Genomic DNA, 71,283 nt, shown 5'->3' with positions numbered 1-71,283 from the left:
TTGGTTCCCATGATGGTTCTCGTCAAGATAGTTCGGACAAACCTAGACCCAAACGGACTATACCTACTGTGATTATTGCAAAACCCATGGTTTCTTCAACATGAATTTCTTCATCAAAGAGGTTGCACTCATACACCTCAACAAAATTGGGGGGGGGGGGGGGGGGAGAGGGGTGGAACAGAAACATCGCCACATCCTCGATGTGGCTTGCTCCGTTCGTCTTCAAGCACACCTCCCTCTCTCCTTTTGGGTAGAATATGTCTCAACGACGGTCTATTTAATAAATAAACTTTCCACTTCCGTCATTCATGGACTTTCTCCTCGTGAAAAATTGTTAGGATCTCCTCCTGATATCTCCAATCTTTGGGTATTTGGATGTTACCCCCATGGTGAAAACCAGACTTGACCCTAAATCTATCGTTTGTATCTTCATAGGTTACCCCCATGGTAAAAAAGGTTACCGGGTTTACGACATTAAAACTCATCGAATCTTCACTTCTCGCAACGTCATTTTTCGCGAAGATTATTTTCCCATGCAACATACATCGTCCCCTCCATCGGTTGTTCCTTCACCTACTCCATTTCTATCCATGGATGACAATGGTACGTTCACATTTCCTTCTCCACCTCGGCTTACAGGGTCTTCGATCACTTCCCCTTCGGCTGCGGTCCCTGTCTGGTGCCTACAGGAAGACCTTAATGGCCCGCCTATAGAGAATTCAATTACTTTACGATCTTCCCTGTTGGAGGTGCCTCCAGAACCACTTGATGCTTCTGGGGTGCCTCCATCCTTCACTGAATCCGCCACTGGGCAGGCATCTTTCACAGAAATGTCTTTCCCCCCTTCCACTACAGACACCACTGATCTCACTAATACCCATTCACCTGATGAACCTATGCCTTTGTCTAGAGGTACCTCCCGTCCTCAATGTACCAGGCGCACCCCCACTCGGCTTAGCGATCACATCTGTTCTACTAACCCTCAAGTGACCTATCCACTTGCTAATTCCTTCTCGATTGATGGTTTTTTCAAATCACATCAAGTGTTTTTCTAAATCACATCAAGTATTCCTATCTTCAGTCATATCCTCCACTGAACCATCTACATTTTCCCAAGCTATGAAGCACTCACGAAAGCGTGATGCCATGGCATCCGAGATTAAAGCATTGGAAGCCAACAACAATTGGCAAATTATTTCCTTGCCTTCAGGAAAACTATCCATCGGATGCAAATGGGTATACAAAATTAAATTTAAATCTGACGGCTCCATTGAGAGTTATAAAGTCCGTCTAGTGGCCAAGTACACAAATTGAAGGTTTGGACTACACAAACACATGGCTCCAGTTGCAAAATTAGTAACTATTCGAGTACTTCTATCTCTTGCTGCTATCCACGGACTGTCTCTTCACCAACTTGATGTAAATAATGCCTTCCTTCAAGGCGATCTCCATGAGGAGGTTTTCATGAAACTGCCACTTGGGTTTTCCTCTCAGGGGGAGTCGAAAGTGTGTCGTCAACGGTTTTCAAATCCGTCCTTTTAAATAAGGGTTTTTCCCAATAAAATCTGATTATTCTTGATTCCCCTTCCACTCATCCTCTACTTCCATTTATGTCCTCGTCCATGTAGACGATATCATTATAACATGTAACAACGACCTAGCAATTTCCAATCTCAAATCCTTCTGGGACAAAACCTTTTCTCTTAAAGACATAAAACGCCTTCAATATTTTCTGGGATCAAAGTCTTCGCTCTTCTTAAGGCATTTTTCTTTGTCAACGAAAATATGTGATTGACATTATCAAGGATTCCGGCCTCACAGCCTCTCGACCGTCCCCTTTCCTTATGGAGCAAAAGCTACGACTTAACCCCTCGGATGGTGGCCCTTTACCCGATTCGTCCATTTATCGTCGACTAATCGGTCGACTCCTTTACCTCACTGTCACTCGTCCGGACATCACTTATGCGATTAATAACTTGAGCCAATTCATGCAAACTCCAAGTTCGATTCATCTTGATGTCGCCCATCGTGTTCTCCGATACCTCAAAGATTCCCTTGATAAAGGAATCTTCCTCTCTGCAAAGAGTCTCATTCATATTACCGGCTTTCGTGATTCCGACTGCGCCTGTTGTCAACCTCCCCCCCGTCGATGAACAACATGCAGGTTATTTCACCATGCTTGGCTGCAATCCTTTATCTTGGAAATCTAAGAAAGTAAGCCACAGTTACAAAATCATCGACCGAAGCAGAATATAGAGCACTTGCCAACCTCACTTACGAACTTCAATGGCTCAAGTGTTTTTTCGTGGCTTTGATATTGATCACACACTTCCGATGACTGTTCACTGCGATTAAAAGGCAGTTCTCCAATCGGAAAAAAGATAAAGGACATACAACACCATCGCACCAAGATTTACTTGTACCTAGGACTAGCTGGCTGACATATTCACAAAACCACTCAGTGCAGATCAATTTCAGAAGATAGTTGGCAAGTTGGGCGTCACTTTAGTCCCCGCTCCAACTTGAGGGGGAATATTAGGATCCACCGATCCATGGACCATCGGTCCACCTCGGGTATCCATATAACCGGTCAACATAGATCTGGTTAGATAATTATTGTTACAGATATTGTATATCTTAGATAACTTTACTTTTGATTTATGTATTCACCTATAAATACTTGTATTCACCTTTACATGGAATACCAAGCGATTTAATATTTTTTCCCTCTCTCTTCTAATAGATCTCTCTCGTTCTCCCTCTCAGCTATCACTTTTCACACTCTCTCGGTTATCATACAAATAGGATAACACCTCTTCACATGATCCAAGACTAACATGTATGCATTAATTGTTATTTAATTTTGAATATTTGCCACTAGTGAGTGTTTGAGATGATCAAATACTGTTTTAATTAGAATAGTTTTGCTGAAACTGAAGTGTGAATGGGATCATTTACATGATAATGTTGAACAAGAAATTTCTAAAACTTAATTAACAACTAATAAGTATTGGGTTCTTAGTCCAAAAATCTACATCTAAACACACATTTAGTCCATCCTAATATTAATATAGGATTTTAAGCCAAAATAATAATTATAATGGATATTTAGTCCAAATTGACCCATATCTATAGAAAATACAAATTTCTATCATTTTCATTTAATCATAATACCCATTATAAACGTTTATATAAGAAAAACGCCATTTGAAAACCAATCCCCAAACTTCTCTTTCTTTTTCTTCTCAGATTTTTTCGATTGATTTTAAATTTACCATCTGTTTCGCAATATACACGTTATTTAGTATCAATCACGTATATTTCTACAACAAAGCACATTTATTATAGTTAAAGTATGTCTAGGTGTCAAAGTTACAGTGTTTTTCTGTTTATTGATTCATGTTTTGTTTCATAAATAACGTGTTATTTATTGTTAAAGTTTCATACTTTATTTTATTTTTATATATGTGTCATACACAACACATTATGTATCAAAAATGTTTCTTCCAAAAGGAAAAAGGACTAAAATTTTATTTTCTGGGAAGATTGGACTTTAATCCCCTTTTGAATTTTATTTTGAGCCTAAAACCCGTGGACCCATTAACTAATGGACTTAGCATATTGTCCTTATGATTGGTATGCCTACTTGATGAATATTTGCCTAGCCAATTAACTGAAACACATGCGTATATGTTTGAAGACATTTTCACATTAATTTCTTTGTTGGTTGATGTCTCTTACTGACCAGATAATCTAGTCATAATTATTGCGGGTATATATACTATGCAATCTGAAGTTTATATGTTCCTAGAGAGATTTTGGTCATGTGGGATGGCATTGAAGACATGAGCATTATATTGGAATGATCACGAACTTGTTTCTTGTGTATTCTTCAAGTTTGATACAAATTATAATGTGTGATATTGTGGTTGATTGAAGAAATGATGACCGTCACTGTATATAGTGCAATTTTTTAAAGTTATCTCTATGTATAAGTTAGCAGGACGCCTTTTGATTTCTTATGAAGAAAAAAAAGCTTTCCTACATGCCAAGATTCTTCGAGATTATAAGAACTAAAAAAAATTCCGAAATCCAACATGAGAATGGATATTTAGATAATATCGACCATACTTGATTATGCAACGAAAAGAAAATTTGGACGTCTTTGTTTTTTTGTGTACAACAAGGATAACATAAAACGATGTTCACTACAAAAATACAAAGTAATTGTAACGGCCAGAAGCCGTTATAATAGGAAAAAGTCGTTACAAAAGACTTATTGTAACGGCGTTCGGCTGTAACAATGCATTTGGAAGCCGTTACAATAAAAAGTATGGTCTCTACTAGGGGTGGGAATCGATCGAGCTCGGACGCTCACGAGTATTTTTTTTCCGGACTCGGACGAATTGGACTTGAAAATCTTAAGTCCACTAGTGACCGTCAGACCTATTGGGCGGCCACTTTTCCAAATTCCAGTGTCTGCGGCCCGTTAGAGCCCGCGAGCCCGATCAGACTCTGGCGGTCAGGCCGCGAGTTTTCTGTCTAGGGTTTTTTTTGGAAACGTTTTTAGGGTTTTTTTTACCCATCAAGATGAGCAAACAAAACTACATAAACAAAAATATGAATTTTAGGATTTTTTTTTTTTCAAACTTGAGTTAATGGAGAATTAGATATCAATCAATACAATTTCCATTTCACAAATCAACATGATAGAGAATATACGTCTATTTGTCTGTCATAAAGATGAAGACATTGAAAGAGATCAGGGAGCTAGAACAGAGATAACAAAGAGAGAGAGAGAAAGAGAAGGAATATATCTGATATGAAGAGATACATACATGACCTAATATGCTCCGTAAATCAATCCATACATGACTTATGATATGCAAGGGTTTCAGTCGAGATCGTAGTGATTTCTCCTTGGTAACACTTCAACTGAGACTTTTTGGAAACCAAGAAGGGTAGAACAAGGGAAAGATGAGAACATAGAATGAAATACATGGCTGAACAATGAAGAACAGAGAAGGGAGCTTGGTTGTCATTCGGTTCATAGGCTGCCCATCTTTAAACAAAGACTTCCTCAAAGAGTCAAAGAGATTAGAGAAGACAACACTATGTATAGTGGTCCTTAAGAGTTTTTGTTAGCAACGGCTGAGATTCACTCTTAAAGACAACAAAATATCAGCCGTATAAATCTGACGGTCACTAGTGGACTTAAGGGTTTTTGTTTTCTTGGCATGCGGGTTCCTTCGGGCAGGTTCGCGGGCTCTTATTGGTCGGGCCTATCGGGCAGACTCCGGGTAAGTGGCTTTGTTCGTGTCCCGCCCACTATAACCCGACTTAACAGGCCAGGTAAGCCCGGTTCGGACTTTTTTCGGCCAACGGGTTCCCACTGATCGGGCGGATAGGGTCGGGTTTCGAGTTCCCAGTCCGTTTTTCCAGCCTTAGTCTCTACCAATTTGCCAAAATCTTGGTGCTTAATTACATTGTATAATTCAATTGATGGATAATCAATCAAATGATTTGATTTAGTCTTATTCATTATGAAACTTTTTAGTTGTATTTTTTATGTTCAATTCTTTGTATTGCGTAAAAGGCATTCTCACGCCCGTGAGGCGGGGGTTATGCTTAATAAAATGATATTTTAGTTCTCCCTTCGATTCCCTTCCCTTCAACCATAGTGGCTTTTATCAACACCGGTAACACATCTCCAATGGCCACCTTCGCCAAGTAATTTCCTCACGAATGAAGAAGGCATCAACGGAAGTCATATGAGTTTTTCTTTCTCCATCTCATTTCTAGGATTTTTGTAACAGTCAAGTTCTCTTGGTGATGGAGTTTAGAATGTTTCATTGTCTTTAATAATTATGGGAGGAAATTTATTCCTCAAGAAATCTTCAACAAAATTGAAATTCTTTGTCTATTTTGGACAAAATTTTGTTTGTTGGAGGAAGAAAGATAAACCTTTATTACTTTTAACCCCTCTGGATATTAATATTTAAATTTCAAATCCTTATAAAAAATTCTTAATAACAATTTAGTATAAGAATCATAGCACAAAAAATAATTATGTCTTGTGTGTCCCCGACAACAATGTGTAGCTCTTTATACCAATATGTAATTTTCGAGAGAGAAAACTTTTCAGTTGGGAGAAAAATAAATAAAATTACTTGTCATTATTCTAGTGACACATATGTAATTATCTAGAAACAATCTCCACACATCGCTTTTCTGATTTGCACGAGATTTTCTCCAATAGTAAATTTGTATATCGTGTAAAGTACACTTCAATTTTAAATTCCCATCTCTGTGGAGCTGCAGCTTATTTATTTTCTGCAAGAGAATGTGACGCCCCAAGCTCAAGCAGTTATCAATATCCCCACTTTTACCACCACACATGGGTACGAGATTTTCTTCTTGACGAAGGCTCCATGAGCCCCCAAAAGTCCTCGGTACTTACCAAGCTAGAGCGTACACCTATAGCCCAGGCCTCGGATAGTCCCACATCGCTCACGAGAGTGTCTAGAGTCTGTGATATTGGTGTACGCTTAAGCTTAGTAAGTACCAAGACCTTTTGGGAGTCCGTGAAGCCTTCGTCAAGAACAAAACCCCGCACTTGTGTGAGGTGGTAAAAGCGGGGACAATATTAGCAACTATTAAGGCTTAGGTGTCACAAGATTGTGATAGCCCCACATCGCTCACGAGAGTGTCCGGAGCTTGGGTTATAGGTGTACGCTCAAGCTTAATAAGTGGCTGAGGCCTTGTGGGTGGGGGGGGGGGCTCGGGCTCGTGGAGCCTTTCCTTGGTTGCGAATGAAAGGACGCGACTCTATAATCATGGAACCATCGATTGCCACGTGGCCTCCAAGGTCTACGTGGACAATAGTTCCTAGAACTTCCGTCAGGTGCCAAGAACAAACCACATGGTTGAGGCCTTGCGGGGACAATATCGTCAACTGCTAAGGCTTGAGATGTGGTATTAGAGTCGAGGACAACTCTTCGTTGAGGGTGGGGGGGATTATGATAGTCTCATGTCATTCACAGGAGTGTCTGGGCCCTGCGCTATAGGTGTACGCTCAAGATGGTAAGTATTGAGGCCTTTGGGGGGGGGGGTTCGTCGCCAATAACAAAACCTCGTACCTGTGTGAGGTAGTCAAAGCAGGGAAAATATCGAAAATACTAAGGCTTGGGGCGTGACAAGTGGTGTCAAAGCCGCAGACGGCTCTTCGCTAAGGGTAGGGTGATTGTGATAGTCCACATCCGCTCGTGAGAGTGTTCGGAGCTCGGGCTATCGATCTACGCTCAAACTTAGTAAGTGGGTATGCATTTTGGGGGGTCGTGGTGCCTTCGCCAAGAACAAAATCATGTGTCTGTGCGAGACGGTCAAAGCGAAGACAATATGGACAACTGGTAAGACTTGGGTCTTCAATTCCTAAAAATCATCTTGCCTTTGCCCAATACCCCTTTCTCAAATAAAAAGCGTCTACCAGAAAGGAAAGCAAAATAGAAAAAACACAAAATCTCCCGTGTCCTCCTCTCGTGTCGTTTTTCATTGTTTGTTGGAGAAAGAGAGATATAAAAAGAATGGCAGAACAACTCATACAGGAGCAGATCTCAGAGTTCAAGGAAGCTTTCAGCCTGTTTGATAAGGACGGTGATGGTAATTCTCTCTTCCCCCCTCTCTCTCTCTCTATCTCTATTATCGTGATTTGTATCATAACATTGGTGTATATTAGCTTTGATATAGCAATGTTACTGCTTTTCTTGATCTAATTATGTATCGTACTGCAAAATCATTATGTTGATTATGATGTCGAGAGTGTCCGGAGCGTGGGTTATAGGTGTACGCTCGAGTTTGACAAGTACGAGGCCTTTTGGGAGCCTCGTGGAGTCTTTACCAAGAACAAAACCTCGTATCTGCGTGAGATGGTCAGCAGGGATGACACAACAACTACTAAAGCTTGTGGCATCAGAAGTAGTATCAAAATCGAGGACGACTCTTCTCTGAGAGGAGGGGGATTGTGATAATTCTACATTCACTCACAAGAGTATCTGAAGCTTGGGCTATAGGTGTACACTCAAACTTAGTAAGTAACCGATGCTTTTTGGGAGACTAGTGAGTGGTCAAAGCGGGAACAATATTGACGACCGTTAAGACTTGGGGCAGGACCCAAGGCTCACTTCCAGGGCAGGACCCAAGGCTCACTTCCCAAAAATCACTGGGAGATTTTATAAGGCCCCCTCATTTTTGTTAAAAGGGTCCTCTCAATGATAATTTACCAAGTGAAATGGTTCATGGGGAGGCCTTTTAACAAAATCAGGGAGGCCCTATAAAACTTCCCTCATTTGGCCTTCGCCCAATCCCCGTTCTCAAATAAACCCCTCTAACCAAAAAGACAGCAAAATAAATATCAAACGAAATCTGCCGGAGTCCTCCTTTGATTTTGGTTTTCATTGTTTGTTGAAGAGAGAGAGAGAGAGAGAGAGAAAGAGAATGGCAGAACAACTCACAGAGGAGCAGATCTCAGAGTTCAAGGAAGCTTTCAGCCTGTTTGATAAGGACGGTGATGGTAGTTCTCTCTTCCCCCCTCTCTCTCTCTCTCTCTCTCTCTCTCTCTATATATATATATATAGTCATTGTGATTTGTCTGATATCATTGTTGTATATTAGCTTTGATGTGGCGCTATCACTGTTATTGTTGATCTAATAATATATCGTACTGCATTTGAATCTTGATCAACGTTTTTCTTAGTTGTTTGTTTATCAAGGTTTCTGTTTTGAACGACTCGTTCTTTCCTATCTGTTTTACAAAGATCGGAGGTTTATGGATCTATAGTAGATGAAATTGTGCCTCTTATTCCACTTTATTTCTCTCTTCTACTCAATTGGGGAAACAAGAAAATTTTCCACATACAAAATTTTAAAAGAAAATTGTGGGTTTTATCAAAATTTCTAAGGCAATAATTGGAAATAATGTTTTCTTCTTCCTCGTCTCCTCCCACCCCTCCGACCACCACCATCACCATTTCTCTCTTCTCTCTCTAAAACTTTGGCTCACTCTTCTATGTTCCGGGAAGGAAGGGTTCTCTTTGCCCGAACCTCCTTCAGCTTGGACAAAGGGAAGAATTTCAACCGAGATCCTGAAACCCTTAAGGAAGGTTTTAGACCTCAATAGAGGGTACGCGGCCGGTGGGCCATGAGACCAGCCACAAACATCTCGTGGGTGCCGACTGCGAGCGGGGGGGGTTTAAGGCAAAACCCATGCCTGAGATGAAGTGGGTTCCGGCAAGGCGAACCATTCCCTTTCCGGAACAATGAGGATAGAGAGAGAGATTTAGCAGAGACAGAAAGATTTCCACCCAATATTTTGTACTCCAAAACATTTTCTTGTCTCTCCAAAACGGCGTTCAATAACAAAAAATAGATGATGATGTTTTTATTCTTCAAATACTTTTTTGAAGCTAAAGTGGTAAATGGTTTTGGTGGTGCATAATGCTCAAAAGAGTTCATATTTTGTAAAGTTTCAAGGAAGAGGACTTGTTAATTCTGAAGTAGTTAGGTTTGATGTTGTGGTCTCCACATAGATTGTTCTGTGAACTTTTTTAAAATTATTAGCTGCTAATTCTTATCCTTCTTTTCTCCAGTATAATATTTTTTTAAAATTATTAGCTGCTAATTCTTATCCTTCTTTTCTCCAGTATAATATTTCTCTGGTCCCTTATTTTGCTTTCTTCCTTTACTTTTTCTTTTACTTTTTAATGAGTTGTTCCTTGATTGGTTGATGAGTAATTTCTCATACTGTTGCTTGTTTGAGATGGGCTGCATGACAATTTTTTTTATTTATCGTGTCAGAGCCTGATTTCCATTACTACAATTGTATCGATGGAGATGCCCCCACAATTAGACAGTTACATTTGATTGTTCTACGAGCTTTGAATGTTTAGAGTCAGTTTTATGTGGTTCAAGAATGTTAAGAAGTCTACCATCTCTGCTTCGTTGACTGGTTTATATGATCAATTCTAACATGTTGATAGTTCAACAAAAAAAAAAAAAAAAAATTCTAACATGTTGACTCTCAGGCTACTTGGTGGCACAGAGTCCATTAATGTGCATCATTATTTTTGTCGTATATAACTCGATGAGGAATTTATTTCTCATGGTTTTTTATAATTGTGAAAAGAGTCGTGAACGTATTTTGCTTCAGATTCTTCCACAGTGCTAGCTTGCAGACACTTCCCATTAGACAACGTTGTGCAAAGATTTGCTTTACTCTTCTGCTCTTGTCACTTCTACATTAAAATTGTGAACTTTCACTTTCTATTATTGTCTGTTTCCTTTTTATAATTAATGGAAGTTTAACAGATTTTAGATTCTTCTGAATTAAGAGGAAGATTATTTTTATTTTGTTATATGTATGTGTATTATTAAAATTCTCCCATGTAAGAGTATGGGTAGAAATAGTTGAGACTAACTTCCCAGGCTTACTTTTACCTTAGAATCCTGTGAGTGTCTATCATGGTCTTTTTTGTTTCTGATTTTGTTTAGTGAAAATCCAAAGGTTTAAAGAAGAAAAACTGAATGGGGCTTTGAGAAGTAGAGAACATTCATTGTTAGTATTCATGTTGTCTTTCAGGGTTTCTGAAGCCTGAGATGCTACTTTAACTTTCTGTGATCACCGACTTAGAGATTTATAGAATTTTCAAAAGAAGAAGCCATTCTAGAGAGAACATTATCCTTTTGTGTTTGTATTATTCTCTTGGTGATCTTTTGTTCATTGTGTAGGCTGCATCACCACCAAAGAATTGGGTACCGTGATGAGATCTCTTGGACAGAATCCAACAGAAGCTGAACTCCAGGACATGATAAATGAAGTTGACGCTGACCAAAATGGAACTATTGATTTCCCCGAGTTCTTGAATTTGATGGCCCGCAAAATGAAGGTCAGACATTATTGATAGTCTCTTTCATGTGTTCGTCATATTACTTTCAGTGCATTGTTTTGTGAAAATTTTCCATGCCAGCTCAATGAAGTATGTTGGAGCGTTTGTTGCTTACTTGTGAACTATGTTATCAGGCTTAACTACTCCTCTATACGTTTTCTTGGTTTTTTTAGTGTACCATAAAAAAAAAAAGAAGAAGCAGACTTAGAGTTTTCCAGCATAATGAATTCACATCATCGGCGGTACAATGCCAAGTTGCCAACAAGACTTATTTTTGTGTACTATAAACACTTACTGTCTCTAAATCTTGGCAAGCCACATACCCCGGCCGGGATAGTGGCTGGACATGCTCACATTTTCTTTTTAGTTCAGTCTTCTCAAGATATTAGACAATTACCATTCAACCCCTGGATTCTATACTCTTTGTGTCTGAAATAGAATGGACTTGTTCAAAAGAATTTTATGACTCGTAATTCTTTATTTATCGTAGTTTGTATGATCAATAAAAGGAATGGTCAAGCACATATTAGAAAAGAACAACAATACCCTAGAACAACATTTACCAACTAGCATCTTTGGGACATCTATTATTTCCCGAGATGTTAACGGAGTGGTCTCAACCTTTGTCCCACTTCAATGCAAAATCTTGAAACTTTTTAACTCACAAAATCACTAGAACCAGGAACTGAATTTATTTTGGGTGAAGTATTGTTACTTCTAATCTCAATTTAACTTTTGAATACTTTTGGTAGTGCTATTTTACCAGTTTTCATCTTAATATTCATAATAATTATATTGACATCCTTAAAATTGATATTTCTACTGTTGAAGGATACTGATTCCGAGGAAGAACTCAAGGAAGCTTTCAAGGTTTTTGACAAGGATCAAAATGGTTTCATCTCAGCTGCAGAGGTAGGCCCTATTGGTCATAAGTATATCCATATAATCGTTGTTCATTCATTTTATTATTACAGAACAATGCAAAAATTGGTTTCTTCATATTATGTGTATATTGTAGTTGTATTTCTTTTTTTCCCTGAAGGCGTAATATATTTGATAACGGTAGAAAGAATGTACCAACCGAGCAAAGAGCTCTTACATCAAAGCTATAAAATATTATGTAGAAGACTTGAAGTTCTAAAAATATCTTCCAATCATTTGAAGATATCCTATCATAATAAATTGCATTTGTTTTTTATACCAATATGGAGCAGCTAAGGCATGTGATGACCAATCTGGGGGAGAAATTGACCGACGAAGAAGTGGACGAGATGATCAGAGAAGCAGATGTGGATGGGGATGGCCAAGTCAACTATGAGGAGTTCGTGAGGATGATGCTTGCCAAGTAAACGAGATTATGCAATGTGAATCCAATTAGGTTCTATGGTTTTTCTGTCTTTAGTTTTTATTGTGAACGAAGCGATGTTGAATAGTTTTGCTTGAAAATACCAGTACCTGTCTATTGGGGGGCACAAATCTTTGCAGATTTATTGTTTCTCACTCTAAAACCTATCGTCATGAGCTTTGTTGAACAACTGTAGGATGGCTTATATTCAATCTAAATTTCAAAAAAAAACTGTAGGATGGCTGCTATAACTTGGAAGTGTGCCTCTCGGCCTAGGCCATTTATGGTGCGTCAATGGCAGACTGTTCTTAGTATGGGGCTAGTCTGAATGATACAAAAGAAGTTTCAAAAGCACCCTCTACAGTGCCTCCCCGGCACCTTTGACTCGATTTGCTTTGATCACTCGTTTTATTAGCGCTCTTTGTTTCGTGAAGTCACAAAATCACTCTGACTCAAATAATTTGGAGTTCAAATCGGCCGGGTTGAACCACTATTGTGAACAAAATATGGTTCGACCCCACTGACTTGAGTTGGCTTCGTAGTGGTGCACGGGTTGAAGTGTGAACCAGTAATGTTTCAAACTCACCAATTTTAAAGGCCGCGGCTTTGAGGAATGAAGAAAAATCTCCGGAGTATTAAGATTTAGTCAATAGACATTGACCTAGGGGGCGTAATCTCTTTTTAGCCGGAAAAATTCACTTGATCAAACATTGTCCCGTAATCTTCATTTTCACTCGCTTGTTTTCTTACTCCTCTCTATCTCCCACTGTTTATCTCATTATTTCTCTCTCTTTATCTCAATGTTTCTCTGTATCCCCTTTGTCTCAGACGAAGGGGGTTCCGGCGAAGCCGCGAATGGGGCATTTCCTTTCACCGGAGCTGTGTGAGAAGGGGAGAAATTGTGAGATAGAGAAATGTCGAGCGAGATGAAGCTGGGAAAAGAGAGAGGGAGAGAGAAAGAGAGAACAAGGAGAAAAATAGTGAAAGAGAGGGCGACAATGACTTAGTGAGTGACTGAGAGGGAAGAGAGAGAAGAGGTGGCAATGGTGGTCCAAATGGTGCTGGTAGGATGTGGTGGTGAAGGTGACTAAAAGATGAAGATTAGAGAGGCAATGTTTGATCAAATTAACTTTTAGACTAAAAATATGTCTCCGAAATGTACGAAAAAAACATGGACTACCAAAAAAAATTATTCCCCACACATTATTCTTTATGCCCTAAAGATGCGACCATTTTAAAACTCAAAAAACTGTCCAATCAAACTCAACGAACCTAAAATTAACATGAAAATGAACCCCAAGATGAAGATGGAGAAAATTACAACGATAGGCGTAACATGGGCCCGTGTTCTTGGAAAAGTCGGTTACGTAGTAGACCAACTCTGTCTCAATATTTCCCCCATGACAAGATGAGTTACAGATGGGGTAGTTCTTCATCTTGATCTTCATCCTCATCTGGTGTGATTGGCTCTGTATTGTTTCCGAGGGCAATGGTTCTATGGGATGTTAACATGTTAAGCCATATGCACCTTTCATTAGGAGTATAAATATTTAGTGTTTAACTTTTTATTTTTGAAATGTCTGCATACTTTAAGGGTAAGATTCCGTGACTCCAAGGTTGTTGACTTTGTACTACCTACCTGCCATTACCATCTCTGTTTCTCATCTTTCCCCATCTTCACTCGTCTCACTTGTCCCCATTTCTCTGCCCTCAGTTGACTTGACCATTCTAGCAAAGCAGACGAGTCTTCCGCACAATAGCCCCAAATCATAAATTGAGTATGGGAAACGGCATTTTGGGGTAGCGACGTAGTAAATTGAGAGGGAGAAGAATGCCGCGTGTACAATTATATAGGGAGAGAAAATTCACAGTGGTCGGAGATGATGACAGTAGTGGAGATAAAAGTGTGTTACGCAAAATGTGAAAGTTATGGAACTACTTCAAACATGACACTCTTCTAGTGTAAAACTTTATGGAGGGCCTGAAACCCTGACAGTAAATCATTTTCAAATTCCTCCATATTCCTATAAACTTAGTTGTTGATTTGAAGTCGTGTGTCGCACAGGATGGTCAGAACTATCAAATAAACCCAGAAGACAAAGCACAAAGAAAATATAGTCTCATCTCCGTTGAAGTAACACCGACAAAAATAAGAGAATCTGATTAGAACATATACTTGGATTACAGTATAAGTTCTTATATTTACTGTAACTTTCTAACTCAAGTAACAAATTAGACTGGAACGAAACGTTTAAAGCTCACTAAACAAAAGTAATTATGTATCACGTAGAGAAATAAGAGACCTACAAGTACACCGTATATGGTGGTAAATTATCTTACTTGGTTAGATACTATCAGAAGATGTTCCTAGCAAAAACTTAGATACTCGAATAGGCAATTAGTGAATGCTCAAATGAAATCGCGTGAGTGAGAGAGACCCGTAGACTAGCTGGTACCTGTTTCTGAAACAGAGTTCTTAATTTCTTGTACGCAACTGGATCTTTTGTGGACGCATTAATGTAACCATTATAGCTACAAATGCACATGTATACATCATACAATTTCTGTATTAGGCAAATAATCATGGGACATGTATACATCTTTTCAATGGTTACACACCAATCAGTTACGAGGGTTTACGCCTCAGATAAAGCAATGCCTTTCCCTAGATGTAGGTACAAATAGATGAGCCTGGTAGAGGCTCGACTCCACCACTTACTTGAACTCCTAACCTTCCATTGAAATCTCCGGCCTTCGTTGATCGTAACTCAGTTGAAATGGGCCTAAACCACTCAGTGTCATGAGGATGGCTTTTGTGTTGGAAGCACATAACTGCAGCTCAAGAACTAGTACCTCAAACATTGTGCTCACACTTACTGATCAAGCATCACAAGCATTTAACTCCAATAAGACCACCCAGTTTCTAAAATAACCACTAAGGACCAAGTTTCTCGTCATCGTGATTTTTGGAACTAGATAAGGAATGATAACGACAAACAGATTGAACATAGAAATCTGTGTTTGTGTGTGTGTGTGTGTGTGGGGGGGGGGGGGGGGGGGGGGGGTGAGAGAGAGCTCATGGGGTAACCGCGATGGGAAGGGAAAAGATAAAAATGAGATGAGGATTATCAGGGCTTAGGAGGTGAAATAGCCTCGCTGGAGAAGATATAAACGTTGAGCTTTATGTTAGTGAAGAATACTTACCGTTTCATTTTTCGAACAGAGTGTATACACCTTACTACGACAACTTAAATTTACTTCAAACGGGAGTAACTAGGTTCCACTTAGATGGGAGAAATCCAATTAGGCAAATACAAATATTCGTCTACAGATGATCTCTACATGACTAAACCTTAAAGCGGAATGAACTAATTGTCATTGAGTTCTCAAGCTCCCCAAATGAAGATACATAACTAATGTAGTAATATGTCGTTATTGTATGTTCTCGAGTAAGTTCAAGAATTAATTACAGGATTCCAATGTCGGATTTTTCATGAAATTGCAGATGTTGCTAAATGCAGCTAACAATTAAACATAACAAGATCATGTGTCTATTAATAGATGTGTCTTGCTGCAATAAAGGAATGAGCACTAAACAGCATAATAAAATCAGAGGGACATAGACCATCTAAAAATCAATTCTTGATAATATCAGGCGAGAAACGGGAGCGTTTCTATAAGAATCAATAAATCAAATCTCATCCATTAATTTATAAGTTATCGCACCTGAGTAAAGACTGACTAACCTTGACTACAAGTCTACAACAACAAAAAGTAAAAGCAAAACAAAAGAAACATGCCTGAATGTCTTAACTTCAAAAACAATTGTCAGGAATGATAAAACTCATTAAAGATAAACTAACCAATAAGCTTCTGCAACAGGTCACAAACATGTATATACAGGGAAACCAGACCAAATGCAACGGGAGGCAAATCAATGGCACCCACATTGTACAAACAGTTACCTGATTGTGACGAACTTGTTGGTTCCATGTTTTGCCCAGTGAGTCCTCAAGTCGATTGGATTGGAAAGATTATAACCTTCTCCAACAAGTTTCTCCAACACCTTCTTAAATGCTCCAAGACTCATTTTCCTCCCAGAAATCCTCGCTCCGCGCCTTTTTGTGCTCATCGGTAACGGGTACATAGATATGCTAGTTGTACAGCAAGCGGATTGCCATCCGCCACAACCCCATCGATAACATTGCTGAGGAATTCCAGTACAAGAACAAACTGGTGAAGGGATTCCCGCAATATCCAAATCAATTCCATTAATAATTAATCCTGTGCTGTGATTCTTCAGAGGCTTAGCTCTTTGAACAGGAGGAGCATCATCCTTTGGCTTCTTTTGCTTCTTTGCTTTAGGGGATTTTGGGGTTTGTTGTTTTCTCAAAGAGGCACCTCGTTTTTTGATCGGTGGTTCCTCCAATTGAGCGAACCTCTCACCGCTTGGTATATCAAGTAGTGCTGGTGGTTGCATATGGAACTGTTGATGGGTATTGGATGTTTCAGAAATTAGGGAGAAACCATGGTTTCCAGAATCAGACATCCCATGAAGATGCTTATTAGAGTTCCCAGAAGGAGGCATCCCATGAAGATACTTGTTAGGGTTTCCAGGATGAGGCATCCCATGGACAATCTTATTATTAGGGTTTCCAGGAGTAGGCATCCCATTCCCATGAACAAGCTTATTAGAGTTTCCGGGGAACCCATGCACAAGCTTATTATTAGGGTTTCCAGACAGCCCATGTAGAAACTTATTATCTCTATGGTTCATCCAGCTATCATTACTGATAAAATCCATGGGGGCAAGTAATTCTGGAACCCCATAATCTCTATTATGGTGATAACCTCCATTGTTATTAAGAAAAGCATTTGAATCGCCACCACGATGATGATGATGATGATGATGATGAGAGAGGAAGGGTTTAGTATCTCTCTCTACCGCACTTGGCCTAAGCTGTAGACCTAGATGTCTGGATGGTGATTCATAGTAACCCCAATCGCGGCTACGGGTATCTTCGTCCATTAGGGCTCAATCGAATTGAAGCAAAATTAGATCTTTCAGCTCAACCCATGTACCTTCAGATTACTCAAATCCTGTACTAGTGATAACCTAATGATAATAATAACAAAGCAAGTAGAAAATCAGAATATAATCAGGATCCCCAATTCCAGGTCTAAGAAACAAAAGTTTCTTAATTTTCTTCATGATTCAAACACAGTTAAATTGGGTTCAATACAATCAACCAATAGAAGAGAATTATGGATATCAAACACAGATGAAATCAAAATAAAATCTCAAATACCCAAACGCAAACCAAAGAAAAAAAAAAACCCTAATTTTCATTTTCTACCTAGAAGAAAAAAAAATGTCATTTTTATGACTTTTGTAGTCGGATCTTTCTTAAAATCAACCTACAAAAGTGAGGTGATTGGAAAAGCAAAAAAGGAGAAAAATAAATAAAACTATTAAGAAATCTAAGTAAAACAGAACAGTAAAATTTTAAATGGATGATTAGGACTTGGAGAGAGAGAGAGAGAGAGACAGACAAAGACATAGAGAGAGATAGAGGAGAGAGATAGCTTACTTGCAGGTGTGTAGGGCACTTCCTTCACCCTTTTGGAGAGGAGAGGAGAGAGAAGAAAGAAGAGAGAGGAGAGAGGAGAGAGGAGAGAGATGGGCACTTAGGTTGGAATTCAAGATTATACCTTCTTTTATATAATTTTGGGCACCTACCTGTATATTGTGTTTTTTTTTGGGGTTGAAACTGTATATTGTGTTAAAGAGACTTTTTACTCATATGTATGTGTAAATTGTGAATTAGATCAGCTAGATTAACCTAACATGTCATTTTGGAACTAATAATTTTTCCTAATTCTCAAAGATCACTTACTATGTGATTTTAGACACACATAAGAAATGATAAAATTTACCATGACCGCTGTAGGTTTTTTTTTTGGGATGAGAATAGATTTTTTTTTTTTTTTTTTTTTTTTGTTGAGAGGGGATGAGAATAGACTCGTGCCTAACTTTATTAATCAACTTAAGATAATATGATTCTTTCAGAATGCAATTGATATTACCGTCATCGAATCACCATCTATAATGGTTCCATATTGATGAAGATCTATAGCAATTTCAATCTCAAGTTTTGGTCCTTTTTGCTTCGGCTATAGATTATTATCCCTATAATGAAGTTATGTTATGAATGTAACTTTAATTACATAATTTTATCAATTGGATTTTATGTTTAAAGATTTTCTAAATATATAATATGTTATTACAATGTGATTAATACATGAAAGATGTGAGAATTTATGTCAACCTTATACACTACTTAAGCTACAAAATTTGACAAAATAATTTATAACTTATCAAGTGTTGAGGGCCATTGAACTACTCTACAAGGATTCAACTATCATTCATGTTAAGGGCACCCACGTTCAGTCTAACGACAATTTTTATCTTACGGGTTTTATGATAGTCAGTACAAAAATAACAAGATGGAATCTTGGAAAAAACTTCACATCATGGGTCGGGCTATAACTGCACACAAGATGATTGGACACTTAAATTGTATTTTCCACCCGAGTGAGAAAGGTGGAGGCACCACTCAACCACCTCCTATTTCTTATAAAATTTCAGCCCTTCTGGAAGAGTCGGGCCTTAAAGATCTGGGTTTCTCAGAGCACCCCTTTACTTGGTCTAATAAGCATTTCAATGGTAGCCATATCCAAGAAAGGTTAGATCGTGGTCTCGCTAATCATAACTGGCTGCTCAGTTACCCGTCTTCCAAAATTACCCATCTTAAGAGGGTGGGCTCCGACCATCACCCCATTCTCCTAACCGCTAGAGCCTATCAACATCAGAATACTAGGTCGTTCAAATTCATCAGAAGTTGGATGTTTCATTCGGACAGTCACAACTTTATTGAGACTAACTGGCCTAAATCGTATACTCCTATTCAGTCCAAATTAATAATAGAAATGATTATGATCGGATTACTAACCAACTGGAGGAGCTTTATCGTCATCAAGAGAGACTGTGGAAGGGAAAATCTCGAAATAACTTCATTATTTTGAGTGACGAAAACAAAAAGTATTTTCACTCACTTGCAGTCCATAAAAATAGGAAAAACCAAATCTTTTCTGTCAAGGACCAGAGTGGTAGTTGGGTCCAAGATGAGGGAGAAATTGCCAACATATTTACACTTCATCTTAAACAAATCTCCACCTCGGTTGATTCTACTATCCCTGATAATATTCATATGCTCCAGAATCAAATACCCGACATTCAAAACTCTCACCTTACTGCTATCTCCATTTTTGAGGAAATTCAAGCGTCTTCCCCTAGTCTAAAAGCAGAAGTTGTCTCTGGTCCAGATGACTACCCTCCCAACTTCTATCAGGTTAACTGGGATAATGTGCATCAGGATATCATACATATGGTCCAAATATTCTTCCGCACTGCTCAGCTCCCAGAGCAATCTAATCACACCCACATTTTGTCTTATCCCCAAAACTATAACTCCCCAAATCCCGACGGATTTTCGCCCTATCAATCTCATAAATACCACTTACAAAACTATTACCAAGATAATGGCTAACAGACTGAAAAAGCTGCTTCCCTCTTTCATCTCCCCTTTTCAAGCGGCTTATGGCAGATACATTACTGACAATATCATTCTTAGCCAGGAACTCATTCACTCCTACAAGAGACAAAAAGGAGTCAAAAACTATTTTGCGCTCAAACTTGATATGTGGAAAGCTTTTGACTATAAAAAGGAATTTTCTCCCCCAGATCATGAAACAAATGGGATTCTCTGACCATTTGATCAATCTCATAACCTCCTGTCTTACTACCTTTTCTGTGGTAGTTCTTATTAACGGTAGACTTGGTCCTATTTTTAGTGTCAGCAGGGGTATCAGACAAAGAGATCCTCTCTCTCTTTTTTTGTTCATAATTGCTACGGATGGACTTAGTAAAACGCTGGATACTCCTAATGGTCCTTATGCCTTTGCCGGTTTTCCCACTCCTCATTCGACCATGGAAATAAAACACCTCCTCTTTGCGGACGATTGTATTATTATCGGGTCTGAACTCTCTTGATAACATCCATAATTTTAAGAAAATCCTTAACAACTTCTGTTCAGCGTCGGGTTAGATGATTAACTATGCTAAATCTAGCATTTTCTTCTAAAAAAACACCCATCCCAAATTCAAAAGGATGCTCATCAGGAATCCGAAAATCAGCCAGTCAACAATATCAGACAAATACCTTGGCACAAATCTTTTCATCGGATCAAATAAGAAGCATACTTTTTCCAATATCTTGAACCAAATCCAACAGAAACTGACAAAGTGGAATAAGAATCTCCTATCCCAAGTTGGTCGCACTGTAGTCATTTCGACTGTCGCAGCGGTTGTTCCCCGATACTAGATGCAATGCTTCACCCTTCCTAAAGGCATGAGAAGAGCATTGAGAAGCATGAGAAGAGCATTGAGACCGCTCAGGGGTATTTTTGGTGGGAAAAATCCAAAACCATTCATACTATAAAATGGACTTCCATTTGCCTTCCGAAGAAACAAGGAGGCCTAGGCCTCTTCGTCTTTCAGATCTTAATAATCGAGCCTTCTTGGGCAAATTAGTCTGACGCCTAAATAAGGAACACAACGTCATCTGGGTAAAATCCTCAAAGGAAAATATTTTCACAATGCGTCTATTCCTGAAACGGCTAAACCCGGTAATTCCTGGATTTGGAAATTCATTACCAAACACCACTCCTCCATCAAAAGTCTTATCTTCTGAGAGGTTCATAAAGGTGATTCTATTAACATTTGGGAGGACTACTAGATCCCTAAACACCCTCCGCCTATACCCAACATTCATAATTTAACTCTTGCAAAGGTTTCCCAACTCATAAATAATCACTAATGGAACAATGATATTCTCATTAAGACTTTTGACCCTGATATGTGCAACTTTATTTGTGTTATAACCATGGAGGAAAATGAGGATGATAAAATTCAGTGCCTTCTCACAAAATCTGGCGAGTTTACTATTAGCTCGATGTAGAGGTATCTTAGGGAGACAAATAACTATGATCAACCCATGGAAATTAATTGATCTTTTGTTTGGAATATTGATACCATCCCTAAAACCAAACTATTTCTTTGGAAATGTTGTACGAACAGTCTACCAGTAAAACATGGCATTGGTCAATTTATTGGAAATCAATTTCTTTGTGCTTACTATAAACAGGAGGAAACCCAAGACCACGCTCTTTTGCACTATTCCTATGCTAGATTAATATGGTTTTATTTTAATATTTGCTCTGACTCTATTCCCTCAGTTACAGATTTGATTCTAACGTGGCAAAATAGTACGACTTCAGATGGAATTAACAGAACCATTACTTGTGCAACTATTATATGGTATATATGGAAACTTAATGTGAGTTAGCTTTAAAAACAGTCACAATCACCTTTAGAGGTTATTCAACAGATTATAGGCACTGCGGCTAGAAGGTCTCGTATTAATGTTCAGCAACACAATATCAATATTCGGGCATGCCACCCACCTTTACCACTTTTTATCAAACTTAACTCGGATGCTTCATTCACACACATTAGCGAACGAACAGGGATCGGCTGTATTTTCTATGACTTTCAATCGACTTTCCAAAGAGCACTTACAGAAATAACAAGAGGAAGAAATGTTAAGGAATGAAAATGCAAAGTAATTTTACAAGGAATGAAATGGGCCAACAACAGACAAATAAAATACCTTCATATTGAAAGTGACAACAAGAACATTATAAACAATCTTCAACATCATACTTCAATTGTACACTGGCAATCTCAAGGTCACCTTAAGGAAATTCAAAAGTATAACAATTGTTTCCAGAAGATCACCTACTCATACACCTAGATAATCAACAACAATCAAGTAGTTAAGTTAGCTAAATAGTCGCGTACAAATAATAGTAATTGTAGTTGAAATGTTTTTGCTTATTTTCTTTGACTTGAATCAGTAGTTTTTATTTTAATGCAGTTTCGACAAAAAAAAAAGTGTTAAGGGCCATTGTGATTAAATATGCATCTTACTTTTTCTTCAGTTGAATGAGTCTATTGAGCGAGCACTGAGTAACGCTGGAGCAGGGAATAAAGGATAAGGGGAGAGAGAAAGAAAGAAGTGGGGCCATACCTTAGGATATAGTTCCCTTTAGTTTATTGAGTTGTTGGGCTCAAAAAAAACAAGTTAGATGAATGGGTTGCAAAATGTGGCCATTCTTCTAAATTATTAAGTGAGAGTGCCTTTAAATCTGTTTAAGAAAGATATAAATAGTGTGCACAATTTAGTTTGGGAACCCCTTAAATGTAGTGTCCCAAAACAAGACTTTGCCTGCTTCGGGCTGTGGCTGGCCCTGACTATTTTCTTTCTTAGTTAAATAAATGTAAGGAATTCTTATCGTTCGTTCGTATAAAGACAGAGTTTTGCACCCAAAATTTACCCATGCCCTTCTTCTATATTCGCGCCCCCGCTAGGGTAGTCCATGTTGGGCTTGGACAACATGAATTCAAGCCAATCCGTGACTTTTGGACTGGCCAATCGGTGGGTCTGGGACTGCTCAATCTGAGGTCCACGAGGAGTACTGAGAAAGGGATGGGTCAAGAGGAAAGGACGGGACGCTTCAAGCTCATGTTTACTTGTTATTTTACACATCCAAAAATCAATCAATGATTTTATTTCTTGTATTCTCCATTATTTTATTATTTTCTTTGTTATTATTCTTCTGGATAGATTTTTATCTAAGACATAGCTTGCCTCGTAGAGATCTATCTTGAAACATAATCTCAAGTTCTCTACAAATCAACCAACCGTTGACCTTGGATGGACTTGTGTTAGCTATCAATGTGGCTAAAATGAACTTGGGTTCAAACTTCCACCACGACTTCGCTCAAGAAGATAAAGTCAAACCAAAGATGGTAGCAACACCAAAAGTAAGAACAAACCAGCACACAAGGCAGAGAGCTGTAACATGGTCTCAACCATGATTGGGGCAGTCCAAATGAGGATCATGAAAGTTTCACCGGAAAGAGCTAGATTCAAAGCTTATCACCCATTCAAAGCTCGCCACTCGGACTGGGCATGACCCATGCTGAGCTTGAACAGTGTAGACTCAGCCCAGTCCGAATGCTCAGGGCATAACCTATGCTGAGCTTGAACAATATGGATTCAACCCAGTTCGAGTGCTCTCAGAACACCCCAATCAGGCCTCGGACTGCTCAGTCCGAAGCCCGAGTGCCAAGAGAAGGTGGGCTAAGACCAAGAGGATGGGACCCCTTTAGAAGCACCTTCTCCTAGCTTACCATTATCATTTTTTTCAAGTAATTAATCTTACCAAAAACATCACTTGTTTTTTTTGAATCTCTAATATCAAGATCAATAAATATAACAAAAATTTCCATCTGCATGTCAGGAAGTCAAATAAAATCACCTACTACAAAATCTAATTAAAATTTCCAACAATCTCACCCTTGAGTAAGAAAGATCTATGGATAGAGTCATATCTGCAACAAAACCAACAAAAAAAGAACAGAGAACAGGCTGGTCCAAACAAAATACATTTATATAGAATTAAATGATACTATTAAAACTAACTTTTGAGGTCCCCTAGCTTTTTCATTTGGGAAGTCAATACCCGAACCACTAGTACTACTACTACTACTACCTTTGCTGCTGTTTGATCTTGTTTGGGTGAATCAACCAGTACCCATGAGAGAGAAATAAGAGAGACAAAATGGGTATGGGGTGAAAATTGGTGAGGAAGATCATGGAAAGAGATAAAAACTGATTGAATTGAAGGGACACACAGCAAGAAAGAAGAAAAAGGTCAGGCATGATGGTGCGTTCTTGACTCCCTCTTTAATGGCTTTTTTCATTTTCAAGGAAGTTCTGTTGTCAAAGTCTCAATAAATATTTTTCTCCAGAGAGAGTAAATCATCTCTCTCTCTCTCTCTGTTTGATGAAGGAATGGCTATTCAATTCCAAAACCAACCCACCAACTAACTAATATCAAATAACCAAGGAGTAATTCCATTGAATGCCAACATCAAAAGCCTCTGAGTTATTCTGATCAAGATATATAAATAGAGAGACAGAGAGAGAGAGGAGGTCATGAATCAGGAACCTGGGCAGTTCAAGGCTGTCTTAATATGATTAATAGTTGTGCTGATTAGATTGCTAACCGTCGAAACAGACTCCATATTCATAGTTGCAGATGGTAATGTGCTCACTTGTATTTGAAGTGCCACAGTCAACAATGTCCCTCCTGAGCCTTGTATATTAGAACTCGTCGAAGCTCCTCCTTGATCAGGTCGACCATCGGGACATATTATAAATCCTGATGGGAGTAAAGGAATGTATGATGGATCTTCACCACTCATTGCTATATTAAGGGACGGAAGATCAACTGGCGCATAAACTATTAACGATCCTGATAAATCCGTGCAACATTCTTGAAGCCATAACGTGTTGTTTTGGCTTGCATTCAGAGACTGTTCAACAAAAAAGAGATGAAGAGATTGAGTAATAAAACTGTGTCGATTAAAATGTTGATCCGGAAAAGTTATGAATTTGATTTACAACGAGTAGTCAGTACTTACTCGAAGCACCGATATACAATTCCCAGGATGTGATCCGTTTGCAATATTTACGACTTCTTGCACTGAATTACCGGCAAGAACATCCCACTGATAAAATTATAGAGATCCTTAACCAATTAAATATTCATCGTAATATGATTGTAAAATCAATGCTGTAAATTAATTAGCTTCCGAAAATTTACATGTGTCAATGTTAAGTAGTTTTATGATTGGAAAGCATATACTAGTAAAGATACAGGAACATGGACATAGCAGATACCACAATATTCTGGAACTCCTACTGGATACTTGTTGGACTTGGATACTCCTGCTACTGAATCGTTTTAGGACCATAAAATACCTACACGTGTTTTGGGTATGATGTAACAACGGGTGGTCCAGATCTTCAAAGAAAAAGTTGAAGTGAAAATGAGTAGCTAAAAACTACGTAAACAGATGCATGCGTGCATCATATCAACATACTGGTCTTTTCACTCATCATATATGATATATTCTAGCAGTGTCAGATATCGATACCCATACAAGTGTCCATGTTAGTAAGACATAGATAGATGAATACCTGAGCTCGAGTCCTTTCGTCTTTGAAAAAATTGAAAGCATTTTGTGAAGATACTGGGAGCCATATAGAGGTAGTTGCACTTAATATAACTCCACTAGGTTGGCCTGGTTCGGTGCTCTTATGACATGTTACTCGAATACCAGTGTCGTTCAATCCAGATGCAGCAGTCCATCTCTGGCTACTGTTCGTTGCACTTATACTAGAACAGTAATAGTTAATCATCCTCTGAGCAAGCTTCATCATGCTTCTTCTACCTTCCTGAGACGGAATAACTAAACCCCCGAAATTGAAAAACGTAAATAAGAAAACGAAGAGGAAACAAAGAAGCTACTAGTAAGCAATCTTAGGATGTAAAATATCAAGCAATAAGCTAACTCTCTGATGTTTGAAAAACAAGAACATAAGAACCCAACAAGGAAAGAGAAAGAAATATACAGACGAGACTGCAAGTGTTTGAAGGGCGTCGACATGTATGTCATAAAGAATAAATTACCTAAACCCTAGATCTAACTATCAACGAAGAACTGGGGCTCCCCACTGACAAGAACGGCAGAATGCAGTAATTGGAAAGTAAGCAACTAGCAGTACCCTAAGATGATAAATTATTGAAACAAGTTCATTGAAGTACCTCCGCCAAGGTCCCTGATACCCATGAAACAAGATAATCTTTCGAACATCCTCTGGAGAGTAGTGATCCATCGTCCAGCCCCAAAAGCAGCACCATTGTGAACTACATCTCTGTAAAGTCGATGTGTCGGACTTTTCTCTTCGACTTCCACATGTTCTACCCATGTAACCTAACAAGCATATTTCCAACAAGTAATAATCAAGATATGCCGTATGCAGAAATTTTGTTCTTCACAATCGAGTGGTCAACTCTCTCATAGATAGAGCCGAGAAAATATGTATGTATAACCTATAAGCTATTTGCATAGAATGGATATAGAAAATGCATTGCTTCTATTACATACCTTGCAATACCCATTGGGCATGTCTTGAATCAGGCACCCCGAAGGTCGTTTTCGGGCTAGAACAGGAGAAACAAATTGCCTCTCTTGGGATAAATCAAAAGAAACATCTGCTATTGCCCATATTCCTTGTTCCATTTGCTGACAATAACGAACAAAGTAGAATTCTCGAGTTGGGACAAGAGCTGTAAGAGCATGCATTACTTCATACATCTGCATGAAACACTTCTCATATAAGAATGACGTCCATTACCTATTATCTCATTTAAGAAATTAATCGAACAATAATAAAGTATCTCTCTAATAAGATTGTAAATTTAATCATCTCAAACGTGGATACTAACAATGGAGAGAAATAACTTACGAATTGTAAGGAACCACTTGGGTTTCCTCCTACACCAGATGATAATATTTCAATAGTCTTGCAATCTGCAAGAATCGTCGGAAATAATTCCATCCCTTTGTTCTGCAATCATATTAGTCCATTTCATATAAATAGTTCTTAATTGAAAGCGGAACATGAATTTACTATTTTGAGTTTTCATAGATAGTTTAACAGAACTAACCGAATCGAAGAACATGTCAACCAATGCTAATCCATTCGTAATTACAACACCCGAATCTCTCGATGCTTCGGTTCTAACATCAGGATTTTTCAAGTTGTTTTGTCTTGGAAATAATCTCTCATACGTCTCAAGATCAAGAGTTTCTCTCCCATCAATCATTGATTTAACCCATAAAGGATCACCAGATTGTAAAAGCTGGATCAGTTCTTCCATAGCACTCTGAGCAACTTGAACCATTAATGATCTATCGATTTCAGATATGCATGTTTGCTGTATAGGCAATGTAGGTAGAGGGGAAGAACTTCCAGCAAGAAGATCGAGATTGACGGTTGAACCATGAGCACCATAACTCCCAACAGAGAGGTCCAAAGGTGAAGCTATTGGTCCTGTAGTAAGCCGAGAAATGGGTCTCCCAATGTACTTAGCAGCAAGGCTAGAAATTCTATCGAGCTGCAAAAATATTTCCGAAAAGAATAATAAGAAACGAAAAAAAGAACGTTGAGTAAAATCAACATGAACTAAAATTGGGTATAGAATTATAACTTGGATTAATTTACCAATAAAATCAAATCAAATTCTAACCTCTTCTTTCAATTGGGCATTCTCGAATCGCAATTTTTGTTCATCAAGATAATCACCAGCAGGAGGACCACCACAATTAGGGCAAATTACATTTTTTAGTGCCTCTCTAATTGCTATATTTGCACATCTAATCTTATCGTTTTCTGATCGAAGAGCACAGTTATCTACACGTTCAAGTTGTGCCTAATACGAACATAATAATGACGAATTGTTACTAGTTGTCATATTAAAGAATAAAAAAGAAATCAATCAAATAAAACTGGACAAACAGATTAGATTACCTTCATCTGAGTCCTTCTATTCTGAAACCAGAACTTAATTTGGCGAGGTTCGAGCCCTAAATCCCTGCTCAACTGCAATCTTTGCTTCTCATCTGGATGAGGACATTCTTTGAAAATCCTTCATTTCCAAACCACATTAATGGATTATCATAAAAAATAAACAAAACCCATTATCATAACATAACTACAAACAGATTATCTTCAAAATAAATGAAACAAATTGAAGAAAAACAATCAAAAATTAGTCATTGTTATGAAAAGTAAATGAAACCTATTGAAGAAAAACAAATTAGAAATCAATAGTCCTAGAAAAGAAATGAAACCCAATAAAGAAAAAATGATCACAAATTATTATGTCATGAAAACTAAATAAAATAAAATAAGAAAAAAAAAAAGAGCCCCATCAAAGGTCTGAAAAAGGAGATAAAACTAGCAACAAAACAAAAAAGAGATATCCAACTAAACCAGAAAGAGAAAAACCCCTAAAAAGGCAAAAAAGAAAAGAAGAAATGAACAAACAAACAATCTCTTTGAATAAAATAAGTAAAAAAAGAAGGAAGAATCCAAAAAAATCTTAGTATTTTAAATGACTTATTACCCTTCAAGCTCTTGAATCTGATAAGGAGTATGACGATTGTATCTTTTCTTTTTCCTTTGAGAATCAGAAGCATCTTGATCATCACCACCAGACCCACCTCCAGAATCCATTTTTCTCTATCTAAAAGCTATAGAGTACTAACTAAGAAACACACATACACACACTTATACTACTGATTGATGAGCCTCTCACTGTGACATCAATACATAATTAATGAAGATATTTCATTTTATACAACACAATAACAAAAATAAGAACAATGGGTATCTCTATCTTTATAGAATTCATCCTCCTCCTCCTTCAATCTTCAAAACCCAGAATCTTTTTTTCATTCTAGAGATGAGAAACGGCCGGAAAATCAGAGATATCAGCGTCAATCAGGGTAAATAGAGAGAGAAGGAGGAAGAGAAGGTGTTAGTACTTAGTACAGATACGATTAAAGGAGGTATTAAAGGCGTTGGTCGTGGTTTTCAAAGATTGGTATCAGAGTCCTAACCGACGGATTTAAAGCTCACTCTTTTCTTCTCCTTTCCTTCGTCTGAGAATTAGGAGCAAGTATGCTCTACCAAAGGCCAAAGCCCTTATTTTCTTTCTCTCTCTAAAAAATAAGTTTGGTACGCACACTCACACACCATTTTACAGCTTCAAGCTTTTATGACACTCTACTCAAAACCACCAAAACCAAAAACCCCCCATTCATTTTTCTTATAAAATTAGCTACGCCTCATTATTTCTCACACGATTACCTTCAAACTCATTTAAATCATTGTTTTTTGAACTACTACTTGTTTATTTATCTTTTTAAGTGGAGTAATAAGTTAAATAAATTTTTTTTAAGATAACATATTGTCTTCTGCTTAAAAGATTAGAGTTCGAATTTTATTGTATAAAAACTTTTGTTAATTACACTCTTTATTATTTTCACCGACGGAAGTAAATATACTGTAAATGCAAATCATAAAAATGTCTCGTCCCTTTACATGAACCTAAAACCTAATTTAGAGGAACATCTCTGGAATACAATTGTTCGTGTGGAAATATTGTATTGATTGCCTATCTGTCAGAAACAAAATCAATAAATATATTGGCTACTTGCCCGAACTGTGATAGCACGGAAACGATTGCTCATGCACTTATACATTGCACATTTGTGAGATAGATATGGTTTTACTTTAACATTCTTACAAATTATATTTTTTCTATTACAGATTGGATAACCTCTTGGAATGAAAACCAAAATAATAATGATTTTAACTGGGAGCTAACTTTTACATCAGTATACTTTGATTCATCTGGAAAGTCAGATGTGACCGTTGTTTTCAAAAAACGATTAACTCTCCTATGCAGGTTATTAATCAAATTCTAGCATTCCTATCCTTCAAAGTCACTAATATGCAGACAAATTCTTCAACAAAGGAAAGCTCATGAACCCCCCCGCCCCCTGTCAACTCGTATATAAAAATGAACGTTGATGCTTCGTTCAAGAATATAAAGGATCTTTCAGGAATCAGTTGTATTATCTACGATTCTCAAGCGCGTTTCATGACTGCAAAAACAGTAACTCTCCGAGTTAAAAATGTCGAAGAAAGCGAATGTAAAGCAATATTATGTGGAATCTTATGGGCGTTGGAAAAGAACATCAAATCTCTCCACTTAGAAAGTGATAATCAAAACCTCATCAGTCATCTGTGCAACTCCAAAAAGACGATACAATAACAATCACAAGCTCACACCTCAACAACCAGCATTCTCATTCCAAAATTTCTAGGCATTACCTTCTCACCCATTCGCTGCAATAGCAATGCTCGTGCAACTTGTGAAATGGGTTCGTGTCTGTAATAGAAATAGAACTTGAAATGTATTATCACACCCATTCCATGATGGTGGCACCTTTTCTTATTTATGTATAGTGTCTTTTTTTCTCTAGTATCTTTGTATGCGAGTCACATGGAACCACTGGCAATAGTGTCTTTTTCTCCCATTGAGGTTTTAGGTTTAATATATACTATCTTATTTTCCTTGTATTACATATTAATTAATATTTGTTTTGAAAATTGCAAAATGTCCATTGAATACAAACTTTCTTTATTTAATAAAAATGGACAACCCATTTTATTTTCTTTCCTAAAAAAAGTTTGGAGCACATAGTCTTTACGACTTTGCACAAGGTGGTGATTTGGAGAAATAAGAAAATTATTCGGGGTACAAAAGTTTGGGTGGAGACAAATTTTTCTTTTGAAACATTTTGTTTCTTCCAAACACTTCAACTTCTTCTACCTCAAGCAATGTTCCGGCGACTCTCACCATATTCCGGCGACTCCCACCGTATTCCGGCGATATCCACCATTAACACCGACTACCACCAAGTGCGTTTCTTCTTCTTCCATCTCTTTTCTCTTCTCTCTCCCTCTCTCTCTTTTGTTTGAAGGTTATAAGTTCCGGCGAAGGGGAGACCCTTCGCCGGAAACTCGTCTGGAAAACCAGACGACCTTGCTTCGTTTGGATTTGATTCTTCCAGATCCAGACAAAGCAACCTCTTTCTCGATTTGGAAGAACCCGATCCAGACGGCTTTCGTCTAGTTTTCAGACGAAGGGGTCCGGCGAAGGGGCTTTCCTCTTCGCCAGAACTTAGAGAAAAAAAGAGAGAGAAGCAAAGAGAGATAGTGAGAGAAAGAAGAAGGAGAGAGAGAAAGAGTTGTTGTCGGCCGTCGCCGACCAAGAGCCGAGCGACCACTCTTTGCCGACAACAAGGGAGTATTTGGCTAAATTTTTTTGTTTTTCACCCACCTTTGCACAAAGAGTCTAAAGTCTAACAAAAAGCTAACCTATTTTGCTTTAACTAAGACCAACTGAAATTGGATCTTAGACAAAAGAAGAACCAAAGTTAAAACATTTATCGGCAAGTGGTAGTCAAGTCAAAAGTAACACCTTTTCAAAATAGATTTTCATGTTTCTCTTTCTTTTGACTATTAATCTTATTATGATGTTTAAATGAAGGAATTCATGGATCCTTAGTCTTTTAGATAGTCTCTTTGGTAATTGGTAATGAATTCAACACTAACAATTAAATCATGAGGAAAGCAGGTGTGAAAACTCGTGAAATAGACGACTGATGATGTCGGAAAGCGGTTTCGTGGATATATAAGAAAAATAGACCTGTAAACATCGACTCCTTCATCTTGGAGTATCGGAATTTTGAAAAAGGGGCACCTGTAAGGTCACTCCTAGTCCATTCAGTGTGTAGAAATGAAAATCAATAGAAATGTAACGATTGGATTTAGATCACTTTTTAGGGAAACACACGTATGATACTTATAAGTTCCTGAAGCGGGGATGGATCGTCGTTAATAGATAGCCATGCGTGGTCATACAAGGCAAGAATCACTAAACGTGATTGTATATTGGAGAATGACTTTAGAATATAATTTAAATAATTTCAGTTACTTACACTTGTTATCAAAAATAAAATTATTTCGTCGTATGATTTTGCTTTAGTATTGAACGCCCGTCTAATTTAGTGTATAGGTTCACCAATAGGTTTGTCAAATTTGTTATTTGATGATGAAATTCTATTAAACGAACTTGAAATTATACATTATACACGCCCAAGCCCAGACCCTTAAACTAAACAGTGATAACTTATTAAGGCTAGTATGTGTGATCGACTAATAAAGTAGTTTCATGGGTTATATAAATATCAATATCCAAGTCAATTATATGAGTGTGTGACTGAAGAATATACACTAGATAACCCACCATGAGAGTTCTTCAAGAGTTTAACTCACAAAAGGCTCTCATAGCAATTTGCAGAAATTCCTAAAAACACGAGTGTTGCACTTATCTTATATAAGGAGTACCACTGTTTGGTTCTATCGAACGTCGAGCTGTAAAAAGAGACTACAAAGGCGGATACATGGAAGGGCATGAGAGAGATGAAGGTAAGTAGGAGTACAATAATGAATTACGTCTTCCAATTGAAATATAATTGGTATCTTTGGGTAGAGGTGGGAAATGAAACAGACGGGTAGTCCACGGTCACTTACTTCCAGGCGGGGCTGAACGGACAAATTGAGAATTTGTCCGTTAGGATATCCGGACAAGTCGGGCGGGCACTGACAAAGTTTGGTTGTCTGTTGTCCATCCGTGCCCGCCTAAATTGTCGGACAATCTAAGTACCGACAGGTCAGATTCAGGCACAATGTTTATTTGTTTTTTGCTTGAATATCTATAAAAGATCTAGATACTAATTAAGATTTCACCCAAGTAAAGCCCATAAACGTAATCGTACCAAGAGTGGTCCCAGTCGCTTTTTTATTTATCATTACTGATGTGTGATTGAAATATGGAGATCAAAATTTATTTTGTAACGATAACATATTCTCACATTGTAAACTCTTTGAGATGAAAGAGATACAAAGCTTTATAAATAAGAAATGTAGTCTTCTTTCCATGCACATACGTCTAAGTATGTAGTCTAAATGTTGACTATATTAATTGATTATAACTGTCTATATACGATTAAAATGTCTAAGTAAGTCGATAATATCAATCAGTCGGGCATATAGGTCGGACTCAGGCGGAAGGTCGGTTAGAGCCTTTTGTTCGTGCCCGTCCGACTAAACTTGGTGGTTCGAACGGGTAGTGTCCGTCTCGGACACTGGACGCCCACATACGCATCGGGCTCGGGGCGTCTGTAGGGGGGTCCGAGCCTTTTTCCCACCCCCATCTCTGGGATACTTGAAGAGTACGTAGCAACTGGAGATGCATTGACATACTCAAGTGGATTAAGGAGTTAATCATTTGTTTTCACCTTTGAACTCGAGATCAATGAAAGCTTGAAAAGGATGACGGTTCAGATGTGATATTGTGTTTAGACTTCTACAAAACAATATAAAATGGTATCTAACGTAAATGAGTTTGGACATCCCACTTGTTGATGCCGCTAAAAACTCGACTTTTGTAATATAAACAAGCGACTCTTTTAACATCTGGGCTATTTTTTAGAAGTCTATAAGCACTTGACTTTTTTAAGAAGCATTTATTTATCCGTATATATATATGACGCATTCAAATATCAGATAATGGATTTGAAAATATTTATATAACTCATTAGATATTTTACTTGCGTGAAAAATCTATTGGAAGAAATCTTATTGATTATCTTTTAAGTTTTAGGAAGAAAAAAATAGAACGCTTACAATATGAGTGCTTACAACCTGTTTTGGTCAACATTTATGGACCCTAGTCAAATTAAAAGTCGTCTACTTCACAAAATTTGGGTGCGTTTAGCAACTCCCCCACCTATTTATGGTGCAATGGACCAAAGGCTTACTTGATCCATGGTGCGTTGACTTTAAGTCAATGACAGGTTATTTAGTTATTTATCTAATTTACTATTATATTAAATAAAAGAAAATACTCTTTCTACTAAAATGCTCCTTATCAAAGATGTTTGAAGGCGCCCCATTTCACCCCTATAAACTCATATTTACATATGAACCTTTCAAAAATTTAATATCTATCGAAGTAATAGATGTTGGATATGGTATCACTTAATAATGGTCTAAGAGGAAACTCACACGTCTAACATCTAACACTAAGTTGTCCAGATATCGTGACAAAATAATGAACTAGATAAGATAGAGACTTATTAATTCGCTTCTTTTGGACTAAATTGATTGTTTTCTCAAGAAAATGTAAAGCTCCACTTGTGCAGCTCTTTTATTTGAGACACCTAAGCAATCGACCTGATTTTCTATCTTTTGAATCTGTTAGAACTTACTTGAGCGGTGAAGATGAGAAATCCTTCTCTTTAGACTATAGGGGTAGTTTAGGAATTTTCTCCTTTCTATCTTCGGTTTGATGTAGTAAGAGAAACAGAAAACCGGTGAGAAATTTTTACACTTAATTTCTGAAATAATGAGGTCCTTTTATGAAGATTTTTAATGTGAGAGTCTTAGCCGAATTAGGTTTCCAAAATAACACAAACATATAGACTCATAATCCCGTTCTGAAAGGGTTTAGTTATCTAGGACTCCTTTGTAGTGGATGGCCAAGTGTTCCATTCCCATGGAACAAACTTTTTAGGCCGGGCACGTCGTCCGGTCGTTTGCTACCTTTGTCTGGCTTTTAGCACATACGCTTTTGAATACTTGTAGACAAATCTAATCTGCGGCTTTTTATTCCGTTCCCTCTAGTAAGATCTTCTGATCGAATCAAAACATTTTTTGTGTAACCTGTTGTAAGATACAGTCTTCGTTTAGCCGCGAGTCATCCGGGTGACCTACAAATCGTAGTTGGTTTCTAGCTAAACATTACGATCCCTAAAACGATCGGACTTGATGAACTTCATCATTTGTCATTTCCAACTAATTAAGCATATTGTCATCTTGATCAAAGGACATCTCCTTTAGTGTGCATCACCTATAAAAATACCCTCCCTACAATTACATACAAACACAAAGAGTTCAATAAATTAAAATGTCCATAATATTTGTCTCCATATATCTACTAGAAAACGTCACATGGATTATTTTGACAATTTTTTTTTTGTTGAACAAACAATTTTTTTTTGTTGAAAAGGTATTTTGACAAATGTTGATACATACTTTCCAAATAGACAATTCATGAAGGACGGAGAGGCATTTGAACAAAAAAAAAAAAAATGAAAGATTGAGACACATTGTGTCTTTTTTTTTTCAAGGAAACATTATGTTAATAGGATCCAATATTACCTTTGTCCATACAAGATCAAAGTCCTTGCAGATTTATAAACATTTATGGACAAATGTGCTTTAGTTTAATAAGCCCACCTTCAATAGACACAGGTTTAGTCAAACTCCAAAACTAAATAAGGCCACTAATGATAGTCCCACATCATTCGCGAGACGGCGAGAGCGTGTAGAGCTTGGATTATAGATGAACTTTGTAACTGTGTGAGTTGCGAGAACCGGTGGACAATGTCGTTAACTTCTAAGGCTTGGGGCGCCGGGGATTGTGATAGTCTCATGTCGCTCGCGAGAGTTTTCAAAACTGGACTAGAAGTGAACGCTCAAGCTCAGTAAGTGGCGAGGTCTTTTGGTGGGCTCGTGGAACCTTCACCAAAAACAAAATCCTGTACATTTATATGGTGTGAAAAGTGAGAATAGTGTCGTTAACTACTGAGGCTTGGGGTGTCACAAGATCCAAAAGTGTCTTAGGTGTAATCTAAGAACTATACTCCTATTACAATTTTTATCCAAGAAAACCGTCGTGTCATTTTTCTCTTATTATCTATTTAACACTATGGTATTTCTCAAACACCTTACGTATATAAAGGAAAACAACTTCACTTGTTCAAGTCTTTCTTTTTGTACATTTTTCTTGTACAATGTTAGTATGTTACCATTTCAAACTGCAGCTGAATCTCTTTTATTTCCTTAGTTTTACTAAATTAACCATTGTATATGACATCCCAATGATATCAAGGGTAGACACTCATTCAAAACACATCTTAATTTAGCTTTTTTTTTTTCTTATACTTGTCAGTCTGCCTCGAATCTTTGGCTTCTAAGGGTCTCTTACCACTCTAATTAAAAGTCGTTGACAAAAGAAAAAGAGTATTTTAATTTTAATTTACTTTAGCAAGATAGTAATAAATCCCGACTATGCCCAATACTAGTCTGTATCGCAGGCGTGTCTTAATATAATACACCGAGAAGATAAAACACTATGAAGTAGTACAACATTTTATCGTTAAAGGGTTAGTTTGGGTTAGGTTAGTCCCAGACAATGACTGATAAATTTTAGAAAGTATCAAATCATTGTTGTTGTAGTTGTTGCTTTAAATTAAAAACCCTAGAACCCATTAAATACTACACCCATACATAATTACATTTTTTAGCTAGCATCCAGGCTAGAAATATTTGTATTAAAAGAGAATAAGTATTTCCGAAATCTAAAAAACTTTCGAATAGTTCACTAACCAATGGATATTTTTCATGATTTGCTGAGAGTCCGATTGAATCAGAAAACATTTGGACGTGAAAATTATTTTCTTTTCGTCTTAAAAATGGATATTTTAAGCCAGCGATTTGGGGAAATCAAAATAGTTTCCGGGGTGTAAAAACTTGGTCAAAAATTGGTCAATTTTGTTCGACAATTTTATTTTGGGAAAGCAAAATAACTTCTCCACCTCACTTCTCTCTATCTCCACCTCACTTCTCTATCTCCACCTCACTTCTCTCTCTCCACCTCACCTTTTCTCTCCCCACCACTCTCTGTCCTCTCCGACAGGTCGCCGGCCGGAAAATTTTCCGGCCGGCGACCTGTCGGAGAAGACAGAGAGGTGAGCTGGAGAGATAGAGAGGTGAGCTGGAGAGATAGAGAGGTGAGATGGAGGGAGAGTGAGGTGAGCTGGAGGTTTTTTTTTTATTTTCCCTTAAAATTTATTTCCCAGAAAAATTTCTAAAATTCTACATATTCTCTTTAAAATTTCAAACTCCGAAAAATATTTAGCTCCCAAAGCGTTGACCATATTTATTATGAGAAATTCCATTCTCTGTAAATCATGAAGATTACTCTGGCCCAAGTCTCCAGTAAGGATTAGGAAACAACCAATTGAGAGATTGAAGAATACCCATTATCAGAAAGGGTGTCGTTACCAAAAGTAAACCTAAATCTTTTTAGTTGGGTCATGTGGCAAAAGAATTATGCCCGAAATTAGGGGAGAGGGATATAGTAGATACTGGCTTATGTCATTCCACAGTTCTAACATTCTAATATACACGTGCCAGAGGGAATATCTGGCTGGTGTTGCCAAAAGAAGAGATGATGATTCCATGTGTTTGAGGAGTTTAGTGTTGTGGTAGGATGAAAATGGCAGAAAATTTTGGCATGAATCAAATTATTTAAAGACCCCACAAAAGGGGGTGATGGGCGTGCGTACGATCTGACCTTACCATGTGGTTGGTTGGCTTTAAGTGGTCAATGATTTGACCTTTTTTTAAGTCTACCCACATCACACATGACTTGGGTAAGTTTAGGGTTTGAAACATGTCTTATACATCCGTCCGGCTTTGAAACTCCTTTGTCTGTTCAAGTTTTCAGACTTAAGGGAGGGTATTGGATTGGGACTTTCGTGGACATTTGAAAGTCCGCGAAAGTCTGAAACATTCAAATCCAGACATTTGAGAGTCCACGAAAGTCTGAGGCATTCAAATCCAGACATTTGAGAGTCTATGAAAGTCTGAGGCATTCGATTGTCTTCCAAAATGTCCCAGACTTTGGTGGACTTCATAGTTTGATGGATTTTGTGAAGGATTTGGGACAAATTTGGAAGTCAAAATGTCTTTCAAAAAACAAGAGACGTTTGAAGTCCATCATGTGATCAAAACAACAATAATAATATTAAAATAATAAATGTCTACCAAACGTCCACCAATGTCCACAAATATTCACAGATGTCTACGAAAGTCGAAAACTATATATTTGAAATGTTAATATAAATATATTATTTCATGTGATTAAACAATAATAATAATATTAAGATAATAAATGTCTACCAAATGTCCACAGATATTCACAGATGTCTACGAAAGTTGAAAAAAAATATATATTTGAAATGTTGGTATATATTTTTTATGATTAAACAATAATATTAAATATATTATTTCATGTGATTAAACGATAATAATAATATTAAAATAATAAATGTCTACCAAATGTCCACAAATATTCAAATATGTCTACGAAAGTCGAAAAATATATATTTGAAATGTTAGTATAAATATATTATTTCATGTGATTAAACAATAATAATAATATTAAAATAATAAATGTCTACCAAATGTCCACAAATGTCTACAAATTTTCGCAGATGTCTACGAAAGTCGAAAAAAATATATATTTGAAATGTTAGTATAAATATATTATTTCATGTGATTAAACATTAATAATAATATTAAAATAATAAATGTCTACCAAATGTCCACAAATATTCGCAGATGTCTACGAAAGTCGAAAAATATATATCTAAAAAGTTAGTATAAATATATTATTTCATGTGATTAAACATTATTAATAATACTAAAATAATAAATGTCTACCAAATGTCCACCAATGTCCACAAATATTCACAGATGTCTACGAAAGTCGAAAATTATATATTTGAAATGTTAGAATAAATATATTATTTCATGTGATTAAATAATAATAATAATATTAAAATAATAAATGTCTATCCCCAAGACATTTTGTCTATGGATCAAATGTCTTGAAATGTCTATAAAGACATTTTGTCTACAAACTCAATGTCTTGAAAATGTCTATGAAGACATGTTGTCTATAAAAAGTCATCCGAAATGTATTGTACCCCCCCCCCCCCCCCCCCCCCAGTCAGGCAGAGTTATTTTAAAAATCTTAGTATCTAAAATTTGTCTAAGTCCGCCAAAATTCTTGGATTTCTCATATATTAGACAACCAAGTATTAGATTTTCAGCTTTTCACTATTCAAGAAAAGAAAATGACACACCAGGACCAGTATATATATATATATATATATATATATATATATATATATATATTTAGAATATTTTAAAACAATATCAAAATACATTTAATATCTCAAAATTCATTAATCACCGTCATAAAAAAGGAATCATTAATCTATTTTATAAATCATTTACTCCGATCACCCCACCATATGTTGTCACATTGGTCACACCACCACACAACTATCACATCAACAATCCACCATAAAGTATATTATTATATATGAGTCCGTGTAATACATATATATAGAAACACACGTAATCTATATAGACTAGGTATAGCCCGTGTCCGTGGGGCACGAAAATTTCTATATTTATGTTATACAAAATTATCAAATATTTTGGTCTTATACAAATATTGAAGTAATAAAAATTAATTTAAAATAATAACCGAGATTATATTGAGTTGTTTGAAGGGAGAAAAAGAGTTAGAGAGTGTTTAGGGAGTGGGTAGTTATTTTGACGGTTAAATAGCTATCATTTCAAAGCCTCTTTAAAATGAAGGGTCGTGACTTACAAAAGAAAATTGGACGACCGAGATTTATAAACTAAAGTTATGACATGCCACCAAAACCTATGTCATTTGTTATATAGATATTTTTGGGTAAATAGACAACATTATTAAGCAGTTATGTCTAGGGGTGGGAATCGGTCCGGACCGGTCGGTACCGGACTCTAACTTTATCGAACCGGTCGACTCGGACATATACTGTTGGTGACCACCTATTTATTCGGGCGGACACAGACGGTCACTCTTAAGAATTCTTTGTCCATTGACCGTCCAAGACCGTTTATTTTACCGGGCCAGTCGGACACCGGACGGTCTCGGTCCGGACTTTCCAATAAAGTTTACTTAAATTCAGAACTTTATTTTTATTACCACAAACAAAATTACTTACAAATGAAGATGTTTAACCAAGAAATCAAAAGTAAATATGAGGATAGTTTAGTCGGTCAACCTATTCGGTCATTCGTACCGGTCGGTTATTTAGACGGTCTATATTGGTCGGTCGGTTAGCGGTCGGTCTTTCGACATAAAATTTTGACCGTGACCGTCCGCCAATTCTTTCGGGTCGGTCGGACACTAAACGTTATGACCATCGGGTGTCCATGGACACTTTTTATCTCGGTCGAACTGGTCGGATACCGGTCTTCCGGATCTTTTTCCCACCCCTAGTTATGTCAGATCAGTTGGGTTGAACCCAAGTTCGATACTCGTGGGCTCTAATGGACTCGGCCGTCCATGACTAGTTTCTAGTTCTCGAATTTTCTTCCCAGCCCTAAGTAAGATTAGAGGTGGGGATCGGTCCGGGTCGGGCTTATATCATTAATCGGGTCAGGTCGGGCGGGCTTTGAAACTTCTTGTCTATTTAGGCTATCGAGCATCGTCAAACTGGTTAGTTTAATAATCTTAGTGTCCAAAATTCGTCTAAGTCCCTCAAAACTTTCGGGGTTGACGGGTATCAGACGGTCAATTATCAGATTTTCAACTTTTCACTATTCAAGAAAAGAAAAGAAAAGAGCACATCGGGACCTATATATTTAAAATATTTTAGAACAATATGAAAGTACATTTACTATGTAAGAATTTATAAATCTATTTTATACATCAAAAGATCAGGTCACTCCACTATATTTTGTCACTTTGGTCACCAATCACCACTGTCACACAACCATCACATCCACAGTCCACAATTATATGTAGTAAAGTATATTATTTATTATGTGTTATATATATGAGCACAATATATATATATATATATATATATATATATATATATATGTCATACATACATAAATAGATAAGTATAAATATATACAAAATGTACATAACTACTATTGAGTAAATGGACAATATTATTAAGCAGGTTATGTCGAACAAATATTAAAGGGTCGGGCAGGATGTAGGGTAGCGCTTCAAAACTCAAGCCCGACCCGTTAATTTCACCGGGTTGATTGGATGAACCCACCTTCGTTTGGGTACACGTGGGCTCTAAAGGACTCGAGTATCCATAACGAGTCTTGGGTTCTCGAATTTTTTCTCCGACCCTATGTAAGAAAGATACTTCCATGCCTAAGTCAACAACATTGGGGTTTTTCCAAAACAAAAAAGAAATGTTATATATGTGAAAATAGTGTTCCCCATGGAAGAATGGGTATCTAGCAACAAAGAATATAAGGTCTAGGTCCTCTCCACTCATTGTCAATTGATTTTGCGTTGGATGACCACAAACTTAACATGATATCAGAGCTAGTTTAACACGTGATAGACTTGAAAAAAAAGTCACACGTGCTCCACGTCACCCGAAAGAAAAAAAAAACGCACGTGCTAGGCTCAAAGAAAGCCACACGTGAGGGGACGTGTGAGAATAGTCCCACATAAGAGAATGAGTATCTAGCAACCAAGAATATAAGGTCTAGGTCCTCTCAACTCATTGCCAATTGATTTTGAGTTGGATGACCACAAACTTAACAATATAGACTATAAAATAAAAGTCATTTGAAGAAAAGTTGAATGGCCCCAATTTTGGGACCGACTAGCCAAAAGGTGACGTGACTGGCCTAGTTCATCGTTTCGAAAAAGTTTGTAGCTAAACGGCCCGATTGAGTAAAGCTATTTATGGTCTCACGCAAACACCCGAAACAATTTAGTCCATTATTTATTCATCACACAACAACTTAATGGTGTGTTTGGATGACGAAATCATGAATCCGCGGATTCATGAGTCTTTCGGATTCATGATTCTACGGATTCATGAATCTAAATAAATTTTTTTGATTTGTTTGGCAACTAATAAGAATCGTATGATTTGACTATTTTTAAACGCTTCTTTAAAAAAATATTGAAGAAACCTTGTCCTCCAAACTCGTTTTTTCAAATATCGTTTCATGCGAGAACGTTTCGTGTTCTTCATAATTTTTTTTCGAGAACCGTTTTTTCAATTTTTTTCGTAAATTTTTTTTTTTTCAAAAATAGTTTTTCCCGAAAGTTGTTTTTTCCTCGAAAACTCTTTCCCCCTAAATGATTTTTTTTTCGAAAATCATTTTTTTCGATAACCGAGATTTCATGAAACATTTTCTTTTCACGAAAAATCTTTTATTCTTCTTTTTTTTGGGAAAATCGATTTTTCTTCGATAACCATTTTATCCTCAAAAAAAATAATTTGGAAAAACGGACTTCATAAAGTAAAAAAGTTTTCAGGACATTCCAGTTATCTAAAAAACGAATTTCGAGAAAAAAATTCAGTAGAAAAAATGGTTTGGAGAAAAAAAAAAATTTCAAGGGAAAATATGTTTTTTCGGGGGAAAAAATTATTTGGAGAAGAATTATTTTTTTTTTTTGGGGGGGGGGGAGGGGGATAACAGTTTTTGGAAAAAATAACGCTTTCCGGAAAAAAAATGATTTTCGGGAAAAATAATTTTTGAGAAAAAAACTATTTTTGAAAAAAATAATAATTTTGTAGAAGGAAATATTTTTTTGTTTGATTTTAAGTTTGAAATCTAGATTTATTAATCCAAAACTCCTAGCAAATCCTAGGGGGTAGCCAAATAGACCAAGGATTCTTGAATCCTACCAAATCTCACTTTTGATAGGAATCCTACTTAAGAACCCTGTAACCAAACACACCATCAGTTAATTTTATTATTGTATATCGATGATGAAGCGATCACATGTTTACATCTTCAGTTATATCAAGGGTCATTTCATATTAATGCTCAAATTATAACTAAAGATCTTTGTGATGTTTATATATATATATATATATATATATATATATATATATATATATATATTATACAAAAGTTCGACTTTGTTTTGTTTTATTACTCAGCATGGATATACCACAAAGGTATTATTCATAACTCAACCTTCAAACCAGTTTCAACGCGATTCTCGTGGCTCGTGTAGTAAAAAAATGTTAAACAGATTATAGGTGTTCCGATTAAAGATGCTACTATCAATCGATCTCTTTGTTAGAAAAATCGTCTTTGGAAACACAAATCAAGAGGGATGGAGATTAGAGGCTTGCTCCCTCTAGATCGAGATTACTAGAAGGTCTCAACGCAAAATGTTCCCCAAGATATGAAAAACTTTTGAGAAATTATACCAAGTAATTTGTGGAGATTTCACTTAATTAAGGAGCATTAAAAATACTCTAATGATGTCAAATGTTTTCCAAGATAGTTTCTACATGTTGTTTCATTAACCATTTTAAAAATTATTTTAGAGACACACTTATTTATAAAAATGAAAGAGTTAATTCCTATATGGCCCCCTACTTTGTGACCAGCTTCCTTTATGGCCCCCTTTTTTTCGTAAATTCAAATATGGCCCCCTATTTTCAAGTAAATGTCATTACTGCCCTTCTTAATTTTAAATTTAAAACATTTAAAAAACATTATTTCCACCTCACCCTTCTCTCTCTCTCCACCTCATCTCTCTCTACAACTCACCCATCTCTCTCTCTCCAATTCACCTCTCTATCTTTCCAACTCACCTCTCTCTCTTCCAACTCACCTCTCTCTCTCTATCCAACTCACCTTCATCTTCCCCGATTAAGGTCGCCGGCCGGAAAATTTTCCGGCCGGCGACCTCAAAAAAAAAAAAAAAAAAAAAATTCCTCTCATCTCTCTCTCTCTAAAAGCTCCGGCGAAGGGGGTTTCCCTTCGCCGGAGCTCGTGAACAGACCAGATTGGTCTGTTCACGAGCTCCGGCGAAGGGAAACCCCCTTCGCCGGAGCTTTTAGAGAGAGAGAGAGATGAGAGGAATTTTTTTTTTTGAGGTCGCCGGCCGGAAAATTTTCCGGCCGGCGACCTTAATCGGGGAAGATGAAGGTGAGTTGGATAGAGAGAGAGAGAGGTGAGTTGGAAGAGAGAGAGGTGAGTTGGAAGAGAGAGAGGTGAGTTGGAAAGATAGAGAGGTGAATTGGAGAGAGAGAGATGGGTGAGTTGTAGAGAGAGATGGGTGAGTTGTAGAGAGAGATGAGGTGGAGAGAGAGAGGGGTGAGGTGGAAATAATGTTTTTTAAATGTTGTAAATTTAAAATTAAGAAGGGTAGTAATGACATTTACTTGAAAATAGGGAGCCATATTTGAATTTACGAAAAAAAGGGGGCAATAAAGGAAGCTGGTCACAAAGTAGGGGGCCATATAGGAATTAACTCAAAATGAAAAGGAACATTTTGAATAAAAGTCTTTTTACAAAAAATATATCTCTCCATATAATTTTTACCAAAAGATAGTTAAACTATTAGTAATCAAATAAAATTTAAATAATTATTATTTGAAAATCAAAAGCACTAAAAACCGTTTTTATATTATATAACAATTTTAATTATAAATAGTCTAAAATTCCAACACCCTTGTCCAGAACCACCAATTTTTTCTCTTAAACGACCTGATATGATCTTCTCGGTCAATAAGATTTGTCAGCTCATCTATATAACAAATGACATAGGTTTTAGTATCATGTCATGACTTGCAATCATAAATTTCATCCGTCAATATCCATAGTTCAATTTTCACCATTGGATTTTTCGTTAATTTAACTACCTTTCAACATATAACTCCCCACTTATTCTTAAAATAACTACCTACAATTTTCATCTTAAAATTGTGTTGGTCATGTTAATACTGAGGCAAAAAATAATTTTATTTTGATTTTCAAAAGACGAATTTAGTAGGAATTTGATCGACAATTCTTTTTGTTGTATGATTGTAGTTTGTCTTCATCTACTAACATGATCGACAAATTATCCCGTGACGGAGACACGGGCTATACCCTAGTGCACAAACAAATAGGTACCCATTTTAGTGTGGTTAAATTGGGCTACATTACCTTAAAGACACTGTTGGAAATGGATTGTTTTTTATCTTCTCAAGTCAGATTACCGAATTGAGACGCATATTGAGTTGGGTGCTGATCAGTTCTCTCGGCTTCGTTTCCAGTACTTATTGTACATCTAAGTAATCTCATTCTTCGGTCATACATGAAAGAAACAACTAACAATTTGAGGGAGTAGAGTCGAGGCTAAATATAGATGTATGACCTCCACTACTGGAGAGATAGCATAAAGTCACCACTTACTCCAAGTATTTAGAATTTGTTTGAAAACACCTCCAACTATACATTGTGATAACATAAAAGCCGCTTATATGACTCATAATTTAATTCTTCCCCCTACAAGGAAACGTATTGATTGGGTCTACAACTACTCTTTTGTTCGAGAGAGGGTTGGGTGTGGTTCTTTACAAGTGCAGAATATCCCAATACAAGAACAAGGTGCCAACATATTCACAAAAATATTAGTTAGAACTCATCATCGAATATTGTGTTACAACTTTCAATACACAATCAAGACGTTCAACTTGAGGGGAGATGATACGGATCACTCGATCCCATGATTGCAACTCTTGTTTTTTTTTTTTTTTTTTTGAATATTATTGTGTATTTTATTTCCATTTATTTGATCATCAATAACAACTATAATTATCATTACACATGAATGCGAAGAATCCCATTTAAGGGACATGAAGAAAATAGGTCTTTTCACAAAGACAAATCAAGTCTAAAATTTGTAAACAGTTATGGTGTGTTTGGATGACGGAATCATGAATCCAAGTAATATTTTTTTGGTTTGTTTGAAGGGGTAATTTCTAGAAAGGTCAAAATAATATTGAAAATGAGTAGAAAAACACAAAACATTTAGAAATTATTATTCAGGTCAAAAAGTGTGCAAATACTAAATTACCCCTTTTTGTCATTTTGTGTAACTAAGTTCTTTTATTTTTCTTTAAATTTTAAAGCGATAAAACTTTTGTTTGAGATGTAGGATAAAAATTATATATTTAGAAATGACTTTTCATTAGCTTTCTAGCAAAATCCACTTTCAATACTTTTTTTCAAAAACAATAACAGAAAAAACCTTTACGTTTTTCTGCAAACGTGTTTGTAAAAGGCCAGCGCTTTGGGGAAAGCTAAATAGTTTCCGGGGTGTGAAATTTTAAAGGGAACAAAATTTTGAAAAGTTTCCGGGGAAACATATTTTATGGGGAATATGGTTCAAAATAAAAAAAACCCTCCACCTCACATCTCTCTCTCTCCACCTCACCTCTCTCTCTTCTCCGACTAGGTCGCCGGTTGGAAAATTTTTCGACCGGCGACCATGAAAAAAAATTCACTCTCTCTCTCTCTAGAAACTCCGGTGAGAAAAAAATTTCACAAAAGAAACCTTGTTCTCGAAACTCGTTTTTCAAATATCGTTTCATTCGAGGCCCCTTCGTTTTTTTCATAATTTTTCTTTTCCAAAAATAGTTTTTCTCGAAAGCCGTTTTTTCCACGATTTTTTTTTTCCGAAACTACTTTTTCGGTAACCGAGATTTCATGAAAATTTTTTTTCACGAAAATCATTTTTTCATAAGAAAAAAAATTCGGGAAAAACGGTCTTCATGAAACAAAAAAGTTTTTAGGAAATTTCAGTTATCGAAAAACGGTTTGGAGAAAAAATGTTTTCTGGGAAAAAAATCGGATTTCGGGAGAAAAAACAATTGTCGAAAAATCGGGTTGGGGAAAAACGATTTTCGAGAAAAAAAATTTTTGGTAAAAAAAGCGATTTTTGAAAAAAAAAATATTTTAAAAATAATTTTTTGTAGAAGGAAATATATTTTTGTTGATTTTAAGTTTGAAATCTAGGTTTATTAATCCAAAATCCTAGCAAATCCTAGGAAGTAGGGTGGGATTTTAGTCCAATACAAATTTTGAATTAGGAATCCTTAACATTCAAGAGTCTTAGGATTCTTGGTAGCCATACAGACCAAAGATGCTTGATTCCTATCAAATTCCACTTTTGATAGGAATCAACACACCATAATATTATTCTTTACATAATTAACAATTAAAAGTTCATCACAAAATTAAGTCGTTTACAAATTGTACAATTGTATGTAAGACAAATTAATCAAACCGGCAAGTCTATCACACAAATGTAAGAGAATTTACCATTTTTGATCTTAATAATATTTTGCAATCAGTCGGACTGACCATATACTATGCCTAATTGACCGATAGCCCTAAATGACTTTGCTTTGGTATTGAGCAAAAAATGGTTGCAACCTATGGAGGCTATTTTATTAGTTTCCAATTTTAACATCTAGAACTAAAATACTTTTAACAAAAAAAAAACATCTAGAACTAAAATATTTAAAATGATTTTGGGGGAAAAAACTTCTGAGAGAGCCCTCGGAAAAGAATTGGAGTTGGATGTGCCTGTATACATTTTAGTATTTTCTGGGGGCACCAATTGAGCTCGCCTGCCCGAACCGATATTCCAATTCCATTTGATTAGTTCTGGTTTAGGGATTCTTGCCCAATAATGACTTAATTCAGTCCCCTTGAGGATGCATCTTTCCTTTCTACTACTAAACTGATTTCATGACTGTGTTTTAGTGGTGTCAAACAGCCGACGGGCAAACCCGACCCATTTTCTCAGGCCAGGCCCAGGCCGTCACTTTAATGGGCCAGCAGCCCAGGCTGGCCTATGGATTTGTCTGGGCCAACCCATTGGCACAACTGTTTCATTAAATGCCTCACCGATAGGGTATCAGAAAATTTGGTTGCTTCTAAAGGCACCAGACCAAAAGGTTGTTAGCATCCAACTCTATTAGCACCAGGCCCAACTGCTCCTTTCTCTGTTAGCACCGTCTAACTATGTAGGCACCAGTCAAAGTGTAGTCAACCCTAAGCCCTCCATTCATCTCTCACAAAATCTGAAAATTGAGAATTCCAAACTTTCTCTCTCTCTAAGCTAATATTAATTTCAATTCGAGGTGAATCTGTTTGGGCTAATATTTATCGAGTTTCCATAAGCCCTCAATAAGTATACCTCTATATCATCTGCCCACTCCATTAAAAGAACCTAAAACGAAAGAAAAAACAATCGTTCCAATGTTAATGAAAGTAGATAAACAATTTCAATCTTATAATGGTGTAATGATGATTGACCTGCATATTGTATAAACATATACCTCAGAAGGTGTGAAAAGTGAACAAGCTTGATCAGTTATATCCAGCAAAGAAGCTTCCTACTAAAACAGAAAATCGGGTTTGGTTAGAAGAAAGCATTAACGATTTTGGAAAGGAGTAACCTGTAACTATATCTTGTGTTATTCGGAAACTTGAAACGACATGAAAACACATGGTACAAACTAATTAGGTAGTCACCTTTTTTTTTATCTTAATTAGGTAGTCACCTGCTTACATAAAAACCAGAGTGAAGCAATTTCCTGCTTTGCGAATTTCAGCTGGTATAGATTCATTACTGCAGAGGTAATTTCACTAAATATGGGTTCTTGGAGCTTTTTCGTGGGAGATTGCACCGTTGATACAAACGATTCGTGGGAGATTGCACAGTTGATACTCTTTCTTCAACCCACAAATTGAAGCTGTTTCTTGAAAGATTGCACCGTTGATACAAACGATCCGTTCTTTGAGAAGAAGAGAGAAGATATCGTCATTGTTTAGGATTCTTTTTGTTTCGGAAGAAGCAAGCGAAGGTGAACGTCACCCACATTAAAAACCGGTGCTTATAGAGAACTCGGATCAATGACCATTGACCCGAGTCAATAAAGTTTCCGGATGCTAACAGTCTTTTGGTCCGGTGCCTTTAGAAGCACCCAGAAAATTTTGGTTTGACTGATGAGTCGATGGATAGAAAAGCTGAAAGAGGGTTATCTAGGCATTTTTCCAAGCTTAGGGATCGAAGGGGGAAGCTAGTCAACTTTAGGGGCCAATCGGAAATAACCCAATTACCTTTCTTAAATACTAAAAAATGTTTGATTAAATATCTCATTGAAGATTAGTACTTTTTTTTGTTGAAATTGAAGATTAGTACTTAACAGTTAGATTAAACTTTTCAACTTTAAGTAAGTCTTGTTCTTGTCACACTACAAAGAAAGTTATTTATCTGCTTTGGTAGAATAATCTAACCTCTTCATATATTGATGCGTATAGAAAACACAAAAAACCCCACATCATATAGGAAGCGAAAACACGTACTAGTTTCTTTGATGTTACAACATAATAATTCGAAAAATAAACAGAAACCAATGACAAACTTGGGTTCATTAGTCAACAACCTTTAGTTGGAGTGGTTACCGAGTTGGTTTCCACCATCTAGCTCAAGGGTTCGAGACACAAAGTCACACTCCTTAAAGTACGCTGACCTTTCCCTAAAAATACATGGGTTCACAAGGAACCTTTATCATGAGACATTGTTACTTGCACTACCAGTGGCCGTAACCAACTCTCTCAACATGTTCACAACCTGAAGCATGTTAGGCCTTTTTGATGGAAAATCATCTACACATCGTAGACTCATCTCCAAATATCGGATCATCTCTTTCGCTTCATCTGTTTCTTCTTCTTCTTCATCATTTTGGTTTTTCGGTGATAAAAGGTCTTGATCAATAACTTCTCTTCCTTTTCCTTCTCTTACTTTCATCTTAACCCATCCTACCAAATTCGTATCTCCAAAATCATCTTTATCTGTCGGTCGTTTACCTGTCAAGAGTTCCAATAATACAACTCCAAATGAATAAACATCTCCTTTTGCTGTACACCTAAAGCTCTGATAGTACTCCGGAGGGACGTATCCTGGTGTTCCAGCGAGTGTACTCACACTTAGATGTGTGTCGAGTGCACTAATGAGTCTTGCCATACCAAAATCCGATACTCTTGCTTCCATTTCATGGTCTAATAGTACGTTACTCGACTTCATATCACGGTGTATTATATGTGGAATACAATTATGGTGTAAAAAACATAGTCCTTTAGCTGCTCCTCTTGCAATTTTCTTCCTTTCCTCCCATGTTAACCGTCGCCCTTCACCTGTCTTTTTTCTCCCGTGAAGCACCTCTTCAAGGCTCCCAAACTCCATGAATTCATACACAAGAAGCCTCTCCTCTCCTACTTTGCAATAACCTAATAACGGGACAAGATTCTTATGCTTGATTTTTCCTAGAGTTTCCATCTCGGCCATGAATTCACGATCTCCCTGACAACTTAAGAGTATAAGCTTCTTAATTGCAACACTCGAGCCGTCCTTTAATGTGGCTTTGAAAACTTCTCCAAATCCACCACATCCTATTAGGCTTGCTGCTGAAAACCCGTTAGTAGCTTCGATGAGTTGTGAGAATTTTAGCTTCCTTAATTGCATTTGAAAAGTTGCTACATTTATGCTTAATGGTTCCTTCTCTTTATCTATTTTCCATGTTGTTGCTGCATGAGAGGCTTGTAAACTATTTAGCATTTTCACTTCCACAGCTTCTTTACGCCTTGCTCGCATTGCTATAGCCCATACTATTAAAATGCACACTGAAGCAACTGAAACCAGAACTCCTAATACTATACTATTAGCCCAAGATGCTGCTGTGGGTTTTCGATTTCCTGTCCCATCCTCCGCGGATGGATTTGGCATTTCATTTTCTGGTGGACATGGAGGGAGAGGAAGTCCACAAAGTCCTGGATTATTTGCAAATTGAGATGCAGGAAGAGTACTGAGTTGTCCCCTAGACGGAATTGATCCCGTCAATGCATTATCAGACAGATCAATTTGTACCAAAAAAGATAGATTTGAGAATGATTCTGGGATATGTCCTTGCAATCTATTGTGAGATGCATCAAAGACACCAAGATTCCTAAGTTGTCCAAAAGTGTCAGGGATCTCTCCTGACAGTCTATTATGAGCTAAATCTAGCACCTGTAAGGCAACAATCTCACCAAATTCTGCAGGAATTTTCCCTTGAAGTTGATTGTAAGAAAGATCGAGGTACTCAAGAGTTTGATATAAAGTCCACATACTCAAGATAGCTCCTGAATATAACCTTGTGAAATCACACGTCTTTAGTGACGGCACTTCTAAAAGTCTCTCTGGTCGAATTCCAGCAAATTCAAGCAAACCTCCAACTCCTTTACATGAATTTCCTACATTTCTCACGAATGCCGCAGTGTTACCAGAGAGAATTCCACTCAATGACTTTGCACCAAGTTGTCTACCAAGTCGAGGAGGTATCTCACCACTAAGCTTGTTACTATTCAAGTCTAACCAGAGTAAACTGGTACAGTTCATCAGCTCTTTAGGTATCTCGCCACTCAAACTATTGTTCGCAAGTTGAAGAACAGCTAACCTTGACAGCAAACCAAACTCTTTAGGAATCGAACCAGTAATTCGGTTGCTTGTGAGAGACACCCATTCAAGATTTGTAGAATTGAACAGTTGAGTTGGGATTTCACCACTTAATAGATTGTTATTGAGAATCAGATTCTTTAGTTTCCAACAATGGCCTAGTTCCGGAGGAATTTTCCCACTCAAAGAATTATACCAAGCCATTAATTGCTCCAGATTTTCAAGCTTCCCAAACTCGACAGGAATCGGACCTGTCAGGTAATTTATACTGAAATCCATTGTCTTGAGCTGTGGACATAGAGATAGATCAGACGGAATTTCGCCTGTAAGCAGATTATCCGGGAGTCGTAATTCTTCTAGTGACGCAGCACCTGGGCAGATATCTGATGGCATAACTCCAGAGAGCTTATTCGAGCTAAAATCAACAATTCGTAGTCGATTACAGAATGAGATAGAAGCTGGAAATGACCCAGAAATGAAATTATTGCTTAATAATAAGCTGTCTAATGATCTCAAATTGGGAAGGATGGAATCTGGAAAGGGACCTGTTATGTTGTTATTAGCCAAGGCAAGAACTTGAAGCCATGAACAAGACGAAAACGAATTCGGAATCGAACCTGAAATATTATTATTAGAAAGCTCAAGATGGAGAAGTGAATCACAAACATTTCCCAATTCAGAAGGAATGGAACCCATAAATTCATTATGTGACAAGTCCAACCTCTGTAAACTGTTTAACTCGCCAAAAGATATCGGTATCTCCCCTTTGAACAGATTAAAGGATAAATTCAATGTCTTAAGATTTGTACAGTTAGAAATGGAAGAAGGTATAGTACCCATAATACGATTTCCCGACAAATCAAGATGCAACAAACCAGAGCAGTGTGGGGTATCAAACATTAGACTCGACAACAATCCTGTTAGATTGTTGTAAGATAGATCAAGAAGTTGAAGTTTATCTGAATTCTCTAAAAGATTATCAGGTAAGAAACCTGTTAGATTATTATGAGACAGATTAACATAAAAAAGACTTGAATACTTAGAGAAAAAGTTAGAAGGAACAAGACCAGATAATCCAGTTGATGATAAATCAAGTTGTTGTAATCCAAGTGGGAGTAGTAAAAGTGAAGAAGATGAATTCAAAGTAAATGAATTCATAGAAAGATTAAGAACAGATAACATGTTCAAAGACATTAACGGATAAAACGAGAGAGTACCAACAAGATTACAACTACTAAGATCAAGTTTTGTTGTTCTTCCAAGAGTACAAGTAACTCCATACCAATTGCAGTAATTTCTATGAAGTTCCCAACCTGATAAAACTCCATTTGGGTCTTTTTGAATCATCTTTTTGAGAAGAATTAGAGCCTCCCCATCTGTTTTAAGTGAAGAAAGGGAACTTGGGTTTGTTGCAGAAATCAAAGGAGAAGAGAAAACAACCATGAGTAGAAGTATACTTAGTGTTCCAAAGAGGAAGATCTCTAATGGTTTTTCCATGAAAGAAGATAGAGGTTGGAAGAACACACACAGACAGAGTGGTGTGAAACCAGTAAAGGAAGAGGGTGCTTAATATGATGAAAGTCTCTTCTTGCAAAAACAAAGGAGATAGATAAAATAAGCTTTAGTAAAGAAGTTTTCATTGTTTATTTTGCTTTTTTTTTCAAAGTGTAAAAGGGGGAGGACGTGAAGATGGGAATATAATAAAAGAGAAGAATATAAGATTGGTGTGGGTGGTTACTCATTTCTCTACTTAAGTAGAGAGGATAGAGAAAGTAGAGGGAGAAAGTAGAGGGAGATTTGTAAAGAAGAATGTTTAGACTTTTGGTCAAAACAAAGTGGACCCATCCGACAAGAGTATAACCAAGATTTGGGTTATTTTGAGAGGTTTAGGCAATGGTCCAAAAAATTCCCAAATAAGCTAACAATCCTCAGTAAAATAAAAATGTGGGGCAAGTCCAATAAGTCCGCTTCGTCGTGGCCAAAAGTCATATTTTGCGTCACAAGAAGTTTTTTTTTCTTTTGTTGAACGCGTCATAAGAAGTTGGTGTTGTCGCAGAAGCGTTTGTTGAACTGGCATGTTGTACACTTAGAGGGTGTTTGATTTTTTAGCACTTATAAGTGCTACCACTTACTAAGTGATTATCACTTAGTAAGTGATATCGTTTGTAAGTGATATGGCGTTTGTTTTCTATTACTTCTAAGTGCTTGATTTTTGTTTTTATATTAATTCTAAATATCATAAAAATGAGGAATTGTCTATTTTGACCTTAAAGTATTTACATATTAGCATTTCATACTAATTCATTATGCCCGCGAGTTTGGATATAAGAGAATTACGGTTTATGAATACTTTATGTTGAAAATATTAACATCAAATAATCAAAAATTATGAAGGAGAAAGAACTTACGTTGCATGATGGAGTTTGGGTGGTTCCGTGATTAATGAAGGAAGAGATGTGAAAAAAATTTAAGAGAAAAGCTTAGGCGAAGGATGAGTGAAGAAGGAAAATGGTCATTGATAAAGTCATAAAAATAATTTTACTTATCAATTGTTTAAGATTTTCTTTTTAGTTATAATTATATTGGTAACTATAATATTCGATAGGGATAGAAATGTCTTTTTTAGCACTTAGAAAGTAAGTGCAAAAAAATAAGCTCCAAGTTGGAGCTTACTTTTTTGCACTTACTTTGACCCCACTTACAAGTGATATTCACTTATTAAGTGAAAAAACAAACGACCTAAAATTGCCGGCCCGCACTTATTAAGTGAAAATCACTTAATAAGTGCAAAAATCAAACACCCTCTTAGTGTAGATTTCTGTACATACAACATAAATCTACATGCATTTCACGTAGTTTACATTTTGCGCCTCGAGATGCTGCATGACTTTAACCATTTCGAACCTGGCAAATCAGTCTTGGATTTGACTTTTCTTGGACTGATTTCATTTTTTCTTATCTCACGTATTCTGAGTTCTCACATCGAATCAATATCTCTCGCTCTTTTTAATATGGTAACATTACTCAAATTGAAAACAAATATATCAAGTTTGGGATTATCCATTGACACATCTAAAGATATGATTTGATAAAAAAGTGGGTCCTGGTTAATTGAGCTTATTGAGGTTGTCACTGTTTCATTTCTTCCACTGCTCAAGGTAGAAAAATGAATAAAAAAAGCAACCTAAGACCCACCCAGAAGAACCGAATCAATTACCACTAGGTTAATGACACTGGTGGTGATGATTATGGACCCCTCCTACTAATAATAATAATATTCAAATAGGTCTCTCCTTATTGTGCAAGATCTACACTCAAGTATCTCTATCCATTTTCTTATGTATCACATGTTCACTAAAGCTCTCATGTATAATACCCTAAAGTTTGAAATATAAACCCTAAATTTGAAAGAAGAATTTTGAATTTATAAGATATTATTAAATCAAATAGGTTTCCGACCGTCTACGGATTAGCAGTATTCAAGAAAATAAAATATTATTACTGATATACTATGTTGAGATATCATATAAAGCCGCATTAAGTCAATTTTATATCTTTTAATCGTTTTCTTTTTAACTTTGTGTTATTGATAATTTATTTTAAGACCAAGCATGCAGCTGCTTCTTAATATTATGGGCGATGACTACATATAATTCTAGTAATTCAAATGGAAAATTGAACACACAAAAGAAGAAAAGAATAATAAAGAAAAATCTCAACCTAAGATTAGAGTTTTACTGAAAAGAAGGCTAGAGTTAGCCATGATAGAATCCAATAACTCTAGTGGGCCATTGCCCTAGGTTGGTCTTTTTTTTTGTTGAAACCCCTACGTTGGTCTTAGGTCCATTAAAAAAATTAAGAAATACACTACCAAAGAGACATTTTCGAGAAATGTTATATGCGCTTACTATTTCTACCCGCCACACTCACATCTCCATTGACTTAAATTTTTTTTACTTTAGACGTGAGTGTACATAACAAAAATGGTGAATGCATTAACATTCTAAATTTCTAACCCTATACAAGGTTTTTGTTGTTCAAGGGCACAATGCTCTTACCGTGGTCAATTGGCGAAAACCAAGTCAAGTTTCATTTGGACCCTTTCCCCATTTTCTAGCACTATCAATTTCCGCACTAGGAGACAACCTTGCACACCACTGGTGTCACCGCGGTTAAGGTCTTTTCTTTTTCTCTCGGCGGTTTTCTCTCATCAGAAGAACTTTGAGAAAGGACTACTAAGACCCTTTACCCAGACGAAGGGGTTCAAACCTCAAAAACCCGCGACGTGTCAACACGGCACAACACTTGTTCCCTGTCGTGTTGCCTTATAAACGGGTTGTAGCAGTCTATTTCTGGGCCTACATGGCCAATGCCCACCACTATGTACAACGTAACATTGTAACACGACCTACTCCACACATTGGAATGGAATACCCCTAACCACTAAATAGAGGGTAGCTCTATTTCCCAAATCATCGAAGACAAAGCAAATCTATCTCCACTCTTCCAACGCTACCTTATCTACTTGAACTCCTCAAGAGAGTGCTACACTTTCTTTCTCGACCTTCTGATCTATTTCATCCCACAGAGTCTTAGCTCCAGCCGTTTAACGAGCTGCAATATACTCCAACTGTGATAAACATTACTAATCTTCTTGTACTTTGTTACTTTCTCTTTCTAGAAGTTAGCTTATTCATATGACCATCCTTGGCTGCACCACCCCAATGTCCCCACACTTCACAAGTTTATCTTTCTTTCTTTTGCAACTTTCTCAACTATAATGCTGGTGTCTACCGATCAAAATCACAACTTTAGGAATTGTAGAGGGCATTTGGACCTCCAATCTTCAGTCTCTCAACCCCTAGATTTCCGGCTGTATACACATAACTACTCTCTTGGAGCAGATAGTGCAAGATTACAAGATGGGACTAGTCAAAATTTCATTATTCATCATTTCCCTTTGGCTAATATATAGATTAAGATTAGGCAGAGGCTTCAAGAGCTTCACTTTAGGGCTTTTTAACCTAACCTCCTCAATACTAATTGATAATTGAATTTAACCCCTCAATAATTGATAACTAGCTTACTCCTTGGACTTACTATTTTTGATAAACTTTCTTTACATTTCTCCTGACTACAAGTTACAACTCCTTTGTACTCTATTACAAACTTGTTGTCTTAAAATATCAAAGAACATAGTACAAATTCATCCCCGTAGAGCTCATGTTGTCATTCGAGCATCAGCCTCCACAGGCAACCATAGCCTGAACACAAAAATAGTTTCAGTAGGGTCAATAGGAATCTTAGGCTTCTTCTATTTTATCGTAAACAGATTTCAAAACCCAAATCTATTAGTCTTCAAACTGTATACTTCAGACTCACTTTGATATTTAAGAGGATAGAAAGACTCCACATTTGAAATCAGGAGAAAAACATCTAAATAATGTTGTACACTATCTCGCTATCTAACACAACCTATGTCGCTATGTAACACAAACATCAAGACCCGAGAATGCCAAACAGTTCCATACAGACAAGAATGCTAAATCAGTCGTGCCCACGAGATGGGGGACGTCTATGCTGCCTACGTTTCGGGCTCCTGACATTACAATGAGGCTCTCTAAATGGATTTTATAACATATTTGATCTTTTATAGCATTTAGGCTATATGAGAGAAGGGTGTTACGTAGAAATAGACATAAGAATTTCCAGCAGTGATTTTCCTGTTTGTGTGCAACAAAGTTAATTCTTATACTTCCCCTTCAAGAGCTTACTCATTATAACAAACTCAATTTAATCAATTTCTAGTCTTCCTTGTTCTATCATTTATATTTCGTTATCACCTTATGGAGGCCGAGGTATAAATAGTTGCATCTCATATACCATTGTCATTGACGCAATCATGCACTAGACATGCAACAGAAACACATATTAAAGAATATTACCTTTGCAATGCTGCCGCCTTCCAATGCCTCGTTCAGGACAGTACTGCGTCAACCATTCCATGATTCAAACTTTTTTTTTCTTGTCGGGTGCCTACTTATATGTGCGAGTGACGCGGATCTGTATAGAAGTTGGTTACTTAGTTATTCCCGATCGAAGTATAGAAGTGCATTCAAGCAGTTAACAGTAGTACCTGAGCAAATGCATAAATTGCTCGCAAAATTCGGGCGTAATCTGTTCCAAGCATTTGAATGACAACGTCTGCCAGAAATGTTCCCCACAGCCTACATTAAGACAAGTAACGAGGCAAATCATTCCACACATACACTTCTCTGACTCACTGAATTGACTGAAATCAGAGTGGAAGCAAAACCAAGTCATTTACATACACTTAGGTAACTTATTGGAGACAATAGTTCATATTTTCAATAATAAAATATGCTTCGTTTTTGAAGAAATGAACTACTTTGCGCTAGGGAGTAAATCACATTATATTTCCATCCTCTTAATCACCTATTCCGTGGTTCTAGTTTCAAGATTACCCTTTTTTTTAAAGTTTACCCATGATAAAACAAATGGAACAGATCAATCATTTAAATATCTTTTTTACATACTTCGCTACTCACTACTGACTAGAGAATTATCTTTGGAGGAACGCTTCCTCAAGTACAAGCACCTAGTCAGTAGTCACCACAACCTTGAAAAAGCGTTGTCATTCTACAACTGCTTGGGTTGTCAACTGATGGAAACATGGCCAAGTACAAACACATTTGAACTCAAATTCATGAGGAAGATTATTAACACCCATCAATCACTTAACAAGCAAACCATCTGAACAATTTCCTTCCTAATCCTTTTTTTTGGAAGACGACTACGATCTACGTACATCGTGATATTTGACATTTGATATATCATAGATGTGATAAGCTCGATAACCGCCCACTCAAACACTAACAAGACTGAGCCTATAGCCCAACAAGACAATGGCCTGAAGCCCAACAACATTATTTATACCCTCATAATTCTAATTCAAATAACCAAAGATTCCACCTTCTCTGGGATTCGAACCTGGGACCTCCAGGGCTTTCTGGAGTTTATGTCAAAACCTTGGAACCACTTGGGCTACCAACTGTTGACCCTTCCTAATCCTTTTAGTTACTTAGTTATAAGGTTGTCCATGACAATCAACTTTTCTGACCAGCCAGTATGATGTAAGACAAATACAATATCAATATACACACAATTAGACATTTACATTAATTCATGTTATATATTGTATACAAATAATATAATACCTTGGTTTTTTATCTTTCTTAACTAGTGGTTCAGATTTGATTTAAACAAAGACTTAGATGGTCCAGGTTTATCTAATAGGATATCTATATAACTAACATTGTTTTATTTTTAAGTTTTAATTGTATTTTGTTAAAAACTAAAGATATTATAGTACATAAGTGAAAAGTTTTAGGTATGTAATGTAAACTTTAAACAAAATTACAATAATGGATTTCAGAGAAGTTTGATTTGCAAGTTAGTCAAGCTACTATATCTAATACGAATAAGAGGTCTATGGAGTTTCTCTCAATTGATTTGAAAAATCTGATGTTGAAGACAAAAAAGTGTTGTGTTCCCTGATATTGAGACGGCTTTGTATCAATGGGTTCTTAGAGAAGTCAGAAATACATGTATGTAAGCATTATTAAATATATATTCGATGGGACCTACAGGACACTGAAAAAAATATTATTATCTTATAATTTTAGTGAACTATTACTTTAGCACGTTGGTCCTGAGTCGGGACCGGAAAAGAAAAGTATAACTTAGCAAGGTTATAATTTTATCGAGTATTAATTTACCAATGTTTTACTGTAAATGAATAGTAAGCATCGCAAATATAGTAGTGGAGAGAATGGGGCAATACATTGGGCCGAGTAACATCATCATACTTCTGAGCCCCAAATATCTCGATGCAGCTCCAGTTAAACCCTGTCCAGATAACAATGAAAATCATGTCAGTGTTGACAACTAATAAACATAAAATGGCCCAACTTTCAGACTGCAATCGACTTTTAAATCTCGCTATCATAATAACATTTCATCATAATATTCTCATCTTTTTGGTCAGGATTCACCATAATATTCAGGTAATTGTATTATAACGCAATATCATAATTTTGGAAAGCATACATGTTTTGAAGCAATAGTAGCTTGTATTTTTCTGGACGGCTATGAAGAAAATGAAGACCCTATAAAGTACTAAGCAAGTCACATAACAGAGTAAATAAACAATTCACCAATCACATCTTTGGTTATCTCAAATTTCAGACTTCAGAGTAATCATGTAAACATGAACCCATGCAAGTTTCAGTCTCAGTTGTTTGTTCAACATGTGAGGAATATTCTTGATATAATACTACTGGTGGGTACTTTGTTATCCAAAAACTTCTGAAAACTAGTGAACTTTTATACAGGTCCTGCATATTGAAGTAAAATACAGAGCTACTCATCATTGTGAATACCTGTATACCTTTATAAAAGGTGATCCAACTTATGATGACGCAAAGTGCAAGTAAGATTATTAATTTCTACTTATTTCTAGTGCTTTAAACTTTAAATATATTGGTTATCGACATGTCTAATTCAAAACCATTTACATCATTATCATACTTAGAGACTTCTCTGTTATCAACATGCAATCTTCGTTTTCTTCTCTTTATGGTCGTGAGACTTTTCAGGGGAAGATCACAACCTTTTCTGATACATCTGACTGGTATACTTTAAATCAATCTTCAGAGCACAGTTTCGATAATACAGTTCAAGGTGCCGATAATTAGAGGAGAGATCTTTCCTTGTATCCTAGGAGCAAGTACTTAAAGTGTTAAAACAACCCAAGATTTCCGGTCCCTTACTTCCGTATTTCTGAATCTCACAATCGAATCTTACTACCCAAGTCGAACCTATTGGCAACGGAGCAACACCGGGACACGAACTATTAGTGGCAACGGGCAAACGAGGCTTACGCGGGATCTAGGCGCCTTTTGGAAGGGAGTAAATTCAGAGGTATGGTAAGTCATATGGGCTTGGTAAGTGCCCGCCAATTTCAAGCATCGTACCGAAAAGAAACCCAAGGCAAACCTTTTAGAAAGAGGTTTGGAGCCCGACCTCGATGTGAATCTGTTATAGGCGCAAAAAACGGAGTCAACCCAATGACAAACCATTTAAATCATTATCATACATAGAGACTTCTTTTTTTGGTTATGTATTTTGTTTAAAAGGTCAACATACTTTAAGGGGCATGACTCCGTGTCTCTAACCCTTGACCTAGGAGGGTGGAAACCAACTTGATAACCACTCCAACCGAAGGTTGTTGACTTTTTGGTAATGTATTATTGGTTCTTACATATATACTCGGTGAGTATGACTTTTCAGATCCTCGTAGAGTTCCAATAGTATCGGATTGTCTGAAGTCCTCTAAATACGAAATAAAATGTGCTTTTAGAGAGCATTTGAGCTATAGCCCAAGGTTTGCCAAAACATGAGGCTGTGCTGAAACATGTGCCTTACTATGGCTCTCCATCTATCCTATCGTAACCATTTATGTGTAAAGGTTGTTGATCGCTGGTGATGTATCTTAAGTGGGCATGCATGAATTAACTGCAGATATTGAAACTGGTAGCATTATTTTATTACTAAGACACCTTTCTCGCCGCAAGCAAGGCAGCCGTTGACTCCAGGTTTAAAGCTGCCAATTTTCCACCCTGAAATACAAAAACTTATGCATATTAGCCTAATTATAGATTATAGTTTATAAGAATAGATGGTTGGCGACCGCTTAAGTCGTAACTGCTATCTGTTATCACAGCGACCCACTTTGACAACCCTACATTTGTAAGTCTTGTTGCCAAATAATCTTTATGTTTTAGAGTCGCCATGTCAACTAAAAAGACCCAATCACCCAACATAGAAGTTTCAACTCTGTTTAATCTTGAAACAACCATGCTCGTGACATCCAGCAGATTATGCTATGTGGAAATAGTTCGTTCTGGTTAGAAGTGCTAGCACTTCTATAAAAGAAACCATGATCTCTCCTTGTAAAACTATGAGATAAGGTAGTTTCCACATTCAGCATTTAAAGGAAATGGTCCAAATATGATCGGACATTGGAGACAAGAATAAACAGGCGAAAAACTAGGAACCTTGGAAAACATCCCTCGTGGACATTTTTTATAATTTCCAGTACCAGTTACCCATAAACTCAACGTCATTTGATACCTCTTTTACAATTTCACGCTTGATCTGATAGTTGGCAGCTTCAAATAGCATCTTTCCAGATAATCTCCTTGCTATCTACCATAAAGGCAGGCAATTCACAAACCACAAAAGAATAAAAATAGAAAGCCTCAGAAACATGTAGGTCGCGCTCATACCAGTTCATAAATCTTCCCCAAAGTGAACATACCACCACCCTACAAGAGAAGATATGGAATAAAGTTCAACAGAGAAACAAAGACGTATAAATAATATCATAGTGATAGTAGAGGTAACAATAACAGAAACCTTCATTATCATTGACTTGAGCTCCACTGCCCCAATTTGCAAAGCAGCAAGTGCCTGCACCTTCCACTGACTAAGTCCAAGTTCTAAGGTTCCACGAGTGGCAGCAGATTTAGAGCTTTTCCATGAGTAACTGTCGTCTATCTCTCCACTACAAACAGGTCAATAGAATTTAGAAGGTTTGTCACATTAAAACATGAGCTCTGCTAATAGTTGTAAATATTACATTAGATCTTCATAAGTTTGGATGCATTATATCAACTAAATATCCTGGACCGCTAAGTAGAAACAGTCTCAACTAATGATGACCATGGACGGATGAGAAAAAAGTCATCAGAAAGGATTCTCCACTAACTAACAGCACACTCAAATCATATTAGCAAAACCACATCCCATCATTGTCTTCATTTGTGCATAGTTAGCACATGAGAAACTTAGCCTTGAACTTGAAAAAGGATAGGCAGAAAACTTAAAAAAAATTATTTGAGCAGTTAAAAATTTGATCATTGGTTAACTAGGAAGAAGACAGAATTTTCTCGACAAATTGACAAAATTTAATCTGATTAAGAAATGAAGAAATCAGAATAAACCCTCAAATAAACTGGCAACTGATTAGTGGTTACCATAAGCACAGTAAACATATACGAGAACCTGTGGATCACAAATAATAGAAAGAGAACCTAACAAAACAAAGGCAAAGACTGAAAGAGTGGCATCGTGTTTAGGATAGTGTCTAAAGATTGAAGAGTGGTATTATTTTGTGCTTCTTATGATAAGCTACATAGGTTTAACTATGTTTACCTTCTAAAAATGGCAACGGTCAAATATCATAAGGAACCCAAATAGTAGAACATCCAAAACAAAGGATTCAACCCAAATAGTAGAACGTACCTAAGCACTTTAAACAAAAGGAAGAGATGAAAAATCCTTTCTTCCATGACACTTGAAAACATAGGTTCAAATTCAGAAGAAAAAAAATCCGAGCTCGACGGTAAAAACCGACAAATGTTCAGTTGAGAATAACTTAAGCAGGGTTTTCTTTATAAAAGATAGCGATATTGTCATTACTGTCGTACATTTCTTGGGCTTTTACACTCAAATGCCCTTTCTGACAGGCATAAGTAATAATATAGACAAGGTAAGAAGCATTCAGGAGCAACACAAAAAGAGAAGCTCTGCTTAGTTACACAATAATTTCTTCTTTATCGAGAATTCATAAGGCAGTAATATTCAAAAGTAAGAAATTCTCCTTCCCTCCGTCAAATTAGTCTACCTTGGTCGTCTTCTTGGTACTAAGCAACAATACATATTGGACATTCATGCTGGCGTAGGAAAATGAGATTGAGATTGGAAGTGCTGAAATTTTGCACTTATCAAACATTCAAAATACAACCAGGTACGAAGAATGGGTAGAAGTTTACGTGATCTGAGGGTATTAATGTGTTTAATTTATTTGAGTAAAATGTAACAGCCTTAGCTCATCATCATTCTACAATTTCTACAATCAAAAGGAATTAAAAATGCACCAAGGTTTTGACTATATTTCTAAGTATAGAAACTTCAATTCTAGTGCAGAAAAACCCATGTAAATTTACCTTTTCAATCACTTCTTCGAATATCTACATGCTACTAGTATATAAAGTACATAATACACCATTATCTTACAAATCATTATACACGCTAAACGAATCAAACCTCCATGTAACCTATCCAGTTTTCTACTTTTAGGTAAGATAGTACCTTGAGTATTCCTGTAACAAATGAAGAAAAATCTCCACCTCAAGGTCCTCGGTCGACAGTTTGCTTGAACAAGGAACACTTAACTTTCTTCTGACACTGAGCAAAATATCTCTGTAGGACGGCCTCCAACCTCTACAAAAAAAATATATAACATAAAGAGAAGGTTAGCGAAACTCCCGAATGCCATATACATGTAGAATTAAAGATTTGGTATACTAATCGATACAAACTCGACCACATATTTCAATCAAGTGTGAATTTTAAACAAAACAGCTGTAACAAGTACTAAAAACCTTAATGTGGATCGAGCATCTGCAGCGAGATACAAGAATCGGGATTCGAGAAGCTCGATAAAATCCTCTCTCTCCTCAAAATCCTCCCCAATCATGATATAATCAACCTCATTTCTACTGGTTATTGATTTTAGTAATGGACTGAAGTAGCTGCACATTATTTTAAACAACTTTAGTATTACTTCATCTAAGATACCAATACACTAAAATGAATAAAGCATAATTAAATTAGAGCCAAATTAACAAGACCTAGGACCAAAAAGAATCCTTTCAAGCTCATATAACTCAGAATCCGTAGCAAGTTCTAGCACTGAACGCAACTCCGGATCAAATGTACTTGCTGAAAATTTGAGAAAACCATGGATTCAAAACAAAATCTAGAGAGAGAGATAGATTGAGAGAGAGGAAAAAAAATGGACCTTCTTGGGCTCTTCTGGAAATTGCTGATTGAGAATAACAAACAAGTTGAAGAGTGTTTTTACGGCGTGAAGAGGGTGGAACCTGTGAAAAAGAGAGAGAGAGAGAGAGAGAGAGAGAGAGAGAGAGAGAGAGAGAGAAATTAGGGTTTTTGGTAATGGTGTGGAAGAGTGAGTGGAGATATTGGTGGTACTTACAAGAGATGATGAAGTGAGAGTGATGAATTGTGGGTTGAATCTTAAATAATTGGTTTGAGAGGTGAAGGGTAGAAAGGAATTGGTAGTATATGTTGGTGATGTAGTAGTAGTAACCATCCTTCTTCTTCTTCTTGTTTGTGTTCAGTTTCAACTTTCAAGTACAACACTCAGGGAAGCAATTCGGATCACATACTCTCCTCCTCCTGGGTTCCACAAGTTCGGCACTCGGAGTACCCGGTTACCTGCAAAGATTGTGGGAAAGATGATACAGGACCCTACCCGTCCACTTCGTGGTACACTACATTACTTGGATAATAGGACAAGAGGTATTTTAGTCTTGTGTGCGGGGAGCCCCCGTATCAGCGACCAAGATTATATCAGAAACCCGAACCGAAACCGTATCCCAAGAACCCGAATTGGAACGGTTTGTACCGGTTTTAGGTCCTCATTGCATATCAATGGGATTTAACATATCTGATGGAATATTACCCAATTAAAACTGATAAGTTTTAATTCGCCCATATATCTGATAGGAACTTGACTTTAATAAGTTTCAATACACTTGTATGAACCAGAAGAGAGAGAAACCATGAGAGAGAAGAAGAGAGAAATAAGAAGATGAAAAAGTAAAATGGTGATCGCCGACAGATGACCGATCGATTTCTTACTAATGTCCACCCACAAAATAAAAGTGACAATGATAAGATGACAAAGGTTTTCATGAGAGGGATAAAAAGGGGAAAAAGGGACTTTTTTTTTTTGTTGAAAGGGGAAAAAGGGACTTGACTTTAATAAGTTTCAATACACCTGTTAAAGTTGACAGATGGATTAAGGTGTCGTTTGGCAACCAAAAGTACAAGTACTTTTGCTTCAAAAGAATAAAAAATTATCGTAAGTGTGTTTGGCAAAAATGTTACTTATAAGTAAAAAAAGTCAAAAAGTTAGTTTGGTAACGCAATTTACTTTTTGATTTTCCTTTTCCACGAAAATACTTGATTTCAATTAAATTTATTTATATTTTTCATGATTACTCTTTTGAAAGAGGTGATGGCAGAGCCTTTGAGGTATAGTGATGCAAGAGGTGGTGGTTGTATGTGATTGATGTGTGGTGGTGGTGGTGATGGTAGAGGTACGGTAGTAGGGATATGGTGGTGGAGGTATGATGGCAGTGGTGGTTGAGGTATGGGATGGTGGTGGTGGATGTATGGTGTTGGTGGAGGTACTACAATGGTGGTGGTGGTACAGTGGAAGTATGGGATAGTGGTGGTGGTGGTGGTGGTTGAGATACAAATGGTGGTGGTGGTGCTTGAGATATAGTTGTGGTGGTGGAGGAGGTTTGAGGTGTGGTGGTGGAGCAAAAACATACAAAGAAATTTTTTTGGTAAAGTAAAATTAGTGTCTATGTTGAAGAAAAGTTGCTTAATTTTAAAGTCAAAAGTTAAAAATATGAACTTCAAAAGAAAGTAAAATTTTAACTTAAGTGAAATTGAAATTTTCACGTTACAAAACTAACCTTTTTTTTTTTTTTTTTTACTTTTCTACTTAAAATTAGCAAAAAAGTAACTTATTTTAGTGGCCAAACGACACCTAAATAAAAAAATGGACAAAATAGAATTAATTAACCCGGCCAGCGCTTTGGGGAAAGCTAAATAGTTTCCGGGGTGTGAAGACTTGGTCAAAAAGTGGTCAATTTTGTTTGACAATTTTATTTAGGGGGAAAGCAAAATAGCTTCTCCACCTCAGCTCTCTCTTTCTCCACCTCACTTCTCTCCCTCCACCTCATCTTCTCTCTCCACCTCATCTTCTCTCTCCACCTCATCTTCTCTCTTCTCCGATTAGGTCGCCGGCCGGAAAATTTTCCGGCCGGCGACCATGAACAAAAAAAAAAAAAAAATTTTTTTACTCACTCTCTCTCTCTAGAAACTCCGGCGAAGGGGTTTCCCTTCGCCGGAGTTCCGGTCTGTTGAAGAACAGACCGATCTGGTCTGTTCTTCAACAGGCCAGATCCGGTCTGTTGAAGAACAGACCAGTTCCGGTCTGTTCTTCAACAGACCGGAACTCCGGCGAAGGGAAACCCCTTCGCCGGAGTTTCTAGAGAGAGAGAGAGAGTGAGTAAAAAAATTTTTTTTTTTTTTTTTTGTTCATGGTCGCCGGCCGGAAAATTTTCCGGCCGGCAACCTATCGGAGAAGAGAGAGAGAAGATGAGGTGAGGTGAGGGGGAGAGTTTTTTATTTTGAACCATATTCCCCATAAAATATGTTTCTCTGGAAACTTTTCAAAATTTTGCATATTCCCTTTAAAATTTCACACCCCGGAAACTATTTAGCTTTCCCCAAAGCGCCGGCCTTTATTTTATGTCAATTAAGCTTTAATTACATCATTTGCGTATCTAATTTATTACAACATCCTTAATTGATAATCAAAACATAAGGGTATTTGATAATAAATTTAAAACAACTTTTTTTGTATTATGAGAAAGTTTGTTGTAAGCATTAGCAAGGATCTCTAGAAATAATTGAGTTTTTCAATGAAGTTGATGATGTTGTCATCACTCTTCATCAGGTAGGGAGAGGATTTATTTCATCATTTCTATGGCTGATTCTTTTTTTTTGCTAAACAGGAGACACAGGCTACATTGCCCAAAGAAGTTACTGTTGAAGTTACTGCTTAGAAGACACTCCTAAGCAGTCATATGCTTCTTTTGTAAGTGACCCTTTTGCCTAAACCTTAGGTTTGCTCATACTTCTTGCTGTGAACTGTCATGTTGATCTTTCAACAAAAAAAAAAAAAAAAAACTGTCATGTTGATGTATATTGGTAGCTTCATATAGGTTGGTTGGGGTCATTGAATTGTTTCAATCAATATAGCATTATTTGTTTTCTATCCTTTTCATAGACTATTCATCATCCAAGTGTTTCTGGGATTAGTACTTTTTTTTTTTTTTTTTTGAATTGATAAGTGTGTGCTTCGAACCCTTGACCTTAAGTTTGTTTCTGGGATTAGTACTTTTTTTTTTTTTTTTGAATTGATAAGTGTGTGCTTCGAACCCTTGACCTTAAGTTGGAAGACTTACCTCTTACAACTTGAGCCAAGGGTTGTTGGCTTCTGGGATTAGTACTTCATTGATCTTTGTTTACCAAAGAGATTTTGGCCGAGGGAGTCGGTCCCCAATTTTTCCTTACAACAATTGAACTTCCAATCTTCTCTTTGAGATGTTCCATAACAACTAATAGGGATGAAAAGAACCAATTGTTTTAACAACTCTAATGAAGTTGAAGTCTACAATAAACCATATCATATTTTGTTGTTTTTATTGAAATAATAAACTGCGATTAATTTAGGAAGAGAAGGTGATTTTATATACGCTTACAACTTTCTCACATGAGAGGGTTGTGTAGGGAAGTCGACAGCCTGCAACCAACTTGTAGGTAACTACTCTCTCACGTGAGGAGATGGGCGACTGTAGTACCTAATAAAACTGCAAGACCTTACATCGTGAAGTAGCAAAACACAACAACAGTAATATAGATGCAGCTTACCCATTTCGTAAACACCTCAGGTACAATACGGAAATACAAATCATACTTATCAGGTTCAAGTTATTCCTCAATAATATCCTGAAGTTGAAGTCTACCTTATTATAACAAACTGAAACAACCCTCTTCAATATAACAATTGAATCCTCGATAAGACACACCAAGTCAATACAATAAAATGCAATGCGTCAATGCATCAAGGAAAAGATCTTACATAAACTAAGGTCCCCAACTTGCGGCTTTGAGTTATTATGTTCAACAAAAAAAAATAAGCTCTTCTCGTTCTCGAGAAAACTTAGCTTAGCTAGTCACATTGTCAGGCGAAGCAAGTACATCCGCGACAAACTTTATCAGAGAACAAAGCCCTCCTAAAAAGTTGTGATCGATAACACCTTGACCATCCACGACATGGGCAAAATCAACTAGCTTGATTTCCCCACCTGATGATTTCTCGTGGACCATAAGAATCGAACAAGAGTTGAAATGGTACATGGTTTGATCCTCAAACCACAATTTCAGCTCCAAAAGTTGTGCTCGAATCCCATTCGGACCACCATAAACGGTTTTGGCAAAAGAGCAATCTGGTTCTGCATCTACTGATGGGTTAGAAGAAACGAACTTTTTCAAAACTAGTTTTACGTCTTCCGGAGTGTACTTTTGGACAGTCTTCTTATCAGGTTTCTTCATAAGCCTGCAACCCCGATATCCTGAAACCCAAGAGCACGCTTGTCGAATCTTTATCTTTCTCGAGACATTTCTTGATATACTCATCCGAGGCCTCAGGGTACCAAGTTCGAGATCCCATCTTGATATCCATCACTGATGGATTAAGGCGCTTTGAGACAAGGTCTTCCAAAATAAGGTGAGGATGAAGACCAGACCCATCTGATGCTTCAAGAAGCTTGGTTCCATGGAAAGCTGGAAAGAATCTGCGGATTTTGGTCGGGATTCTGTCATCAGATGTAAAAGAAGTGTAAAAAGCCTCTTCTTTGGTTCCACGTTCATCATTTTGGAGAGGCTTGTAAAAGTTACCCAAATCATCTATTAGTGGTCCTAACAATCCTTCATGGGCCCGGTGACCTGCAACCTGATGGTTTGGGGCCTTAAACATGGCTCAAGTAACAGAACAGACAACGATAACTAGATATCCGGTGCTCCACTATCTAGAATGAAGAATCAACAATAAAAATAAGCTCCCTGGAGAAACAATTTAGAATACAATTTTTAGATTCATAAAGCAGTTCAAACTGTTTGAGGGTTAAATCGGATGTTGCTTAATAATCAACTAATGAAAATGTAAAGGTCATTAGAATAGGAAAATTCATCTGAATGCAGCTGCAAGATGTACTGATAATCATCATGAAGTGAATCACAAACTTACTTTATTAGCATTCCACTGGTAGAACAAAAAAAGATGAAAACATCGATACCACATCATCAACCTACTTCAAATTACTAATACGTAAAAAAAAACACTTCAACCGAAAAAGTAAGTTTTGTAACATAATGTTAGATATATTTGACATTTAACCGACTGGGAAGTTTAAAGAGCTCTGGCATTGAAAGCTCACTAACTCCGCCATAAATCTTCCAATTACGTCTTATACAATTTCAAAATTACAACTAGGAAATAAACAAAAGAATGCCATACTAGGTGCAAATGCAAAATGATTGTTCTCCCTAGGATCATTATATTAAGTCCGTAACCCAGTGAGAAAGTTTTGCTGTTAAAATAGCAAAAATTCGACCCAATTTTAAGTTTTTTTCAAGTTAAAAGACAAATTAGATCTTGATTAGTTAAAACCCAACATTTGTATTTTGTTTTGTAAAAACCCTAATATTTGTATAATATTTGTATTTTGTTTGGTTAAACGTCCAATATTTTTGGCAACCCTTTTACAAACCGTCGCAACCCATTTGCAAACCAGTAGCAACCCTTTTGTAACCAGTTGCAAATTACAAAAATACTTAAAGAACAAAAAAAATACTAATATTGACAGTTTGAAATTGAAAGTCCCGGCTTAGCATGTCTCTCAATTTTCAAGTGAAGAATAATCAGTATACTTATTTTTTTAATTTCTTTCCCACCCAAAATCCAAAACTAAGAGAGTGTTTAGTTTCTTAAGGGTTTAAGCCAATGGAAAATTCTGATATAGGTTTATGGCCCAAGTGATAATATATACTATGGTGGTGCATTGAAAGATGATGAAAACGAAAAGAAAAATTACCTTTAACTTCGATTAAGGCAGAAAATAGAAGAAGAAGATGGCGTTGAAGTGTTCTCTCTCTCTCTCTCTCTCTCTCTCTGATCCTTCGTTCGATTAGGGCTATTGGAAGAGAGATGGGGAGAATAAAAACTGATGTCAATGTGTGGTGGAGGAGCTTGGACACTTTTTAATTTTGGCTTTATGGCCTTGTGGCTTTCTTATTTTGATGCGTTTACCCATTGCTTTTCAAAGTCTCCTGCTAAGGACAAAGAAAAAATTGCCAAAAAAAAAACTAAAATAGTTTTTTTGATTAGATATTATAATTAAAGATATTGTTTGAGTCTTTTTTTTTTTTTTTTTTTTTGTTAAGAGATATTGTTTGAGTCGGTAGGTGGTTTTGTGACAAATAAAGATAGAAAGGTAATTTTTTTTTTTTTTTTTGTTGAAATTATAGAAAGGTAATGAAAAAGGCCAAGTGTCACGACCTTTTTGTCCTGTTAGGTCGACCCGGCATAATATGCTCAAAACACACGAGCCGATAGTGCGGAATATCAAATCCTAACGTGTCGTACGGCGCTATGCATTCCCTCGTAATACATAGTCAGCCTTCCCGAACATATTCAGAGTATCTCGACTATCAAGTCATCTTGGTTCCCAACCAATATCGTGGCATGACACCATCGTGTCCCAACATACGAGCATAGCTCGAGCCGTCCCGTATAACGCTTCCTTGAGTCATAGACTCTCGCCCACTATAAAGGATACCAACATATGTGCGGAGCACCCCAAGCCGCATATGCGGATCTTGCCATCTAGTCTCAAGCATCCGACACCTATCATCTCGGTTTACCATCGGGACATTGAGCATAGGAGCATCCATCTCTAACAAGCTCCCATATGCCCAACATAGCACATCAAGGTCTGACCCCTTGAATAGCTCAATCCTCTTTAAGGAATACGATAGCACGTCGCACGCCTTGCCGTAACACGAGAACATGCAACTTCGCATCCAAAGAAACCCGCAGTAACCTATCTCCAGGTACTGTCCCAAGTCATCTCCTATGGCAAGGGAACCCGTGCAATATGCTTCTCTCACATATGCTAGGCCGGCCTCATGGGTTGCGCCATGAGAATGCTCACTTTCGTGCACCCTAGCTAAGATGGGCGAGCGTCC

The 71,283-nt window shown here is 36.9% G+C and overlaps 4 protein-coding genes, 2 long non-coding RNA genes and 2 pseudogenes across 10 annotated transcripts; 2 read left to right on the top strand and 6 right to left on the bottom strand.

Moving 5' to 3' along the window:
* Window positions 1–8,365: 8,365 nt before the first annotated feature.
* Window positions 8,366–12,355, top strand: LOC147566520 (calmodulin). 2 transcript variants are annotated; one of them, XM_086653012.1, is made up of 4 exons: window positions 8,366–8,569; window positions 10,783–10,940; window positions 11,772–11,852; window positions 12,155–12,355. In XM_086653012.1, the coding sequence occupies exons 1-4, from the start codon at window positions 8,494–8,496 to the stop codon at window positions 12,287–12,289; spliced, it is 450 nt and encodes a 149-aa protein (XP_086509138.1). In that variant the 5' UTR covers window positions 8,366–8,493; the 3' UTR covers window positions 12,290–12,355. The 2 variants fall into 2 exon arrangements, with proteins under 2 accessions (XP_086509138.1, XP_086509139.1); XM_086653013.1 differs by having other exon boundaries at window positions 8,424–9,643; window positions 9,699–10,940.
* A 3,607-nt stretch (window positions 12,356–15,962) lies between these two features.
* Window positions 15,963–18,062, bottom strand: LOC147566519 (protein BASIC PENTACYSTEINE3 pseudogene; annotated as a pseudogene). Its single transcript, XR_015230487.1, has 2 exons — window positions 17,877–18,062; window positions 15,963–17,401 (listed from the first exon to the last, which is right to left on the bottom strand). The product of XR_015230487.1 is annotated as a protein BASIC PENTACYSTEINE3 pseudogene (transcript).
* Window positions 18,063–23,901: 5,839 nt separating this feature from the next.
* On the bottom strand, window positions 23,902–29,307 carry LOC147566518 (homeobox-leucine zipper protein ROC8-like). Its single transcript, XM_086653011.1, has 10 exons — window positions 28,513–29,307; window positions 27,915–28,032; window positions 27,634–27,816; window positions 27,052–27,501; window positions 26,850–26,951; window positions 26,489–26,698; window positions 26,146–26,314; window positions 25,518–25,789; window positions 24,959–25,045; window positions 23,902–24,850 (listed from the first exon to the last, which is right to left on the bottom strand). The coding sequence occupies exons 1-10, from the start codon at window positions 28,620–28,622 to the stop codon at window positions 24,476–24,478; spliced, it is 2,076 nt and encodes a 691-aa protein (XP_086509137.1). The 5' UTR covers window positions 28,623–29,307; the 3' UTR covers window positions 23,902–24,475.
* A 17,543-nt stretch (window positions 29,308–46,850) lies between these two features.
* Window positions 46,851–48,136, bottom strand: LOC147566517 (uncharacterized). Its single transcript, XR_015230488.1, has 2 exons — window positions 48,065–48,136; window positions 46,851–47,955 (listed from the first exon to the last, which is right to left on the bottom strand). It is a non-coding gene; the product is annotated as an uncharacterized LOC147566517 (long non-coding RNA).
* An 870-nt stretch (window positions 48,137–49,006) lies between these two features.
* Window positions 49,007–53,189, bottom strand: BRL2 (BRI1-like 2). The gene has a single exon (XM_086653016.1). It carries the CDS (start codon window positions 52,717–52,719, stop codon window positions 49,300–49,302), a length of 3,420 nt encoding a protein of 1,139 aa, XP_086509142.1. The 5' UTR covers window positions 52,720–53,189; the 3' UTR covers window positions 49,007–49,299.
* Window positions 53,190–56,293: 3,104 nt separating this feature from the next.
* Window positions 56,294–64,820, bottom strand: LOC147566515 (uncharacterized). Of its 2 annotated transcripts, XM_086653015.1 has the most exons (14): window positions 64,367–64,708; window positions 64,172–64,253; window positions 64,002–64,092; window positions 63,753–63,902; window positions 63,460–63,591; window positions 61,723–61,870; window positions 61,593–61,631; window positions 61,438–61,512; window positions 60,864–60,923; window positions 60,301–60,339; window positions 59,087–59,151; window positions 57,359–57,449; window positions 57,168–57,285; window positions 56,294–56,486 (listed from the first exon to the last, which is right to left on the bottom strand). In XM_086653015.1, exons 1-10 carry the CDS (start codon window positions 64,481–64,483, stop codon window positions 60,304–60,306), a joined length of 930 nt encoding a protein of 309 aa, XP_086509141.1. In that variant the 5' UTR covers window positions 64,484–64,708; the 3' UTR covers window positions 56,294–56,486; window positions 57,168–57,285; window positions 57,359–57,449; window positions 59,087–59,151; window positions 60,301–60,303. The 2 variants fall into 2 exon arrangements, with proteins under 2 accessions (XP_086509141.1, XP_086509140.1); XM_086653014.1 differs by lacking the exon at window positions 60,301–60,339 and having other exon boundaries at window positions 64,367–64,820.
* A 2,379-nt stretch (window positions 64,821–67,199) lies between these two features.
* Window positions 67,200–69,067, top strand: LOC147566514 (uncharacterized). Its single transcript, XR_015230486.1, has 2 exons — window positions 67,200–67,292; window positions 67,482–69,067. It is a non-coding gene; the product is annotated as an uncharacterized LOC147566514 (long non-coding RNA).
* LOC147566513 (inositol polyphosphate multikinase beta pseudogene) lies at window positions 67,955–70,241 on the bottom strand (annotated as a pseudogene). Its single transcript, XR_015230485.1, has 2 exons — window positions 70,131–70,241; window positions 67,955–69,099 (listed from the first exon to the last, which is right to left on the bottom strand). The product of XR_015230485.1 is annotated as an inositol polyphosphate multikinase beta pseudogene (transcript).
* Window positions 70,242–71,283: the final 1,042 nt, after the last annotated feature.

Source organism: Eschscholzia californica, unplaced genomic scaffold, assembly GCF_041429995.1.
Source record: "Eschscholzia californica isolate CP2 unplaced genomic scaffold, dmEscCali1.0.p SCAF_1, whole genome shotgun sequence".
Classification (NCBI taxonomy): domain Eukaryota; kingdom Viridiplantae; phylum Streptophyta; class Magnoliopsida; order Ranunculales; family Papaveraceae; genus Eschscholzia; species Eschscholzia californica.
This window is presented reverse-complemented; position numbering and strand designations above follow the sequence as displayed.

Excerpts from the sequence above, each read along its gene's own strand:
- LOC147566520 (XM_086653012.1), top strand. The coding sequence starts at position 8,494 with ATGGCAGAACAACTCACAGAGGAGCAGATCTCAGAGTTCAAGGAAGCT. Across the intron at positions 8,570-10,782 it reads GTTTGATAAGGACGGTGATG|GCTGCATCACCACCAAAGAA; the intron begins GTAGTTCTCTCT and ends TTCATTGTGTAG. Across the intron at positions 10,941-11,771 it reads TGATGGCCCGCAAAATGAAG|GATACTGATTCCGAGGAAGA; the intron begins GTCAGACATTAT and ends CTACTGTTGAAG.
- LOC147566518 (XM_086653011.1), bottom strand. The coding sequence starts at position 28,622 with ATGGATTCTGGAGGTGGGTCTGGTGGTGATGATCAAGATGCTTCTGAT. Across the intron at positions 25,046-25,517 it reads ACGAAAGGACTCGAGCTCAG|TGGGATGTTCTTGCCGGTAA; the intron begins GTATTCATCTAT and ends TAATTTTATCAG. Across the intron at positions 24,851-24,958 it reads ATTGTATATCGGTGCTTCGA|TCTCTGAATGCAAGCCAAAA; the intron begins GTAAGTACTGAC and ends TTTGTTGAACAG.
- BRL2 (XM_086653016.1), bottom strand. The coding sequence starts at position 52,719 with ATGGAAAAACCATTAGAGATCTTCCTCTTTGGAACACTAAGTATACTT.
- LOC147566515 (XM_086653014.1), bottom strand. The coding sequence starts at position 64,483 with ATGGTTACTACTACTACATCACCAACATATACTACCAATTCCTTTCTA. Across the intron at positions 63,592-63,752 it reads GATGCTCGATCCACATTAAG|AGGTTGGAGGCCGTCCTACA; the intron begins GTTTTTAGTACT and ends TTTTTTTTGTAG. Across the intron at positions 59,152-60,863 it reads CCTTGCTTGCGGCGAGAAAG|GGTTTAACTGGAGCTGCATC; the intron begins GTGTCTTAGTAA and ends TTATCTGGACAG.